The 67,506-nt window shown below is 51.1% G+C and overlaps 20 protein-coding genes across 20 annotated transcripts in view; 7 read left to right on the top strand and 13 right to left on the bottom strand.

The window, feature by feature from the left end:
* Nucleotides 1–1,843: 1,843 nt before the first annotated feature.
* On the bottom strand, nt 1,844–3,864 carry MAM_08234 (Amino acid/polyamine transporter I; the record flags this gene model as incomplete). The annotated part of the gene is made up of 4 exons (XM_040827032.1): nt 1,844–2,906; nt 2,965–3,174; nt 3,238–3,445; nt 3,519–3,864. The coding sequence occupies 4 exons, from the start codon at nt 3,862–3,864 to the stop codon at nt 1,844–1,846; spliced, it is 1,827 nt and encodes a 608-aa protein (XP_040674993.1).
* A 3,082-nt stretch (nt 3,865–6,946) lies between these two features.
* Nucleotides 6,947–8,930, bottom strand: MAM_08233 (Ppx/GppA phosphatase; the record flags this gene model as incomplete). The annotated part of the gene is made up of 2 exons (XM_040827031.1): nt 6,947–8,636; nt 8,725–8,930. The coding sequence occupies 2 exons, from the start codon at nt 8,928–8,930 to the stop codon at nt 6,947–6,949; spliced, it is 1,896 nt and encodes a 631-aa protein (XP_040674992.1).
* Nucleotides 8,931–11,639: 2,709 nt separating this feature from the next.
* Nucleotides 11,640–11,931, bottom strand: MAM_08232 (uncharacterized protein; the record flags this gene model as incomplete). Its single annotated transcript, XM_040827030.1, has 2 exons — nt 11,640–11,765; nt 11,830–11,931. The coding sequence occupies 2 exons, from the start codon at nt 11,929–11,931 to the stop codon at nt 11,640–11,642; spliced, it is 228 nt and encodes a 75-aa protein (XP_040674991.1).
* A 2,413-nt stretch (nt 11,932–14,344) lies between these two features.
* MAM_08231 (Major facilitator superfamily domain, general substrate transporter) lies at nt 14,345–15,989 on the top strand (the record flags this gene model as incomplete). The annotated part of the gene is made up of 4 exons (XM_040827029.1): nt 14,345–14,489; nt 14,553–14,586; nt 14,660–15,369; nt 15,433–15,989. 4 exons carry the CDS (start codon nt 14,345–14,347, stop codon nt 15,987–15,989), a joined length of 1,446 nt encoding a protein of 481 aa, XP_040674990.1.
* Nucleotides 15,990–16,911: 922 nt separating this feature from the next.
* MAM_08230 (sulfide quinone-reductase) lies at nt 16,912–18,225 on the bottom strand (the record flags this gene model as incomplete). Its single annotated transcript, XM_040827028.1, has 1 exon — nt 16,912–18,225. The coding sequence occupies one exon, from the start codon at nt 18,223–18,225 to the stop codon at nt 16,912–16,914; it is 1,314 nt and encodes a 437-aa protein (XP_040674989.1).
* Nucleotides 18,226–19,162: 937 nt separating this feature from the next.
* MAM_08229 (uncharacterized protein) lies at nt 19,163–19,858 on the bottom strand (the record flags this gene model as incomplete). The annotated part of the gene is made up of 1 exon (XM_040827027.1): nt 19,163–19,858. The coding sequence occupies one exon, from the start codon at nt 19,856–19,858 to the stop codon at nt 19,163–19,165; it is 696 nt and encodes a 231-aa protein (XP_040674988.1).
* A 1,527-nt stretch (nt 19,859–21,385) lies between these two features.
* MAM_08228 (uncharacterized protein) lies at nt 21,386–22,161 on the top strand (the record flags this gene model as incomplete). The annotated part of the gene is made up of 2 exons (XM_040827026.1): nt 21,386–21,745; nt 21,802–22,161. The coding sequence occupies 2 exons, from the start codon at nt 21,386–21,388 to the stop codon at nt 22,159–22,161; spliced, it is 720 nt and encodes a 239-aa protein (XP_040674987.1).
* A 1,173-nt stretch (nt 22,162–23,334) lies between these two features.
* MAM_08227 (uncharacterized protein) lies at nt 23,335–24,755 on the bottom strand (the record flags this gene model as incomplete). Its single annotated transcript, XM_040827025.1, has 2 exons — nt 23,335–24,427; nt 24,496–24,755. The coding sequence occupies 2 exons, from the start codon at nt 24,753–24,755 to the stop codon at nt 23,335–23,337; spliced, it is 1,353 nt and encodes a 450-aa protein (XP_040674986.1).
* Nucleotides 24,756–25,669: 914 nt separating this feature from the next.
* Nucleotides 25,670–30,012, top strand: MAM_08226 (uncharacterized protein; the record flags this gene model as incomplete). The annotated part of the gene is made up of 2 exons (XM_040827024.1): nt 25,670–29,887; nt 29,950–30,012. 2 exons carry the CDS (start codon nt 25,670–25,672, stop codon nt 30,010–30,012), a joined length of 4,281 nt encoding a protein of 1,426 aa, XP_040674985.1.
* Nucleotides 30,013–36,559: 6,547 nt separating this feature from the next.
* MAM_08225 (uncharacterized protein) lies at nt 36,560–37,256 on the top strand (the record flags this gene model as incomplete). Its single annotated transcript, XM_040827023.1, has 2 exons — nt 36,560–36,608; nt 36,655–37,256. The coding sequence occupies 2 exons, from the start codon at nt 36,560–36,562 to the stop codon at nt 37,254–37,256; spliced, it is 651 nt and encodes a 216-aa protein (XP_040674984.1).
* A 93-nt stretch (nt 37,257–37,349) lies between these two features.
* On the bottom strand, nt 37,350–37,829 carry MAM_08224 (DNA-binding protein; the record flags this gene model as incomplete). Its single annotated transcript, XM_040827022.1, has 1 exon — nt 37,350–37,829. One exon carries the CDS (start codon nt 37,827–37,829, stop codon nt 37,350–37,352), a length of 480 nt encoding a protein of 159 aa, XP_040674983.1.
* A 2,101-nt stretch (nt 37,830–39,930) lies between these two features.
* MAM_08223 (endo-N-acetyl-beta-D-glucosaminidase precursor) lies at nt 39,931–40,968 on the bottom strand (the record flags this gene model as incomplete). Its single annotated transcript, XM_040827021.1, has 1 exon — nt 39,931–40,968. One exon carries the CDS (start codon nt 40,966–40,968, stop codon nt 39,931–39,933), a length of 1,038 nt encoding a protein of 345 aa, XP_040674982.1.
* A 1,658-nt stretch (nt 40,969–42,626) lies between these two features.
* MAM_08222 (acetolactate synthase) lies at nt 42,627–44,179 on the bottom strand (the record flags this gene model as incomplete). Its single annotated transcript, XM_040827020.1, has 3 exons — nt 42,627–42,760; nt 42,857–43,555; nt 43,642–44,179. The coding sequence occupies 3 exons, from the start codon at nt 44,177–44,179 to the stop codon at nt 42,627–42,629; spliced, it is 1,371 nt and encodes a 456-aa protein (XP_040674981.1).
* Nucleotides 44,180–45,447: 1,268 nt separating this feature from the next.
* Nucleotides 45,448–47,313, bottom strand: MAM_08221 (Sugar/inositol transporter; the record flags this gene model as incomplete). Its single annotated transcript, XM_040827019.1, has 4 exons — nt 45,448–45,960; nt 46,030–46,094; nt 46,168–46,531; nt 46,609–47,313. The coding sequence occupies 4 exons, from the start codon at nt 47,311–47,313 to the stop codon at nt 45,448–45,450; spliced, it is 1,647 nt and encodes a 548-aa protein (XP_040674980.1).
* Nucleotides 47,314–49,558: 2,245 nt separating this feature from the next.
* MAM_08220 (ubiquitin carboxyl-terminal hydrolase 14) lies at nt 49,559–51,740 on the top strand (the record flags this gene model as incomplete). Its single annotated transcript, XM_040827018.1, has 2 exons — nt 49,559–51,504; nt 51,581–51,740. The coding sequence occupies 2 exons, from the start codon at nt 49,559–49,561 to the stop codon at nt 51,738–51,740; spliced, it is 2,106 nt and encodes a 701-aa protein (XP_040674979.1).
* A 465-nt stretch (nt 51,741–52,205) lies between these two features.
* MAM_08219 (DNA-binding HORMA) lies at nt 52,206–53,333 on the bottom strand (the record flags this gene model as incomplete). The annotated part of the gene is made up of 5 exons (XM_040827017.1): nt 52,206–52,568; nt 52,694–52,937; nt 53,022–53,060; nt 53,136–53,161; nt 53,241–53,333. 5 exons carry the CDS (start codon nt 53,331–53,333, stop codon nt 52,206–52,208), a joined length of 765 nt encoding a protein of 254 aa, XP_040674978.1.
* Nucleotides 53,334–54,055: 722 nt separating this feature from the next.
* MAM_08218 (uncharacterized protein) lies at nt 54,056–55,170 on the bottom strand (the record flags this gene model as incomplete). The annotated part of the gene is made up of 4 exons (XM_040827016.1): nt 54,056–54,471; nt 54,539–54,647; nt 54,734–55,022; nt 55,097–55,170. 4 exons carry the CDS (start codon nt 55,168–55,170, stop codon nt 54,056–54,058), a joined length of 888 nt encoding a protein of 295 aa, XP_040674977.1.
* A 485-nt stretch (nt 55,171–55,655) lies between these two features.
* MAM_08217 (ATP-dependent RNA helicase dbp3) lies at nt 55,656–57,557 on the top strand (the record flags this gene model as incomplete). The annotated part of the gene is made up of 3 exons (XM_040827015.1): nt 55,656–57,158; nt 57,219–57,331; nt 57,404–57,557. 3 exons carry the CDS (start codon nt 55,656–55,658, stop codon nt 57,555–57,557), a joined length of 1,770 nt encoding a protein of 589 aa, XP_040674976.1.
* Nucleotides 57,558–58,706: 1,149 nt separating this feature from the next.
* On the bottom strand, nt 58,707–60,889 carry MAM_08216 (Cupredoxin; the record flags this gene model as incomplete). Its single annotated transcript, XM_040827014.1, has 6 exons — nt 58,707–59,838; nt 59,910–60,038; nt 60,121–60,291; nt 60,352–60,480; nt 60,582–60,637; nt 60,698–60,889. 6 exons carry the CDS (start codon nt 60,887–60,889, stop codon nt 58,707–58,709), a joined length of 1,809 nt encoding a protein of 602 aa, XP_040674975.1.
* An 846-nt stretch (nt 60,890–61,735) lies between these two features.
* MAM_08215 (conidial pigment polyketide synthase PksP/Alb1) overlaps nt 61,736–67,506 on the top strand; it is a gene marked incomplete at both ends in the record, with an annotated part of 8,207 nt that continues 2,436 nt past the window's right edge. The window contains 7 exons of the mRNA XM_040827013.1: nt 61,736–61,909; nt 61,974–62,170; nt 63,441–63,756; nt 63,808–64,755; nt 64,796–64,944; nt 65,022–65,167; nt 65,229–67,453. Of these exons, the coding sequence (XP_040674974.1) occupies nt 61,736–61,909; nt 61,974–62,170; nt 63,441–63,756; nt 63,808–64,755; nt 64,796–64,944; nt 65,022–65,167; nt 65,229–67,453 (4,155 nt within the window). The remainder of the gene's footprint in view (nt 61,910–61,973; nt 62,171–63,440; nt 63,757–63,807; nt 64,756–64,795; nt 64,945–65,021; nt 65,168–65,228; nt 67,454–67,506) is intronic.

The raw sequence follows: 67,506 nt of genomic DNA, 5'->3' as shown, positions 1-67,506 counted from the left end.
TAAGAACTTTAAAGCTTTAAAAAAAGTTAATAATTAAAAGAGAAAAAAGTAAACTTTAGCTAGCTTAATACTAGCTAAAAAATAAAATAATAGTACTAACTATTATAAAAAGATTTTAAAGTAGTTAAAGAAAATTATAATATTAATTACTACTATAGCTATATCTATAGTAAAGTTTATTTAAATTTAAAATATATATACTACTTTTCTAGTTAAAATAAAGAACTTACTTAAAACTTTAGCTACTTACTTTAATTTAGTAGCTATTAAGCTTTATTTTTTAGAAGAAAGTATAAATAAGTCTAAAGTAGCTATAAGTAAGTTTAATAATAACTTTAGCTTAAGAAAGTAAGCTTTAAGAAGTTATAAGTCTAATTAAAGCTAAGTTATTAAGAGGAGAAAAAGAGAGAGAGAAATAAGTAGAGAGTAAGCTAAACTTAAGTTATAGCTAGAGGTATTATTAGCTGCTATACTATAAGTTCTATATTTCTTTACTTTAATAGACTTAAATATATAATAGAAAAGACTTATATAATAGTGTATATTAAAAAGTATAGTTATAAAGGCTTAATTTTCTCTCTATTTAGTTAGAGAGAAAGAGAGTTATTTATAAGTAAATATTATAGTAAAGCTACTTAATTAAGTATAGCTAGTAGCTTAAAATATACTTTAGTCGCTTTTTATTTTATAAAGTAGTTTACTCTTTATAGCTATTAGCTTTTTTACTAGTTTCTAGCTAGTATTTGTTATAGTCTGAGCTATGCTCGACCTTAATAAAATAGATGCGCTGCAATAAATGCACTGCACTGCAATGCGCGATAGAGGGCAAGCCCGTGCAGGACCTATATAGTGCCAGATTGAGCAAGCTGTGGACAGCTTGTTCAATACGTACCCTTTTGACTTAACGGTCAAGGGCTCCAGCATCGCTGGGATGACTGCGGCTGGCACCCGCTATGGCTCAATAGGGCTGGTCCATTACATTTGAACAAGCTTCCTAGGGTCGCAGGTTCAAGCCGCACAAAAAGAGAGTGCGAGGGATACTCAACCTGGGCTCACAAGGGCCACCGCCACCCTTGGGGGGTGCGAGGTATAGGAGGCACAGAAGGGGGCTATGTTATGGTCTGAGCTATGCTCGACCTTAATAGAATAGATGCGCTGCAATAAATGCACTGCACTGCAATGCGCGATAGAGGGCAAGCCCGTGCAGGACCTATATAGTGCCAGATTGAGCAAGCTGTGGACAGCTTGTTCAATACGTACCCTTTTAACTTAACGGTCAAGGGCTCCAGCATTGCTGGGATGACTGCGGCTGGCACCCGCTATGGCCCAATAGGGCTGGTCCATCACAGTATTTCTCTTTTAACTTTAATTATATTTATAAAGAAATATTAGCTTAAAGCTTATTAAAATTTATATATTAATATATATAATTCTTCCTTATAGGCAATTTATATATAAAAGTTGTTTTCTTAGTTTTTATATGCGTTTTTTTTTATTGTAGGTAGTATTTTGCTGTATTTGCCGTTGACATATATTTTGTTGTAGCTATAGGGCGAAGATTATGCACGCTCAACAGACAAGTAGCAGAGGAGTATGCGGGCTATCAGAGGAACAGCAATCTGCCCCAGCCCACCCTCTCGAAGACTTTTACGGTGTCGGGAACCTTGAATGGCTTTATATTCGTGTAGTGAAAATTATCTAGCCTTCGCTCTATAGCTCGTTTTGCAGCACTTCCCCTACACTCCTACGGGAAAGCCACTGGGGAAACCCGATAGTCGCTGTCACGCTGCTTGCGCACCGCTACGTTTGAAGGCCCATATATTCTATACCGCTGTGAAAAAGTCTAGCATAAGATCTTGTACATCTTCTTCCATCTCGGCCACTTGGCCCGCTGTTCTCTTTCCTGAGCCTCGAGAAGAACGACGTTGTAGTCTCGCCGACCTGTGTTGAGGTCAACGTCTACAGGTCGCACATATCTAGTCCTGTGGATAACCTTGTGGACGAAATAAAAGATTAGTATCAAGACGCCACTCAACAGTTTGAGTACTGCATTCCTCGCCAAGTCCACGTTGGTCATTGCATCATAATCGATGGGAGCAACTGCAACCCAAACCTGCGCGACAATAGTCGCGGCGTTCACAAACAGGCCCAGATAGGAGCCCGCAACGCCAACAGAGGAGCGGTACGGAAGTTCACGCACACTGCGACACCGCGAAAGCCACGCCGAGCGGAATCGAATGTGGCAGAGACAAATTGTCCCCCACGTGAAAACGCTGGACAAAGCACCAATGCCCACCAGCCACTCCAAGACGTTGTCCCGCTCGCTGAGATCAGCGAGGTAGGCGAGGAGGCCAATGCCCGCCGCCAGACCGATTGCTATGAGCGGTCGGCCTTTTCTATCAATATATGCCAGTGGCTTTGGGGCTTGGTTGAGCGCCCCCAGCGCTGCAAGTGTCCGAGAAGAACCGAACACGGCCGAGTTGGCCACGGATAAAACTGATATTAGAATGACTGCGTTGGTCACCGACGGCAAGACCTGTACGCCGGCTTCCTGGAAAGCGATGACGAGAGGCGACGCATTGGCGTCTGCGTTGTTGGCGCCTTCGACGAGCCGCGGGTCATTATGCCTCACGACAAGGCCGATGAGAAGGACAATGCTGAAATAAAAGAGGCATATTCTCCAAAACACCTGCTTGATGGCCATGGGGAGAGACTTGCGCGGGTTCGCAGTTTCTGCTGCAGCAAGACCTATCAACTCGGTGCCGCTGAATGCAAATACGGCGTTGAGCAAGACGCTACAGAAACCCTTGAAGCCGTTGTTGAAAGCACCAGGGTTCCTCCAGTATTCGAATCCGATGTAGCCGCGCTCTGGAGTGCCCGCACAGTTGAGAACAACGCCAAACAAGCTGCCAAATCTTTTTTTAGCAAGCGCGTCCGGGGTTGACTGCGCTGACGGTGACTTACACAAAACTAGTGGCGGCGGTAATCTTTATGATGGCGAAAATGAACTCTGCTTCTCCATACCCTTTCACCCCAAGCATATTGATTGCAACAATAAGAGCAACAAAAAGCGTCACGAATATTGCCCGCGGCAGTGACGTATTCCAATAACCGATAACCTCAGTAGCAGCAACAACTTCCACCGGCAGGGAAATGAGCCATTGCAAAGCATAGCTATGATGACCAGGTTAGCAAGTTGTGAAAAAGGCCGACAACTGGCGAATCGTAGAGGCCTACTTCCAACCGAGGGCGAAACCCCACGAAGGGTCCAGAAAACGTGTCGCCCACGAAGAGAATGACCCTGCTATGGGGAACACAACAGCCAGCTCTCCCAGAGCCTGACACGTGCAGTACATTGCGACCCCTGCAGTTGCGAATGCGAGTAATAACGATGCTGGACCACTGATTGCCAATGACGCGCCGCTCATGACGAAAAGACCAGTTCCTGGATAATGCACGTGTGAGCCGCGAGACACGACCATGCCGTGAACTTGGTACGGCAACAAGATGAGATGTACCTATTGATCCGCTGATCGCTATCATCTGCAGATGCCGGCCCTTCAGACGCCTGGCGAGACCGGATTGAGCAATCTCCAACTCTGCGAAGCGGCCACTGAAGGCATGCTGAGGCTGACGGGTCCGCGAGACTATCGGGCTGAGGTGATGTCCTGGAAAGAAGCTATCGGACTCATTGCGTTTGAAGTCGTCAAGAAAGCGCAATGTGCGTCTTGGCTTTGGAGAAAAACGCCGCTGCTCGTGCGTTACAGACACGTCTCCCCTCTCATCTACTTCCAACGAAGATCCAAGGTCGGCGCTGAGAGTGAGACTCGCGCTCTTGCGAGGTCCTCGGAAGAATCGCGGCATGGCGTCGGACGATTGGAACGCATCCTCTGTAGGCAGATACGATTGCTCTATCGCACGATGCTCGTCAGCGGATGCCAAATGCAGGCTGCAAGAACAGCCTGACTGGGACCTGGGTCCGTGGCTGACATGACATGCCCCTCGGCTGATCGCCTTACGTAACGAATCAAACCAATGATATCGGCGCTCCACAGCCGACAAGCACCGGGTGGCTTCCCACGGGCCTTCTCGAAGGTGTGGACCATTTCCATTCGTTGTGGGGCCGAGATGATGACGTCTTGATCTTAGTTATTTAGTGTTGGGGATTGACCATTGCCATGCTGGTCTCCGAATCCCTACCTCCTTAGGGTAGCAATAGTGAGTTGCAAAAGTTGGTTCGCGTTCCATGATGCTCCGACTCCACGGAGATGTGAAGTTTAACAAGCCTTTCGTTCCATCATGGTAACTTGCTGGACTTCACTTGATAGCCGGGAACGCAACTTCTACACGATGCATTAGACTAAAGCCCAGCAAACACGTTGTATCAAACCGATGCATTGGCACATGTTGATCTACCGCAAAGTTCAGACCAACCGAGGTCGCAATTGATAAAGCTTTCTCTGGAATAGCCCATGCTAGCAGACATTTTTGCCTATTATTAAACTACCGGGCAGAATCGGTCGCAGGATCACGACAAGCCAGTCATATTTGTGGTAGGCGCCAACTCTGACTTTGGTCTCTCCGTCTTTGTTCTTCCAACTTGCCACATAAAACAGCGCGCACCAGCTGCGGCTATAGACTCGTCGCAGTGGTCCAGACTCCAGAGCAGGTTGACTTTGCTTGGGACATCAGCCTACCAGTTACACTGCGCTGGTGTACGTGGCCTACTCCAGAGTCCATAGCACCCCAAACACTTATTGTCATCTCGGTGCACGTTTCCCCGGGGCGCCCAGAAGTTGCCATTTTAAGTCTTGTTGGAAAATGGACCTCGAGCTAGGCCCTCTCAACGACGACGGCCAGAGGCAGACGCAACATTGCGATTATTATTATGACTTGGGGGGTTTTTTTTTGAGATCAAAACTACAATAATCTTACTGTTCGCATTTTGTATCGTATCCTGGACATGAATTGCAGTGAGCTAGGAGCTGCAGTAGCTTGCCAAGGACTCTTGAAGCCATTGCCGTGTCGTGTGAGCGTTGGAGCGGCATGCAGCCTCAATGGTCGATTGAAACTCTCCGGTTAATAGCTGTAGCAACCCGAATCCAAGACGTGTAAGTCATGTCGGGCAACAATGAGGGGCATCAAATGTTCCAGACAAAGTCTTCTGGAAGCTCCAGACAGGACAGGCGCCCACCTTCCCACAGAGGTCGCGTACCTCGGCAACGGATGGGATCGATTATACCGCGCTTGCCGAGCTGATGACGGTCCAGGCCGTTGCCCTACGCCTCGCGTTCGTCAAGTCGATCAATAGGTGCCACTCAACGTAGCCGCGTCCCGACTTACGGCAGTGAGGCTACCGGCATTCCAGTTTCAGCCGCTACAAGTATCTTTTCGTGGCGCCGCCGCCATGATAACTGTAGCGCAAAGGAGAAGGTCTGCATAATAGGCATGTAGATCTCTACACATGTCTAGTTGACTACGAGCCACAGCCCCAATTCGACACGTCACCATCTAGGAGCCTCGGCAGAGCTGTTCTCTCGAGGATTGTGGTCGTTGCCCTTATGTAATGTACGCAAATGAAAGATGATTCACCACTCGTCAGTCATGGTATTTGAGTCCTGGTCTTGCCGAAACCCGGAAAATTCTGGACAACCGACTATCGATCTATTTCTAACATAGTTTGTTGATAAGAGTACCTTGACAAACACTCACCATCCCCCGACGCACACACAAAAAACCACTCCTGCATTTCGTATTCACTACTTCTGCTGACTGACACGAGAAAACAATTTTTCATTTTCAAGTATTATCCGTGCTACATGGCGAGTCAACTCCCTCCCGGCGTTGTACCGTTCGGCAGTGACGAAAACTGCACCCTTAGTACATGTCCAGTCTCATGGAGCATTTATGGCTACCAACCATTCCTCGCAGCCAATACCACATTCCTTTTGCTGTAAATTGCAGCAGGGGCAATAAATAGCTGCCTTGGTATTCGCTGGAGGAGTTGGGGATTCATGACTGGCATGCTGCTCGGATGCCTATGCGAAGTCATTAGGTATGCTGGCCGTATCATGCTCTGGCACAGTCCTTTCTCCTACCCGGGGTTTATGACTCAGATCAGTGAGTGAATTGGTTACACTCTTCCTCCATCTACGTCACGATTTCCAAGGCTATTGTGTATCTCGCGCCTGATTTGTCCCGTTTTAAATCTCAACTGCTTTACTGGATATTTATTCCATTTGACGTAGCGTGCTTGATCCTTCAAGCTGCCGGCGGTGCCATCTCTACCAGTACAAATGGTCCCAATCAGGCTAGTAAAGACGCTTCCAAGCCAAATATGACATGGCAAGAAATCTAACCGCTGTACAGACGGGTGTCAACATCTCTCTCGCTGGGCTGGCTCTGCAAGTCATTGTCGTAACATTTGTTGGATTCTTTGCCGATTTTCTCATTCGATATTTCCAGTTCGGTCAGACCAACAAGTTTGGCTGGAGACTGAAAGCTTTCTTCTCGGGCCTCGCGATTGCTATCATTCTGATTTTAAGTCGTTGTGCATATCGTGTCGCGGAGTTGAAAGATGGTCACAACGGCTCCCTGATTAGAGAGCAAGTGCCCTTTATCATATTAGAGGGTGTCTTCGTTGCCCTTGCCACCCTCCCTGTGTTTTGGACACCCCGGGCTTGTGTTTAAGACGTCCACTTCTCCATGCGACGAAGAAATGGACAGCGTTTCTTGAGCAGAGGGGGTACATACCGCCAGCAACTTGTTTTTCATGCATTCCCAACATGGATGCAGCGGTTGTTAAGAATGTTTTATTCGTGAATATGTGGATAGTTTGAGGGGCTTTCCGGCACACCAAGCCAGGAATACACAAATGCGTTCTCTTCCAACAGCTTTCTTGCAACATGTCTGCACCAAGAGAAAAATGCACGTCGTGACCTCTTCATTAGAATATCTGCTCCTCGGCCACCCTGACCTCAACCTTCATCCCCCATGGCTTGTCTTTACCAACCCAACTCTTCTTCTTCCCTGCCTTTTCGATTACGTGCATGTTATCTGTCACAACTTTTTTCAGCTTCTCAGGATCATGCTTGACCTTTTTGATAGAAATTTTTAGCACAAGGCCCTCTTTCCTCCCATTTTTGCCTAGGGTCCATGACCACGAGGAGGAGAAGAGGACTTTCAAGTTGGAGGGATCAACTTTGCCCGAGGGATACAGGCAAGTAATGACATAACCGACCCGGCCCAGGTATTGGGCCCACCAGACATCCTCTGGGCTGATGATGCTCCGGAGGGCATCTCGAAATTCAACCTCCCGCGGCGGGAGCTCCCCGCGATACCTCGCTTGGAGCATCAAGGCAAGCCGTGCACGGTCCTGGTGAGATACGCCCAGCGTAGATGCTATGATGCCAGAGCTTGTCGAATAGAGCGCCGCAGTGGAGGCTGTCTCCTTGGACATGAACATGTGGACGTACATGACGTTGGTGAAGGCCTCCATGACGTGGCCCCCAAACTCCGGGGGGAATCGCTTGCTGCCGTCCTTGGACGTGTCCGGGATGGCTCCCTTGATGAGCTCTTGAATCTCTAGCCTGGACCCGGGGGCGAAATTCCTCGTAATCACCTCCAGCGGCGCCTCTCTTCGAATCGACGCAGGAAGCTCTCTGAACAGATAGCCCTCCCTGACACCACCCTGGCAGAAGTGAGCCTCCCTGATCCCCAACGGTATCGCCTCGGCAAGAACATTGACCAGGAAAGCGACCGCGGGGACTTGCGAGCGTCTTCTGTCCGAGATGCGAAATATGTCACGCGCGGCCTTGGCGGCCTTCTCTATCGACTTGGTGTCTTCAAACTGCTCCCTCCCCACAGTGTATCCGTTGATGATGGATATGGGATAATGGCTCCCGTGCGACTGGTCGAGGTACAGAAGCAGGTAGCCCCAGCCTCGGAAGCCACCCCCCGAGAGGTAAATCCGGAATCCTCCCTCTCTTTGCGCCCTTTCCACCATGGCCTGCGGTACCTGAAGCCGGTGGTAGGCGTCGGTGAAGTTAGCGACCATTTCGTTTCGGAGCTGGTCCATGGCGCGTTGGACATCCTTCTCGTCCTTGTCTTTCTTGATGTCTTGGAGCTTCTTGGTCAGGGCTGCTGCGCCATAGGGGAAGCTGAAGCTTCCGTGTGTGCTGGTTCTGATGTGACCTTGTCGACTGATGATCCAGGTGATTTGCGTGCTGCCTCCGCCGAGGTCCATGACCAGTCCTTCCATGGTCAAGAAGCCGCTCGCGATGCCCAGGGCGCCAATTTGGCCTTCCATTTCTTTTTCTATCAGCTCAACATTCTTGCCGGTGGTTGCTTTGATCGATTCCACGAGCTGGGCTGAGTTCTTGGCCAGGCGCGTGGCTTCTGTGGCCACAAAGTAGATTTGCTCCTCGGGGACGTCAAAGTCTTTGCATACGACCATGAAGCGTTCCAAGGCTTCGCATACAGCAGCTATGGTTGTCTCGGGTATGGGGATCTGGTGTCCGGTCTCGGGGTCGAACTGTGCATCGTAGAGAGAGATCGACGAACGATATACTATGACTGGGTTGAGGATCCGGGCCAACGGCTTGGAGAGGTCGCTTATGGAAAATCGAATCCCGTTGCTGAAGTCGCAAAGCACGGCACCAAGGTCTGGTTAGCAGGAAGCCCGGCGAGTTATCGTCTGTGCGCATAGCTTGGAATGTCAAGTACCTTCCCATGTCCACAAGACCGACGAGTTTGTCTCGATGACCCTGCCATGGCGGGTGGCCATCGTCTGTTAAAGACATTGAAGGCTTGGAGAGCTGGCTCAGTACGTGGTTGTTCGGCAGCGCCGAGGGCTGTCCGGCGTCCGGACATTCCGAGGTGTCGATTTCTTCAAAGTCTGAAAAGTCAAAGCTGTTTGCTTGTGCTTCCATCTCGAGAGAAGCCTTGTGGTGTTCACACCGGGGTCGCTGCTGGACAAGGAGGTCGATAATGAAAGCGAGATGGCTTTGCTGTGCTTCTCACCAACGGGCGTTCCGCAGGCGATTTCATCGATTGATCGACCTGAGTCCCTCGGGGCCTGTACCGAATACTGACGAATGAGTGTGGCTGGGATTTAAACTTTCTGGCCGAGAGCTATCGACGCGCTCGGCCTTGGGACACCCGCCGGCCCACAACTTCGGACACAAGAATAGACACGCAGCACGATCCAAATACCGGGAATCCGATTCCTGCGCTGTTCCGCCCATGTCCTCTCTTCCCCTTGCCTCGTGTCACCGGCAACATCGCCAGGTCAACAGAGTCTGGGTCTGGGGGTGTGCAAGCTTCGGTTTGACGTGGCAGAAAATACACCACGCCGTCACGGTCCCCGACAGATCCCACGTCCTCACAGAAAAACCGGTAGGGACCGCCTCGAGAGGATCCCGGCTGCTCGAGCAAAGGCCGCCGAGGCTTGGCTCAGCGTTGGCTGCTCTCTTTGCCCACTCTCGACTAAATAACCTTGCCATCAAGGACGATTCGCTAATCAGTTGGTTATTTCTTTGTGTCAACCCTGACTGTTACACGGGCAGGCCACAAAGGAGTCGGCCCCAGCTGATCCAGACAAAGGCATCGTGCCAACTTGATGTCCAGGGCCCCGAGCCTAACAAAGGGCTGCGGCAGCTGCCTCAGGCAATAGACCTTCAGCTTCCACGTATTTATATAGGAATCTTGGGCCCAAGGGCTTCTGAGCCCAAGTTTGAAGCTCTCTGCTGCGCCCCCGTTACAGTAACCCTTACAGGACATTGCAACTGCAGTGCGGGTGTCGTCGAAACTGTAAAGCCCTGCATCTTGATTCTTATAGTAATAATGGCTTTGGATATATTCTTTGGACCAACGGAGTTGTCCTGGCCGATGCCTCCGCTCATGACAAATCGTGAGTGTTCCGTGGCTCGCGCCAAGCACATGTCTAGAATGCCGCCGCCAACTGTTTGAACACTCGTCAGTGATCAGGTTGGAGACGCGAAGAGATGGGCGAGGTGTAGGAACACCACTATTCTCGAAACAGACGCCAGCGTAGTTTCAGTTTTTGGTCGCAGCCTCGGACCTCTGTCTGAAGTACGAGGCTCCGTAGTCCCACGCAACATCAACTCCAGCTACGCTTGGCGTTGGAACCAGCCGCTCCCGAGAGTCCCGGAACAGAAATCATATCCTGGGGTGTATTCGGGTTCCGGCCGGGGAACATGCTCTCTCCAAGGACGGCATGTTCTGTCCATCCAGACGTGGCCCTCACAACATCCCCGTCGCGGCCCGTTGACTCTTGGAATCAGGCACGCGAGCTGACGTGACGCCTCGCATGACGGCGCCGAGCCTCACAGCCGGGAGGTAGGAACGAGTGTCCTGCGGACGGCGACGCTCGTCAGCACTCAGCGACGACGAGGCCGTCTCTTGTTCTTTTGAGATGCCTTCTCACCACGTAACCAACCACGCATGGGCGGATTGAAGGACCGATAAAGCGTCTCGGCCAAGATTTGCCCATCCTGCACATCAGCAGGTGCGGGGATGGCAATAGTAGTCCCTTGATTGAATGTCTGCCGGGGATGACAGTACCCGTTGGCCGCTCGACAAGGACCAGGCACTGATTATTCTGTTTCATTGCAGCCACAAGATTGGTGAGCATCAAGCGACGAAATGAATCTCAGCTGTTGACAAGGAATGCCCGCTGGAATAGGCGAATAAGCGCCGTGTGCATGTGTGGATGATGTCGGATGCAAGGCGATACAGCAGATGCATGCATGCATTTGGGAGCCAAGGTTGATCCAACCAAGTCATAATTCATTAACTAGGCTCGACACCAGCAACCTGCTGAATTGGTAATCACAAGGCCCCTGATCTGGCATGGCATCGCATCAAGTAATTGGGATTTGTCCAAGTTGGAGCACGGCTCGGAGACTTGACTAGATCAAGGGCACTTGAAGGTCAGCACAATTGCACAGCACAAAGCGAGGGGAGATGACTGGCGTTGAGTAGGAGAAGGAGCCCTTGGGAGAATTAAAAAAAAGCCCAGCTGCAGGGCTTCAGAATCATCATTGATCAAGCCGCGTCTCCCTGCCGAGGCTTCACTGATTGCTCCGAGGTCCCTGAGCAAGCTTTGATCTGGACAGTGTGCTCACATGGGCTTATGAGTCTCGAACAGATCGCCACGGCTATTCAAATTTTATTTTCCTCCATTTGAAACCCCAACCTTGACTGACGGTGAGACGTTTCTGTTGCGGCAACTTGCCACTCTTCGCTCCAGGTTGAGAACTTACTGGGTCGACGTGGCGAGTTATAACACGGCGGAGATAGTTGCGGTGGGAAAATCTCAAAAAAAGACGCTCAATCTCATGTGAAATGGTCCAATTTACCGTGTACCGAGCTTTTAACATGTTCGCCACTTCTTCGGCGTAAGTGTTATTACTGCCCTATTTCTGCCACGATAACTACCAGTTACAGCCCAAAGTGATTCTGCCGAGGGCAATTGGCGAACAATCTTGAGGCCCGTGACGAGATACAGATGAAATTCCAGCTTTTCAAAGTCCGAAATATGAAATGCACAAGTTCCGACTCGGCCGAACTTCCGACCTGCTGGAAGCCAGCCAAGTCGCTTGGCAGCATTTGTTGCTCTACTTGTCCAAGTGCAACGCGTGCTTGACCTTTTCCATTGTTGATTCCTTCTTCCCGTGTTTGGCTTGGCCCTCAGCTGGATGGCCCACTGCGGGCATCGCCGGCTCAGGCTTATCGGGATGCATCTAGTTTTGCAGCGTCAGTCGAAGCACCCGACGCGTCGTTCCATGATTAGCATCCGTTGCATACTCTCTCTTCCTCCTCCTCAGCTCGCGCAATCAGGTCGTGGCCTTCGATTGCCGCCTCATCCGTGATCCCGGTCTCGTAGTCTGGATGTCTTGGGTTGGTCATTGTGAGTCGACGATGGATAGGATGAAATGTGCAGTTTTATGCTACAAATCAGACCTTTATTCTCTTCTGCAGAGGGGGAAAAGCTATACGAGTGTGCGATTTGCCACCCGGGGGCAGAGCTTCACCGGTTTATATCTTGTCCTCGGAAGCATCATGTGCTCAGCCAAAGGATGCCGCCACAAGAGTCAGTCACCTTGCAGCAGCAACGTCATGGCTTCAGAACATCCAATGACACGTTTTGTGCCACCGCGGCATCACACCATCTCGCTTCGAACCGGTTTCTTTGCCGCATAGTGCGGACTGGGATGGCAACTGTTAACGCGGTCATGGTTCTGCTGCGAACGGCACGCAAGATTCAAGTCGGCATGGTTAAACTTGCAGACTGTGCGTGACATCAGCCAGAGGCCTGGACGTGGCTCAAGCGGTGGACTGCGTGATGCCATCCATCGAATGACACTGCCCAGTTCGCACATTGACTCGCTCGCTTGCGTCCGTCGAGGCCATTTGTCAATTGAGAGCTTCCACATCTACCCGGTCTGGCCCGGGTTCGTTCATCCCCCTCTCTGGGTGCTCAGCTCAGCCCGCATCGTGATCAAAGCCGTCCTGTCCGGTCTTGAGCACTCTGATGTCACCATTTCAAGCGATCTCTGGACCCGTTGTTCATCGCACTGCGTCAAGCACGGTGTTTGGGATTCTTGAGACCACGTAGAATTCCCGACATTTAGTCACATTTGCACTGATAAGACTATGGTCACATCATGCGGCGTACGAAAATTCACTTCGCAGTCTTCCAGCAATCTCGCAACTCTCCGCGTTTAGCATCGTCAGCACACGCAAGCCATGCCGCAGAGGTAGACACTGGAATATAAACCGCCGCAAGTGGTCGATGTGACTGACCTTCTTAGCCGAGAATGCCTGCGTCCGCACAAAAGGTAGGACGGTCGTCATCAAGAGCAGGGCTTGCAAACGTGGAAACTGCAAAGTAGTCGACATGGACTCTTGAGACGGTTGCAGAAGACAATTATTCACTCACCGTTTTTCAGTAGTATTGACTAAGAATTCATCAACTGGCTCCCAAGAAACGAGATGCCTCATCAATGTTGCATCCCTCGACCATGGCTTGGGTGCCCCGTCTCTTTCCTCGACGATTTAGTTTTTTTGTTATTAGACACTCTAGAGAGGTCGAGAGCGTAGATATGAGTTCATCGGCACGTCTTCTGGCTTGATGTCGGCGGTTGGCTAGGGCAACTGCTGTTGATTCATCCTTGAACCAAAACCGCCGGTCCTTCCCCCTATACATGGTTCTTTAGCCGAGAGCACCTGGAGCAAGCCGGTCGGACTTTATCGCACTAGAGACGAGACTTGTTAGTCGCGGATGGACTCCTCAAATCTCCAAAGACCTCGGCGGTATTTTGCACGGCTTCCTTACCTTTTTCTCCTGCTTCCGAAACGCATCACAACCTCAAAGCGACAGAACACCTGGCATTCTTCACCGTCGCCGTAAAGCGCCGCCGCCCGCTTGCTTCCCGGAGGTGCTCGCCGCTACAAATCTTGTATTCAACCGAGCGCATCATAGGTTGGCGGCTAAAAACATGGAATGCAGTCAGATTCAATGCCCCCAAAGTAACGTCAAGAAAGCTATTTAGGAATCTAGCAGGCAGGTCGTGATAAATCAGGTTCTGTGCCAGTTCACACTTCACACACACGTTGGCAAGTGCATTAAATGCTTGTAGGCTCTTCCATCTCCGCAAACCCAATTTTACCGAGTAACGAGTCATTTATTAGCGTCATGTGGCTGGCAATGTTGGCTGTTGTTCAACGCCCATGAATTCATGGCTTGCTTAATCACGGTGACCAGGAACAAGCAGTGTCAATCCAAACGCGCCCAGGAACTAGACAACTCGGCAGCATGTTTCCTCCATGTTTTGCGAGGTCTCACGTACAAATTCCCGAGTCCTCGGCGCCAGAAGCCAGACATGACCTACAAACCACGGCAAGATCGACAGCCGACTAGGGTTAGGGCCAAGCTTGTATGTTTGCTTGCGACTAGGTATCGCAAATGTGCGCACGTCGTTATTGCAGCACCGCGTGCTGTTCCCGGGAACCCTGGCGATAACCGGTGCTTAGTTACTCAGTCCAGTCCAGCTCTCTCTGCTGTCCATCTCATTCGTTTTTGCACCCGTGGGACTAATTAACTGCGATCGGAAGCTGTTGGGCTCAAGATTGACGCTACCAACTACTAATTCACTAGCACGGGTAACACGGCTCCTGAAATACGCCGCACTTTACTTTTTTCCAAAACCGGGAACAATCTCTTTGGGAAATTCCATGGGAAAGCTTGGGCAGACAGTAAAATCTAGTGCTTACCGCCCAGGCAGGCAACAGATTCATGCCTCATCAAACACTCGCAAACATGCTCGAGGCAAAGCCAGATTCGGAGACGGCCAAGGAGCCTTTGGGTGATCAAGAGGTTCCTCGGTCGCCTCCCCTCGCCGCCGTCGAGGCCAGAGTCAGACGAAAACTCGATACACACGTGCTACTCCTCCTATGGATATTGTGTAGGTGGAATGCCGACGGGCCTTGGTGCCGACAATTGGAAACCAGGTTCTGATACACCATAGTCTTGCTAGCCTTCTTGGATCGATCAAATATCGGGTAGGCCGAGCCTTGACATGGTGATATGCTCCATACTCGGCGTCCGTGGGCGATTAGCTGACACGGCTAGTAGCAACGCTCGCATTGCCGGCCTGGAAACAGACCTGGACTTGAGCGGCGACCAGTATGAATGGCTTCTCACCATCTTCTACATCGCCTACATCCTCTTTGAGCCGCTCATCATCGCCTTCAAGGTTTTGCCGGCCCGCATCTGGATTGCAATTCTCGTTCTCGGCTGGGGCATTGCAGCCACGGCCCAATCTGCCACTCAATCTTGGGGTGGGATGATGGCATGTCGCTTCTTCATGGCCGCGTTCGAAGCTGGATATGGCCCCGGTGCCATCTATCTGCTGTCATTCTTTTACCTGCGCAACGAACTTGGCCTTCGCATAGGCATCTTCTTCGCCAGCGCCCCGTTGGCGACGTGTTTTGCGGGCGCCCTGGCTTATGGCATCACGTCGGGCCATTCCAAGATTGCCAATTGGCGCCTTTTGTTTCTTGTTGAAGGCGCACCCGTCTTGGTCATGGCGGCTGTGGCGTATTTTGCCATGCCAAACAGCGCTCATCAAGCGTGGTTCTTGGACGAGCACGAAAGGGACGTTGCCTTGGCGCGTCAAGTCAAGCAAGTGGGAAAAGGGACACGAGTCGGCTCCTTGAAGTGGCGGGAAACGCTCTCCATTTTGCTCGACGTCAAAGCATGGCTGACGGCTCTCATGTATTTCTCGTGCAATGTTTCCTACTCATCGCTTCCGGTTTTCCTACCCACCATTTTAAAAGACATGGGTATCAAGTCCTTCCAACCCCCAGAGCACCATTTCGTGACGGTCTGCTGACCCCAAGCTTCAGGTTTCTCTGGCTTGACCGCGCAGGGCCTCTCTGCGCCGCCCTATTTCGCCTCTTTTCTCGTGACAATCGCGACGACTTATCTCGCGGATCGTACTCAGCAACGAGGGCTCATGGTCATGGCCATGGCGGCACTTGGCGGCGCAGGCTACGTCATGCTCGCGGCGGCATCTACAACTGCGGTTCGATATGCCGGTGCCTACCTCGCTGCAGCAGGCGTATTCCCAACTATAGCCAACATTCTCCCGTGGGTCGTCAATAATCAAGGCAGCGACGAGCGAAGGGGAGCTGGTGTGGTCATCATCAACCTCGTCGGACAGTGCGGGCCTCTCCTAGGCACCAGAGTATATCCTCAGGATGAGCGACCACACTACGTCCGGGGTCACGGTATATGCGCCGCATTCATGTTCTTTGTTGCTTTGCTTGCCTGTATTCTCAGGATACTTTTGCTTTGCGAGAACAAGCGGCTGGCTGAAAAGCACGGGGATAATGTCGTCGCCAACGATGCCAACGAACAAGGTGTTGAGAATTACGGACCTAATTTCAGGTATGTTCTTTAGGACGAGGACGCGGACGCGGACGCGGGCGTCGCGTTGGCGGAATATCTGAGAGAGTCGTATCGCTTTCGTGACTCGGCGAGAAGGAAACGCCCCAGGTGAGAGAATCTGAAGTTCAGTTCGTCATCTGCCTTGCGTTGAGCAATTTTGCAGGTCATGTCATGTTCGATTCAGCGTAATGGTTTGATAGAGTCTCAATAACTACATACATTGCCTTCTCAATTGTCACCCGGGCAGACTGTTTGATGAAGTTGACAGGCTGTTCGCATTGACAGGCAACGAAGATTAAAGCTACTAGATGTAACAGCTGTGAACGTTTTCTATACGAATAGTCCTCAAGGGTCTTGTCCCCAGTGCCCAGTGGCCCTTGATAGCTTTAGCTTCTAAAGTCATCCTGTTGTTTTCGATACAAGTGGGGAATGGGCGCTTCAGCCGGATGCCGGAAAGGTCAGTATTACAAGGAATGTGCCTACGAAGGAGAGTACTTTGAAAGTAGGCGCCGATATATTCTAGCTGCTGCGATTAGCTGCCAAAGTGTACAGGCACGCGGCTATCCCGCAATGCATTCTCAAGCATCGTTCACCGCACCCCGTTGAATGGGGACTGCGTTGACCGTTGGCCACGCACACTTCCGGGCCCCAGTACCCTCGTTATTGCCGTGCCGTTTGCCCACGTCTTCGTCCGTCTCCTTTCATTCCTTCTTGTTGTTGTGATTTAGCGTCCCTTGAGCCCCCAAAGACGGCCCAATGTTGATAAGCCTGTGCTGCGTGAGCTGCAGTGACACCACACTTTGTAAGCGCCTAGTCCATCTTTGGCCGCAATAATAACCCTCCATGGCAAATCCATCGTGTGCGTCAAGAATCCCTCTCCCTCCGTGCTACCGTCTCTATCCCCCTAGGGCCTCAGCCCTCAACTGTGTGTGGCTCTAATTGATCCATCCCCTTGGGCCGCCCCATGTTCCCCGTACCATGGAGGTGTAATAAACCCAGGGGAAAAAGTCCTTCTTCAGGTAATAAAAGATTCGTCGAGGCTCGACCTGATCAATCCCTAACCAGTTGTCAAATGTCTCCTTCGGTTCCCCGCCGTACTTGAACTCTACAAGAAGCACCTTGCCGTACTCTGTCAAGAGGGGGCAGGACGTGTAGCCATCATAGGCGGCGTCTGGTTCTTGACCTTGCAAAGCTTGTAGTAGGTTTCGGACCAGCACAGGAGCCTCCGACGTGATAGCTGCAGCAGTCTTGGAAGTTGGCAAACTCGAAGCATCACCAGCGGACCAAACGTTGGGATATTTCTTGTGGCGCAAGCTGTAGTCGTCGACGTCGACATAGCCAGCGTCATTTCCGATGCCGCTGTCTTTGATGAATGCGGGAGCAGCCATCTTTGGGACCACGTGGAGAAAGTCAAACTCCCTGGTGACGGCTGCTTGTCCGTTGGGACGCGCAAACGTTGCCACATTGCCCTTGATGGCGACTAAATCATGTTGGAACAGGCCCTCCACTCCTCTCTCCTTTCGTAATTCCTCCAACTTGGCAGCGTACTTGGGCACGGCAAACATTGTGGGCAGGCCAGTGGCAAAGGTGATGCTGATGGGGGAACTGGATCGTGTGCTTTGCAAGTAGGAATAGAGGCCGGCACGCTTCCAATAATCCAAGGCCAGCCACATGACTTTCTGCGGCGCACCGGCACACTTGATTACCCCGGCGGGTTGGGTGAAGATGGCGTTTCCCTTGGCAAGTCGCTCCACGGACCGGAAAACCTTGTCGCATGTGTCGTAGTTGTAAACGGTTGATACGTGAGATTCTGGGTCGTGGAGAGCATCGCGGAGTCCCTCAATGTTTCCGTAGTTGATGCTGAGACCAGGCGCAACCACCAGCTGCTCATAGCTCAGCTTGTCGCCATTGCCAAGCGTCACCGAGTTGCCAGCAGGGGCAATTGATGCGACGCGCGAGTTGTAGAACTTGAGTTGGGGGTCAATCAGATCCTCGAGTTTCCGGCGCAGCTCTTGCTTGTCCTTCAGCCCGCCTCCGACGAGCGTCCAGCCGGGCTGGTAATCGTGCCACACAGCCGGGTCGATAATGGCAATGTCTCGAGGGCTAAACTTGCCGGATCGAAGCAGCTGATGGCTCACGGCTATGCCGGCGGTCCCCGCGCCGACGACGACGACCTTGTGGCTTCTTGATGATGGTGTCACGGGCGAGACGCTGGCAAAGCACCGGCGGTTGCGTTGCGGCCTGCGCATTTTGGCGAGAGCCGCACTCGGCGCCGGCTTTGTCCTCTGGCACCACATGTTGACTGACAATGTGCTGTCGACGAAGCGACAAGACAGACTCTCCGAGAGAGTTGTCGGAGATGGAAGCAGAGATTGATGCAGGGCTTGGCCGACCGATGGAGAGAGGTATGGAGAAGGGCCGGGTCGCAATTCAAGCTACCGCAGCACAATTGATGGCAATAGTACTCCGTGGCTCTCTGTTGACGAGATTAACGTCAATGTCGGCCACGCGGCGTGTCGCTTGGTAACATGAGTGGCTGGTCTACGATCACGCCATCCATCCATGATCACACCACGCCGGCTTTGGTGGAGAAACCAACCGCCTGTGACGCAACCCTAACCCTTGAGAGTACATGGCCATCACATTACATCAGCATATAACTACGTTCAATCCGCTTTGTCCAAAGGGAGCAATGCCAAAGACCGAATACTTGCTTGCCACATGGGACCTCAAATCTTGCCAGTATCTGCAACTAGACGAAAGCTACGCCAAATGCATCGAGTACGATTGGCTTCCAAGGCATATTATACCCTGCCTTGGACGTCATACGCAATGGCCATACACTTTGACATTTGTAAAATGCACGGGAGCCAAAGACAGTCTCTAAGCACTATTACTTGAGAGAAACAGAAGCAAACGCTCATTTTCCCAGCATTAGCGTAGTAGGACAAGTACCTACGACAGTCGCATCTTTCTTCGCTTTGACAAAATCAGGCACTTTATAGGCTTCCACTGCTATATATTTGACGGAAACAACTTGACAGAGCGAGTATACACAGACTGCAATGAATACAAACATCTTGAAGAGAAATATGCCCATGAATCTTGAGCAAAGACGTCGCGCCAGGCCCAAGCATATGACAGAATTGATCATTTGTTCTGCGAGTCGTCCGCCTCGGCACCCATTTATGCGCGGCATTGGCTGGCAGCCAGCGTCCAGCCCGTCAGGCGGTTAGCAACATCGGTTGCGTAGCACGGGGTGCTTCCAAGACCGTTGTCGAGGTTGTTGTAGTCGACGGAGCCAGAGTTGTACATTCGAGCGGCGGCGTAATATGCGCGGCTGTTGTTTCCAATGGCACGCTTGGCCTTGGCCAAACTCTGCCTCAAGCCGTCCCCAAAAGATGTTCCGGCAACACCATCCCGAACCATTTGCGCAATGGCACTGCCAGAGCATGGCGTCACGCCAGCGCAGCTGCCAGAGCCGTTGTGAGACTGCATGAGGCCTGGGTTACGAACGCCGTTGTTGGTGGTGGGAACGCGCACGCAACCCTTGCTTTCTTGCATGATGATGGAGAGAATAAAGCTCCTGTCGACGCCGGTGGCCTGAGACACCTGGTTGATGGCATTCTTGATGCTGTTGATTTCAGCACCAGAGTTGTCAGCGCCCCATCCATTCCATCCACATGACTTTTGCATCAGCGGCAGGTTGGTGTTCCAAAGCGAGTCGAAGCTTCCCCAGGCGCCCTGAGATGGCCAGTTGGCACCGCTGCCCTGGTAGAACACATAACGATCCGCGACAGCACGTCTGTCCAGCGTTTGTGTGGGAAGGGCGGCAGACAGGGCGGCCAGGGCCACTGCGAAGACAGGAATGTGGGAAAACATCGTGATGATGCAGTGAAGTGAGATGATGGGATGTACTGTTATATTGATAAGGAGCTCAAGATGTCGATAATAAGGGATCAAGCTGCTTGTTCTCTTCTCTGGGCAGGGACTACAACTCCAGAAGATGACAGTTTCTACGACTTTTATATTCCTGTTGCAAGCCTTCTTCTACAATACTTTGGTGAAAAGGAATAGCACTAGAACCACTATATGTCTCGGTTCACTCTCACAATTCCTCTTGTCAGACGGTTCCTCAAGGCACGCAACAAAGGATCGGGACTAAGATCCTTTTCATTATGGTGCAACGAGCTTTGCCAGTCTTCTGTGCCTCTGGAGACTCCGGCTGACCAAGACATGAAGGAATCTTGTCTTTTTGGACAAGAACCCTACAGTTTCGCCAAAGAGGAACTTGCAGCAGCTTCGTCGGGATTGACAGGTGCATTCGCTCTAGGCGCACAAAATCCATTGGCGTCTGTGAGACGTGGCTGAAAAGTGTTGCTCAACTGCTGAGATCCATAGTCTATGCTGCTGGTTCCTGCATTTGTACAACCTTGAGTGAGAAGTTCAGCTCTAGAATACTTGTTATTGGCTGACATTCGGCTAGTGTCCTTGCTGGCGACGTGGAAATCCTTCAAGGATTGCGCCTAGACAACGTTCCATTGGAAATCCGTGGACGTTGATCATTTGACTCTGGCTACCCGGGCCTGCCAAACTCGTCCATCTCGCAAACTTGACATACAATGCAACATGACGGTTTCTGGCTGTCTGAGTTGCTGCAAGACAAAGGTTGACGCGAGGGTTTGTGTTCCCTACATTAACATTGCCCGTGCGTGGACTGTTGATATGAATGCTGTATATCAAAACTCGTGCGAATTTTTCTAGCTTGTAGAACCTTTTTTAAATTAATAAAAAAGAGCTCTTCTATTCGTAAAATAATGGCAGCTAAGCTCTGCAACGCGGCACAAACCCGGCTTTGACTTGTATTACAGACGGTACGTGGTTTTGGTGGTCATTTTCAACTCGTCAATGAGTACCATAGTCGCCAAAATAAAACTAGACCATCTAGTCATATTGGATGCACAGTTGCTGCTTGAAGAGAGCGCTACACTACTAGTCCCTGGCACTTGCTGGCTCGCCAAGACAAAGCAACTGGGTTAGTTGTAAAGCACATACATATTCAAGTACATATATTTCCATGAAATCTAGCTATTCTCACAGTCGACCCTCCTCGACAAGCAATCAACGACGTCTAGATGCGGACACGGAGAGGTCGGAATGTGGGCGAGCAGGAATCGTGAAGGAGCTTCACCAAGAGCGCAAATTCACGACAGATTTTTCCGTGGTGCTCCGGAGCATCAAGCGAATCGGATCCAGCGCCCTCTGACTGACACAAGCCCGCCACCGGCGACGCGTCTACCTCAATCTCCTGTACTACGTGAGGTAAGAATCCCCTTCCCACAGCGGTAGCGGTCGACGGGGCTCCCAACTTGCCGCCGCCGCCCCTGCTTACGCCTTGTCAGCACCCTCATGCTTCACCGCGAGTACTTCCCCTTCCTGCCGACCCCGGAGTCGGAGCCACGGGGTCCAGTCGACCAGCCCATGCTGGGGGCGCCCGCCCCCGAGGGCTGGTGGGACGACAGCTCCCGACTCCTCTTCGGCGCGGCAGAGCACATCGCCGCCATTCTACACGAGGCCTCCGAGTGTGGCGTGCATCTCATGACGCCCTTTGCCGGGTTCTGCGCATTCTCAGCCGGCTACCTCAACCTCTACGTGGCGAAATACCCCCGAATGAACCTGGGCCGCAGCCCGCGAGCAAGCGACTGTCTCAAAATGTGTCTCGACTACCTGGAAAAGTTTCGACTTGTCTGGAAAATCGCCGACGGATGGGTAAGCCGCCCGCAAGCATGACACGACCGTGGCCACCGTTGCGCTAACATTGAGAGGGCGGCACGCGCAAGATCAAAACGATACACCATGCATCCGTGCTCTACGAGCGAGCAACCGAGGACCGGACACGATACCAGGGGCGCACACGAGCAGACTTTGATACTCTACACCAGTCTGTCCACGAGTTCCGTGTCGTGGATAGATCCGACGCGCATACTCGGGAGATTCGGGGCGCGGAGCGGCCCTCGGCGCAGGCGACTTGGCCGGTTCAAGGGCACGAGCACGAGCACGAGCACGAGCACGAGCTCGACACTAATACCTTGTTGAACCAGCTTTTCGCGGAAGTCAGCAATAACCTCGACGAGCAGGGGGCCTGGTCTCAATGGTGGCCGGCGATTGATCAGGTGGATCTTTAATGAGCTGCGTAATTACATCCGGGGTTTTTTTTTTCGTTGAAGCTTCCAATGAATGAGTGACGACCTTTGATTTTTTTGATTTTTTTTTTAAAAAGGGCTGTAATATCTGGTTTTCTATACATGTCCTATTTTTATTTCCCGGTCTAGAAAAACAGTCAACAGATAATGCACCTCTTCATATGGCTCCCCTCCCGTCACCGCCAACAAATGCATACCTGTCGCGTCAACCATTCGCCGTTTCTCCTTCCAATCACGCCTTTGCAAAGACCTTTCTCGAGTTCATCAGGCGAACAGCAAGCATAAAGAGCATGCCGACAAAAGGCGCCACAACCACGCCAAGAGGACGTTTTTTGAAGCAGCTAAAAAGGCACGTAAATGGCGTCTGGATTCTGTACTAGATCTACTAGAAATTTGGGACGAGAAGGGTGTACATTATAGGCGAAGAGGTTAATAGCGTTATTAGGTTGAAAATTGGCCCGCCTTGGTGTCCGGCCCGCCTTGCTGTCGAGCACCACCTTTGGTGGTGAGGGCTTTTGCTAGCCGAACCACATAAAGTGGGGCGGGCACGATTAGCAATTTGAACATGTCGGACCTGTCACCGGCCCACCCGATCAAGATCAAAGCGCTTATCCCATCGCAACCTAGGAGACCCCCATCCATATCAAAGGCTTGACGCACGGCCGTGCGCTAGTAATAACCAGCCGCTGATCCTAGTCCACTGATTCAGGGCACTCGTTGCCATCACACCACTTCTCGGCCTGGGCGTGGCATCCCAGCACCGGCGTCATGGTCGCATCACACACTCGATGCAAAGGCTACGTTAGGTAGTTGTGCTTCGCTCTTGTTCCTTGGGTTCTGTTGTCCGTGCCAGCACCAATTATTTGCTGGCTCTGCACAACAGCCTCCGGAGCTGTCTGTATCGTCTGGGAACCAAGTCCAAAACGTGGCGGGCCCGGGGATCGGGACTAAAACAACATGAGACATGACTAGTTTCTTGTCAACACTACCCGGCCCCGTGTGGACACAAACATGGCTGGAAAATACGTGTAGTCATTGCATGGCTGAAAATCTGTGTACAATCGTTGCATCTTCATTACCGTGAGAACTAGTCATGCTCATCTCAAATTCAAATCCCCGAGTCGGCCGTTACCTTTTCCGCCGCGTAAATGCTCCCTACCGCTGGTTTAGCTTCATTCTCAATCCCATCTTGAGCATGTTCCACATCAACGCCTCCTTGGCTTCGTTTCGCTTTGCCAATATCGAGCCATTCTTGCCATTCTTTGTTGAGCTCCCGCCAGCTTTCGTCGTGTTCCAGTGGTCAACAACGTTCTGAATAAAAGTGTTGTTGCCAAAGATGTCGCCAACGGCATCAACGATGGAGCTGCCGCCTCCTCCGCCCATAAAGCCACTCAAGACGTCGCTTAGAAGTTTCACGACGGATATTGACGTTGTCAGGCGACGGGAGCCGAGAAGTTGCTCGATATAGGTAATGTGTTCGCCGTTCATGACGACCTGATTTCCCGTGACATTGAGATCGACCTGGCCCCTGTTGAGAGCATTGCTCTGGCTGGCGAGCACGGGTCCAATGTTCTTTATCACGGTATCAAGATAAACCTGCCCGTCAAAACCCACGGTGGTATTTCCCTTGTTCAAAAGCACATTGTATAATGTGATTTGACCGATCTTGAGATCGCCCGATAATATGTTGAAGGTCATGTTGCCAAAATTCATGACCAGCAAACCGTAGTTGGGAATTTTGACGGTGCCTTTGATGTTGTTGCCATTGCGGTCAGGGGGCAGCATGACCTTCAAGTCCTCGATGCTCAAGCCTGACAACTTCCTCAAACCGGGCAACTGGACAGACTTGTCAAGGTGGGTGTTGGCCTCGATCTTACCGAGGAAGACTGCAGTATTACCACGAAAGGAAAGGTCCACATTTTCCTCGTCGAAGATGTGGCTCACCCAGTTGACGAACTCGCTTTGGTTGCTGATGGTGACAAGTTGGTCTTTGACAACGATTTTAGTATCGCCCTTGAGCCGTTGTCCGGTAATGTTTAACCTGGCCCAAGGAGAAAACGGCTTGGTGTCTTTGTTGTATAACCAAAGGGGCAATTCAGTCATTCTTGCGGGCAGAGGTGTGTTGATGGAGGTGTTGATGGCCAGTTTCATTTGTGTTCCCGACACACAGTCCAATCGGCCATCCGTGATGGGTAGGCCTTGTCCCCCGACGATAGCCTGTATGATGGCAGGAATGATGAATTTAAAGCTATGACACTGTTGTAAGTTTCGGTTCAAGATGGTGGAAGGGGGGGGGCGGGTTCTGATTGCGCATACAGAATCGGGAGTAGAATGGCGAGGAATATAATAGAGGCTATGAGATACCACAGCCAGAATCTACCACAGTGCCGTCGGACTTTTTGGCGTTTTGTCAAACGAGGGCCGGCAGCCTTCTCTCCGATGTGATCCGTCGAGGATGCAATGTCGCTTCGCCCATCAACGACGTCCTCGCCATCTCCTCTGGCGCCTCTCGCTGTAGCCGGCGGCATCCCAGGCTCGCGATGGGCTACATCTTGTCGTGAACCGAATGCCGCCATTTCGTCGACATGTAGTCAATACAAGAGGTTACGAAGCCGATCTGAGGAAGAAAGGATAGGGAAGGCGAAAGCTGAAAAACCCCAGACTACCACCAGCAGCGCGACTGGGGGCGGCCTCCTAACAGACGGTGCCAGACAGAGACAGAGAGTCAAGTCAAATTCACGGCTGGGGAGAGTAATGACATGACAGTTGGTAATTATTGGACCCGCAAACGCTTCCAACGGGTTCATCCGGGCACAGGACTCTTTCCTCTCTCACACACGTAACAGGGACATGTCTCGTAGAATAGCCACCTCAGCCGAGCTACCCCTCATATTAAACCTTGAGCGGGATATGGACTGTATCTGTGTTTTTTCAGGGCCCCAAGACCGGCTTCCACGTTGTGGAGATTTTGTGGCTGAACTAGGAAACGATACACAGTTCTGCATGGGCCGCAGAGCCCGACGTTGTATCCAGTCCTCATCCCCACTTGATTAGTTTGGTTCTACAAAGTTCCCAAACCCAAAGCAGAAATAGCCGCGAGTACATGCTTCCGCTAGGCTAGGACCTCGGCCGTGCGCGGTGGTGGGAGCTTCAGGTTGGGGAGACTGGGGAAGTTGGGGAAGGTCTGAGTCCTGCAAAAGTTTACCAAAGCAGGATTCATAAACTGGCCCGTTAAGATCGACGGCGGCTTTCAAGGCTTCCGGCACGGTAAACTGGGGCCTGGTAGTTGTGTGTCTGTTCCCCGTGTGTGGGGACGCCCGCGCCCAAGGACTATCAGAGGAGCCATATTGCTGCCTCTTCCCCAGACACCGGTGTTCCTGTTGGTTTTCTCATCGTCCCTTTGGCGCGGAACGCATCAACTTGGCTGGAGCCATAGTTCAAGTTTGAGCCTTCAACCGGTTCCCCCTCACGGCGAAAGAGCGCCATCACGATGCGGTTCTCCTCGCTCTTTGTGGCGGCTCTTGTGCCAGTCGGACTCGTGGCTGAAGGCGTTGATGGAAAATTGTCGACCCAAGAATTGAACCTCGATGAAATTCTGGCAAAGCACAACCTCGCACTGGTTCCCCGATCAGATCTCACAGAAGCTCTCACAGAACTCAATGGATTGCTCAAGAAGAATCACGCCTTGCAACAACGAGCTGCCTTGTTTCCCCGACAAAATACGACGAACTCAGGTTCCACCACGAGCTCCAGCGGATCACAAGCTGCCGGGTTGTTGGGAGGACTATTAGGAGGAACGGGAGGAACGGGAGGGACGGGAGGGACAGGACTGCCCGGGGACATCACCGGTTTACTCGATATCGTCCCAGCAGTTAAGGAGTTGACTACATTATTAAGAGCAGCCCAGACATTGCTCACTCCAGAATTCATCAAAGCCCTTCATGATGCCATGATCGAACTAGCAGAGACCCTGAGTCCTCCAGTTCCTCGTCAGATCCACCAACTCCTCAACGACACGATCCCTCTTGTGCAGTTGCTCAACAAGCTTGACCTTCAGAATCTAGTTGGCCAACTTGGAAATATCGATCTTGGCGGCTTGGTCAAATCGGTCATAAGTCTTTTGAGCCAAAAGAACATTCAAAACATCGACACACTACTCAACAATGGGGCCGCACTGCTTACGCCAACCTTTGTTAACCAGACACAGTCACTTGTTGGCGAGGTATCTCCCTTGATCGAAGCATTGAAGGGCATTGATCTCAAGGGCGTTCTTCAACAACTGTCCCCACTCCTGACGTCTGATTCTATCCAGAAGATTGTCTCACTGGTCGATAATGCCGGCACACTCCTGAACAACCAGACCACCACGGAGATCAAGACCGTGCTGAAGGGAGCTAGCCCACTAATTGAGTCTCTGTCCAAGGCTGATTTGGGCAGCCTGATTGAACAGCTCGGTCCTCTTCTCAAGGAGCTGGGAGGCATTGATCTTGCTGGTCTTGTCAAAGCATTACAGCCGCTGCTGTCTGAACAAAGCATAAAGGGAATAGTTGGCTTGTTAGGCAACGCGGAAGACTTGCTGACCAAGGACTTTGTCAATAACACTCAATCACTTGTTGCCGGCGCCGGGCCCTTGCTTGGAAGTCTAAAGGATATCGACCTTAAGAGCTTGGTTGATCAACTCGGCCCGATTCTCAAGGAACTAGCCAAGATCGATCTTGTTGGCCTATTTGACGCCCTAAAACCGCTACTTAGTAGCGATAGCCTTAAAGGAATTACTGGCCTCCTTGAGAACGCAGAGCTTCTTCTGACAAAGAACTTCGTGAACGACACACAGTCGCTGGTTGCTGGCGCTGGCCCGCTTCTTGGCAGTCTCAAAGATGTGGATATCAAGAGCCTAGTTGATCAAATTGGTCCCATCTTGAAGGAGGTTGCTAAGCTAGACCTCGTTGGTCTCTTCGACGCTCTCAAGCCGCTGTTGTCAAGTGACAGTATCAAGGGAATTGTAGGCCTTCTTACGAATGCCGAAGATCTCCTAACATCCAAGTTCGTCAACGAAACGCAAAGCCTTGTCTATGGTGCTGGACCTCTTGTCGGCAGCCTCGGCAAGCTCGATCTTCAGAAGCTACTCGACCAAATTGAACCACTTCTGAGCGAGCTCACTAAGCTTGATCTCGCAGGGCTGCTTAAGGCCTTAGAGCCTTTGCTTGCTCCGGATAGTATTCAGGGCATTGTTGGATTATTAGGCAACGCAGAAGCTCTTTTGACGTCTAAATTTGTGAACGAAACTCAAAGCTTAGTTTCAAGTGCTGGCCCTCTCGTTGGCAGCCTCGGCAAGCTTGACCTCCAGAAGCTTATTGATCAAGTCGAGCCTCTTATTAACGAGCTAACAAAGCTAGACCTAGCCGGCCTACTCAAGTCATTGGAGCCACTGCTCACTTCCGACAGCATCAAGGGAATAGTTGAACTGCTAGGTAATGCTGAACAACTTTTAACGGGCGACTTTGTCAAGGACACGAAGAGCTTAATATCTTCAGCTGGACCGCTTATTACTAGTCTTGGCAAGCTTGATCTACAAAAGCTGATTGATCAAGTTGAGCCTCTAATTAATGAATTAACTAAGCTTGACCTAGCTGGTCTTCTTAAATCGCTGGAGCCACTACTCACTGCAGACAGCATCAAGGGTATAGTCGGGCTGCTAGGCAACGCGGAGGATCTTTTGACTGGCGATTTCGTCAAGGATACAAAGAGCCTAATATCTTCTGCTGGCCCCCTAATAGGAAGCCTTGGAAAACTCGACCTGCAGAAATTGATCGACCAAGTTGAGCCACTTCTTAATGAATTATCTAAGCTTGACTTAGCCGGCCTTCTCAAATCGCTAGAGCCGCTACTTACTCCAGACAGCATCAAAGGAATTGTGAGCTTGCTTGGGAATGCTGAATTGCTCCTCAACAGGAAATTCGTGGAGGAGACTCAAAACCTCGTTTCAAAGGCTGGTCCATTGATCGACGCCCTAGGAGAGCTAGACTTGCAGGATTTGCTTAAGCAATTAGCACCACTTCTTAAAGCTCTAGGCCAGATCGACCTCCCCGGACTGTTAGAAGCGCTCAAGCCGTTATTGAGCAAGCAGAGTATTCAGGGCATCGTCGGATTGCTGGGCAATGCCGAGAAGCTTCTCTCAGGAGAGTTCGTGGACGACACGCAGACACTTGTTAAGTCAGCAACTCCATTAGTTGCGGAATTAGGCAAGCTTAACCTACAAAACCTGATTAAGCAGCTTGAGCCCCTACTAGGTGCACTCGGCCAAATCGACCTTGCGGGCTTGTTGAAGGCGCTTAAGCCCCTCTTGACCGAATCTAGCATCAATGGAATCGTCGGGCTGCTGGGCAATGCTGAGAAGTTACTCACAGGCGAATTTGTGGATGAGACTCAGAGCTTGATTAAGGGCGCAGCCCCGCTGGTTGCGTCCCTAGGCAAGTTGAATCTGCAAAACTTGATCAAGCAGCTTGAACCCCTTCTTGCTACGCTGAGCAAGATCGACCTTGCTGGCTTGTTGAACTCCTTGAAGCCTCTCTTGACGCAGGACAGCATTAAGGGAATTGTTGGCTTACTAAATAATGCCGAAAAGCTGCTCACAGGCGAATTTGTGGACGAGACGCAGACGCTCATCAAGAGTGCGACGCCATTAGTCTCTTCTCTCGGCAAGCTTAACCTGCAAAACTTAATCAAGCAACTTGAACCGCTCCTTGCTACCCTTGGACAGATCGACCTCGCTGGCCTATTGAACGCTCTAAAGCCTCTTTTGACCGAGAACAGCATCAAGGGAATAGTTGGTCTTCTTGGTAATGCCGAAAAGCTACTTACAGGCGAGTTTGTGGACGAGACACAGACCCTCATCAAGGGTGCGACGCCATTAGTCTCCTCCTTGGGCAAACTCAACCTGCAAGATTTGATCAAACAGCTAGGGCCTCTACTCAACACGCTTGGCAAGCTTGACTTGGAGGGCATATTGGAGGCTCTCAGTCCATTATTGACAAAGGAGAGCATTCAGGGCATCGTCGGCCTGCTCGGAAATGCTGAGGGTCTTCTAACCGGAAAATTCGTGAACCAAACTCATACCCTAGTGGATGAGGCCGTACCACTTTTGGGCGCCCTTGGCACCATCGACCTGCCTGGTCTCATTACCAAATTGAAACCGCTGTTGGACGCGCTCGGCGAGATCGACCTCGGCAAGCTTATCAAGCAGATCACTCCCATCCTCAACGCCCTGGGCGATATCGACCTCAACGGCATCTTCGACACTCTCTCTCCCTTCCTCACACCCAAGACGGTGCAGGGACTCATCGGTCTCCTGGCAAACGCCGAAGCCCTCCTGACGGGCCAATTCGTCAACGAAACGCAGACAATTGTCCACGGAGCGGCACCGCTCATCGCGGATTTGGAAGGCGCCGACATCTCGGGACTCTTGAAACAAGCCAAACCCCTGCTCCACTCGCTCAGCAAGATAGACCTGGCCGGACTACTCGACGCAGTGAAGCCTCTACTCGATGCTCTCAAGAAGATCGACATTGAAGGCATTGTGGACAGCGTCGCTCCTCTCATAACTCCCAAGAGCATCAAGGGAATCATGAGCTTGCTTGGAAATGCCGAGCAGCTTCTAACCGAGACGTTTGTATCCCAAACCTCGGAATTGATTGGCGATGCAACACCTGTAAGCAGCACGCCCTTTTTTTCCCCCCTCACACAGAAACATGTGCTAACTTGGATAAATAGCTTGTGGCTACGATTTCGGATTTCGTCAAAGCAATTTTTCAGTCATTAATGGGTCCGAGCTAGCAGGACAAGTCACATAGGGTCGAACAGCGTGCATAATACAACTCTGTTTAATAGTACATAGCATTTATACATGAAGGAACATGCCGAAAACGCATGGAATCGCAGGAGAGTATGGCATTGATCAAAATGATGGCATGATTACATAGTGTAACTTATATTACGTATCCAATTCCAAATGTTGGGTTATCCCCACCTGTGTGTCCTTACGGAGGCCTCAACGAAGAGTCGTGTACACGTGTCATTTTTTGTATTTGCGGCTTGTGTCACGTATTTCGGATGGCGTCTATTCCTCTCGGCCTTTTAGCCGCTTCTAGTGGCACAGCTTTCAATATCCTCGTCTGTATAAGATTTAGCTTCAATAAACAACAGCATTACGAGGCAGAAAGACAAATTTTATGGTTCCCAGAGGTAAAACGTTCCCCAAGTAGCGGCTATCAAGCGATCAACCCCCGCAACAACCGGCGAGGGGTCTTCAAGCAGTAGCAAGGATACATCTGCCGAAGACTTGTTTGTCTCAGCTAGCTTCAATAGTCTCCAAAGAGGGGAGTGTCGGCACAAAGCTCGACTTTCCTGGCCAACATCCACAGGCCACAGCCTCTGAGAGGCCAGGATATTGGTAGTGCTTGCTTTGAAGTTTGAACATGGGAGTGGATTCGATGCCGATCAGGCGCACCATCCGTCATAGACCGCCAGCGTGACCTGGATGGAGTGGGACGTGGAGGGCTGCAGGTAAAAAACTAGTTATCATGGTACTCCGTAGAGGAGCCCGGGATCGCTCCACGACAATGCGGGGTAATGCGGGGGAAGAGACCGTCTCCAAATATTCCCCAGAGTCCGGACAGACGGCAGAACCTTTGTGGTTGGGGTTCCTGACTCGCCCGGCCACTCGCGAGACCTTGTCAACGCCACTTGGAGGAGGCAATAATAAGGTGGCGGGACTCGAGAGAGGGGGAGATCGAGACCAGCCCGGCGGGATACAGACTCCCAAACAAGATAGGGCAAGGGAGTCACGATGCTGGCAGACGGTTTCGATAACGCGTCACGCACAGCGTGAAGAGGGCGACGGAGCGAAGACAAATATGCCAAAGAGGTGACATGACTCGACTGTATCCATTTACCCGAAGCTCAAGTCCGGGCCGTACGTGAATAGGCGCAATTTATGAATGCCGGCTCTGTGCTCTGTCGATCATGACGTCTAGATCACCCGCATGCCTGCCTGTATCGCGACAAAGTCTTCTGACTTGACGCTCGTAGCAAACCCGCCTCCTCGTCCAGCCACTTCACGGGCACCCCAAGGCAGCAGGGACGAGGTCAGAAAACACAAGACGCTCGGTCTATGTGAGTGGGTGGTCCATGTCCCATTGAATTTGCTACCTGCCTAGTCTTTGACCCGAAGCGTGAAGGCTTTGTGTTGTTGCGAGCTGAAACTACCTGGGTAGTTTGTATCAAGGGTTCTTTTCTTGACGCGAACAAAGACTTGCCGCAGCGGCTTGCGCGGCAAAAGCCATGCGCTACGCTTCAACCCACGCAACCCTCGCACGCAGCGCAGGGACTCCAAACTCTATACTCCGCACCTCCTGCAATATGGGCCTCTCCACACACCCCGGCAAAAACGTCATGTGCCTGTTTCTCACAGTACTGCGGTACTGTGTTGACGTTGTAGGGAGCGGTTGGCCGATCCGTAACCGCCACGCTAATCTCAACTTACATACCTGCTTCTTGCTCTTGCTGAGTCAGAACTATGAGCACATATCCTCGAGGTTCATTCGAGTAGTTCTGGTCTTCTGCCTTGTGGTTTGTGTGCCTGCCTGTCATGAGAAACCGTTGACTCATAAACGCGGTAAACTGAATTTATGCCTATTTATTCAACATCAAATCAGTAAACTCTAAGGAATATTTCAACCACTTCTGCAGCAGATGTATACTCAAGTAGTGGTGAAGGCGCCAGTACACTTGACTTGATGACATGTTGCAAAGTTCAGCGCCACCTGTTAGGGAAGACTTGTCTCGTGTTTGCCTCGGCAACGTGCGCTGGTCACAGGTCACCAAAGATTGTAATGCACTGCTGCGTCATGACATTTAAGGGCTGTGATTTCTTTCTATTCACCTACTGGACCTACATCTCTGTGCCAAGATTCACTTATTCCAGGCTGACTCTGCGTAATCAGTCATCTGCTACACTGCGGGAACAAGATGTTCACTCGAAGCCGGGCTTGCGATATATAGGGTAGCTTGTATTAGATGATAAATGCTGCGTATGCTTCATTCTCCTACATTCTTCCTGTTCCATGTCAGTTCGCTAGCTGGCGGAAAGAACTAATGCGGTAAATACATTTACTGAAAATGTAGTGCATTTTGAGAAATTAGTAATTTTTCTATTGCTGACGATTTTGTTTGTAGTAGCTACTTCTGGCCATGACTTGCAGCCACTATTCGCTTAATAGCAACATGTGTGATAGATAGTGTACAAACACCTGTGCCTGAATTAAAGATGCATGCTATGAAGGTTTCAGCTGAGACTGGATGTGGAGTAACTAGGAAAGCACTAACGTAGTGAAAATAGCTGCGCTAAGAGTCGTTAAATTTGGTCTTAAAAGCAAAACTAGGAAGGGGACTCGGAATATTATGCAAGAATTTAGCAATATTACTGAACATCTTCAGTACGAGCTCTACTGCGCAGCCGGCATATGGTGCTATGAATTTCAGTCCGAGTGTAAAATATACCTCCTAGTTACAACGTGCCAGCACTATAGGCTAGTCTTTAAAGCCACTCTTCTCATTTTATTTGGTGTAATTCGTTACACGGAACTTGCGGTCAAGCCTCAACTACATGACTAGCTGCAATGCACAACGGTTGCGGTTATCACGATGCCTCCATAGACGATCCGCATGCTGGGGCATCTAGGCACAAAGGCCCAACATGTCTTGGACCTTAGTGGCTCAGTTATCTAGTAGGGTTACACACAGGCACCTCCTTTTATATATAGCCTTCGTAAGTCGGATCCTTCAGATTGAAAAGCTAAGGACCTTTTGAGACTATACGATGTTATATGTAATTATAAGTTTTGCTCTTAGCCCCAATTATCGTGACTAGCTCTTGTTACATAATATTAGTTTCTCAAACAGACGTAATTACAGGATACCTAAGGTCCCTATGAATTAGAGTTGACTGGTGATTCTTCTTCATATCGACCTGCCAGCACCAATGGAATCCTGAGGAGAGATCTGTATTAACTATCCGCCTTACTTCTCTTTATATGCCTATTGCTAGCGTTATTAAGTATTCTATTATTGAGCTTGAACTTATCAGACTGGTAACAGCCGAGCTTATAACGCTCTGTGACTATTCCTAGCCGTTGAACGCGCCAAGTCTATTCAATTCCACCTTTACTTGGCTGTGCCTCGTCGCAAAGAAAGGATCCAATCCTGGCGCTAAATAACTGTAGATAAGTGGACCCTCCATGCTCGTCATACCGATGTTGGCGATATAAGTGAGGACAGAATAAATAGAAGCCTGTGACCGCAAACGCCTTGTGTAAAACAAAGGACCGTTGATACCAAAGTTTGCTACATGTTGAACTGAGCTCATAATGCTCCAAGCCCTCAGACGAGCTCTTGTAACAATGCGAAATCTTGTTATTTTGTGTTGGTTTTGTGATGCCGGCCCCTACAGTTCGGCTCGTGGAAATATACATTCGCTGACTTTGGCACAACTAGTGATTGTAAAAATGAGAGCTTGTGAATCAGAATAGCATGTTCCAGCAGCACTGTCGGCTGACGGTAAATAGTGTCACGGCGACTTGAAATCAAGCAGGCGTGGACAGAGACGAAAAATACGACTAATTAGACTAGACCTGCTGTACCTTCCAGGAGAGCATCCGACAGAGCTATGATACACACCTAAGGAGCTATTTTTACCAAAATTAACAACTTTATTATTATCCCGACTGCTGCAGTTGGATACTATTGCTGTACATCCTTGATTAATTGTCGTTCTGCTCAAGGTCTGTTAGGGTTCTTCCGCATGTTCTTTCTGTAACAGAACGTTAATCCAGACGGCCCGCACCGCCGCTATAAGCCACACCAACTCAGGCGTTAAATCACTCGTTGCTCACTGAGCCAAAGTGAGCTTCCTGAGTGCTCACTGAGTGCTCACTGAGCTGACCTGAGCTGACCTGAACTTCTTCCTGCTTTCCCTGAGCTAAAAATGTACGCACACAGATCTGCTGACTGTACATTAGTGTTGTTTGCTGGACTAGTACCCTATTAAGCTTCGTTATCTATAGAAAAGTTTTGTATATAAAGTTCTCTATCTGCCTACCTTAACTGCCTAACTTTTATATGTGTATTATTTATACTATTTTCTTTAAATATAGATAACTTAAAGTTAGATAAGCTAAAGTCTAAAGGCAGACTAATATAAAACTTTAATACTTTATTTAATCTAGCTATATAAAATAGCTTATATAAAGATAAATTAAATATAAAGTTATATTTTATATATATATAATGCATTAAAAACAGCAGCCCACTAGAGGTATCATGTCTGCGCACATCACCGGAGCGGCAGTGTGGGACCGACGAAGGCATAACCGACTCATCATCACAATTTAGCACAACTGATAGCTGTATATGGGAGGAGGATAGCATATACGCCGCAGAAACTCCACCATCAGAGGTACACTTTGAAGTCGACAAGATGGACATGAAGGATGAGGGCTGCGCTCTGTCAGAGGCTGACGATATACCAACAGTCTTCGGTATTGAGAAAGAGATTGCGATTGACCCAATGCTCTTGCCTAAACATCCCACAGAACTTGAGGTGCAGACCCCCTCAATAATTTCGTCTAGTTTTAAAGTTGATGGCTGTGGGCATCAGAAAGGTGGAGCAGAGATTTTAGGAAAAGCAACAGAGAATGAATTAGCGCACGATAATCAGTACTTTGTTGACCGCTTACTCAGAAAATGGCGTCACAGGGGCAAAGTCTGGTTCTACTTGAGGTGGAATAATGGAAGTGGATTCAAGGAGGAAGTGGACATTAATAAAGACCTTCAAAAGGATTTCGAAACAAAAGCCTTCACGGGATTTCACGAAGGCGCTCATGTAAAGCGCGTAAGGGTACAGAATGGCAAGACAAGCTACTTGACAGGCTTTCTAGGATGCATGGAGGAGTGGGAACTTCCAGTGCAAGCCCTCTATCCGGACTTAGTTGCCAGACATAGGCCAACCAAGAGGGGCAAAGGTAAATCGAAGAGGTGGAAGGAGGTCCAGATAGTTTAAGCTTCAACACTTGCCCCGGAATACGATAATGTCGTTATCGAAACTTGTAGGGACGCATGAACAGGTTAGCTGGGAGCGAACTTTGTCAGGATCCGGACAATATCACTGTATAGCAAACGCCATCGTACTCTTGCCACTTCGGTGAATCGCGTTATTGTGAGAGCAGTGTACGAGGAGAAATCTGCTCACAAGGTCGTAGAATAAAGCTCCAAACATATAGTTCAATGTTGACACACTGTTATTTAGAATACGAAAAATGTGAATTTAAAAGTTAGCACGAATACACGCGGATGGAATGTATTGTCGCTATAGGTTGTAGTATTTCGTTGGCACTTGGAGAGATCTCACAGCGTCCAGTTTCAAATGCACACTGCACCCTTACAGAGAGGCAAACGATGGGAGATATTTTGGGCTCTAAATCCAACATATGTGGAGACAACAGCATAGTGCAGAGAGCCCTGAACTCGTCGAATTCGATCGACTCACACCTCCTTGGATAGAGGAACTGGGGAGGGTATTGATCCATACGGCTGGATCTCGAATCTCCACTGTTGCAATATTCACAACTTAATATCGCGTGTAGCATAATGTGTAGACCCGCCATAGGGTGAGACACCATGGATAGATATCGTGACGATATCCGAAGAGAAGTATAGCAGTCGCATCGACAAATACAAGTGGTGCCATTCGAGAGGCAGTTCAATGGCGTGCGGCTGTCAGACAAGCGGCCAAGCATATGTTCCGGGCCAGTCACGAAAGTACTGAATTCGCGAATCGCCCGGTCCATTCGCGAAGAGCCTCGGCCAACCAGCATTTACAACTACTTCACGCTGGAAAGAATAAGACTTGGGAAGCGGTGCAGCAAAAGTTTTATGGTATTACTCGTGCAGATGTTGAATTTGTTATTATTATGCGCAAAAATAGCTTCCCGCCTCCACAGTGGTATGGGCGTATTAGTTCTATGGCGTCCCAGTGCATGGCATCCGAACTAGCTCAATAAAAAATGGACAATGTACGGAGTACCAAAACACATTTGCCTACGACCTCGCCTTGTACCGAACTGGCGTTGACTGCAGGTGCCCAGGCCAAGAGGGTTTGGCCAGCGGGAAGCAATCGCCAATACCCTGCACGCCACCACGGCTTTAACTACCATAAAAGCGTGGCCGGTACTCAAGGATGACAGCGGTTTATTTTCTGCTCGCATATTTAAGGCAGGCACCCCCTCTCCAGCTCAGACGAACATTATCGCTATGATAAATGATCAAGATGACTTCAGGCCGCGGAGTCACATTCTCCACCGAAGACTTCCACCAGGGTGCGTCAGCATTCGGATGCCTGAACCTTGTACTAATTGTTAGCAGCACTTCTTGCATTGGACTCCGAGATAGCCAAATCCAAGAATCTCCGAGCGGCTGCTCCAATCAAGCTTCTTAGTGCAGGAGGTTTTGTGGCTGTCACCCTCTTCCACAATCGCAATTCAACGCAAGATATCGACTACATCATCGATCCGGACACCAAGAATGTCACAAAAGTAAAAGAAAAGCTGCAAAAAGCCATCTCAGCGGTGGCGCAAAAGCGAGGACTCGTTGAAAAATGGATTAATTCTCGCATGGAAGTATTTGCGGTAGGAGAGACTAAGCGACATCTCTTCTATGATTCTATTGCTCAGGGTGTTGTTCTTTGGCAAGGAACGAACTTGATTATTTACGCGGCGAAATGGGAGTGGTCGCTAGCCCGAAAGTTGAAGAGGATTGGATCTGAGCGTCGGCATATTGACGTGAGTGACGCTGTGGAGATCCCGGCTCAGATGGTACAGCAGAACGGCGGCCCTCTCTCTTATGAACTTGTGAAGTCTTGGAATACGATCGTCTACACCCCTTTGGATGATGCAGCGATCAAACAAGTCGCTGAGGCTTTTGTTACTCGGTTTGGGTATGCTGTATCTCAACTCCTTGAAAATTAATTAGCTAGGAAGACATTACAAGGCCTAGTCCTATGCTAAGCCTTCAGCGGAAATGCTTTCCGATTGGGACATATAGCATGACACACGCGTCCATCACACACAGAATAAATAGCCCGTCGATGCCAGAATATTTCTCTGCAGAAATATTGGATCAGAGCTATTCTCATCGTGGGGCCGCAAATCCAGCTTCTCTGCTAGAGGACGCACTTTGCTTGCCCATTGAGGTGCTGTTTCGAGCGGAACCTTCATTGGATCCTGGCCCTCAATCTGGGTGCCATCACGTTGCAATCCAAGCTCCAGCCTCCAATTGAAAGCAGAGACGAGGGCTTCGGCGAAGCTAGCCAGTAATGCGTACCTCGTAGGGTCCGGCTCCATAGGATCAGGGATACGACATAGCTGCCAACGTGCCTCAGCATGATAGAAGTAGTAGTCGCATTCGTAGCTCATCATGATAATGTTCTTAGAGCAGAGGTCCTCGTAGAGTCGATATAGGGAGCGGAGAGGCGTGTCTCGTACTCGAAATAGAGGTATATAATAGAGTTGGAGAATGTCTGGCTGTCGAGATGAAGACATTTGATCTCCGGTGTTCTGGAGCTCCGTCAGAGAGAGCTGCACAGGCACTTGGAAGTGCCACGGAGATGGCCAAAGAAGACGAAGGAGAAGTTTTCGGCGGCAAGAGCATCTTCGAAGCCGATTGAAAGATGCCCGCAGTTTCAGCGGACTTGGACCCGGAAACATAATGACCTTTGAAGGCGTTGTGTATCTTACAGGTCTTCGAGAGGCCGCTGTGTTGCGTTCTGGCGAGGAAATTGGTGGACGTCACGTGAACCACCTACATCTGTGGCTTGACCGCTATAATGCACAGCCATTATGGCAAGCCACCGCAATTTATAACAACCAGTTACCTAGGTAGTTACCGTCCAAGTTGGACTATCTCTTTAAAAGTCGAGCACTTTGTGGGTACCCTGTTCTAGGGGTTACAGGCCAATCAAATAATATCAGTTAAATAGTACTTTTCATTTACTAAAAAAGTAGGTAATTCAGCCCGGAGGGCGTTCTTTTCAGTCAGAAAGAATTGAGCATAAAACCTCTTCTAATTGGCTAATTTGCTTAGCCCGTGCTCAACTCGTGCTTGAATTGGTCGGATAGCGCCACCAAGTGAAAGCCTCGCCACAAAACCCCTGAGCGTTGAGACAGCAACCGTTAGCCAGCTGTCACAGAGCTTTCGATTCTTCTTTCGTTCGATGCATAACGAGCCTGTTCAGTTGACTGAATTGTCCTGCAGGGGCTCTAAAGGTCATTCTTTCGTCCTTGGCTAGGGGAAGGAGGATCTTCCTAATCTTCAGACAAAGAGGCTTAACGATATTAAATACTTCTAGGAATTTCCCTAAAATTCTCTTAAGCACATTTGCAGATATATCGCCTTCTTTAGCAGCTGCAATATACTTAAAGCTGCCAATTTCCTATCTCTACAACAGGCTATCTTTAGGTAGTTTTCTCCGCCACAACTACACCTATTGCTCCATGAGCAACGTGGATACATCCAGAGGAGAACGTAGAAGAACAACTTAAGGTCATAACGGTAGGTGTGATCAACCCTCCGCAGCACTTTAATTGTAAATAATTAACAGCTGCCTTATTAAAAATAAATCCAACTAAACTTTATGCCTTCTCCTTTCTAAGACTAAAGTAGCTTTTTGCCCTCTAGTGGCACTAGTTATAGCTTTTAGTAGGCAGCTGCTATTTATAATGCAGACACTCTCTATGCTAATTATGCTCTAATCGCAATATAGTATGTTTTATAAGAGCAGCAAGCTAGTAGAATAGTTGTACTTTGCCTAGCTTAGACATTATATTATAATGCTAGGCTTATAATACCTCCTAATGCATTTACGTAAGGCTGCAATATTTTACGTCTTATAGCTAATAAAATAAAGTAGCTATAAATATAACAGCAAGTACCTTAACTAATACTAACTTAGAATACTAATAGTCTAGCCTACTATAATATAGTCTTCTATATTTAAGATAGATAAAGATTACTGCGGCAAAAATAAAGCAACTATAGGAGGCTTATCTACTTTAACTATTCTGCAAAAACTTAATATCTTAACTACTATAGGCACTTGCTAAAGGGTTGCTATATGCAATAGAATAGAGGAATAAGTTTTACGCAGCTATAGCTCTCCACCTTAGAGACTTTCTAGGCATTAGCCTTTAGGGCACTATATAGAATATAATGTTATAGAAGTCTATCTAAAGAGTCACACTTAAAACTTAGTAAATTACTAAAAGTATAACAGTACAAGCAGATAAAGCTATATTGTCTTGTTTATAATAGAGGCTAGGAGTTTAAATATTTCCCGTTATAATACGTGATTAAGTTATCTAGCCCTTTCCTGTATGCTAGGAAGTTAGTAACAAGCGCAACACAAAATGTCAGTATCGACGGTAAGAACACAAATAGTTGTTAACAGGGGCAGGTCATCTCGCGCTCCCTGTACTAAATCGCTAACCTTACATCTGTAGTCATAAATGCAAAAGTTAACTAAGTAGTAGTAGTACTTAATCCATAGAGTATGTTCATTAATTAGATTACAAGCACTTCGCTAGGCGCTGATACGTGGCAATAACATAGAGTATTGTAAAAGTCTAAGATGTCCAGACGAATACATTATACATTGATCATGGCGTGGTAGTCAGTACCCAAAGCACCACCAGTCCCATTTGTCCACAAACGATGGGACTTGGTACTGTCACTAAATGCCGTGGCCAGTTTCTGCGCAATGTCCCTAGAGATGGTGAGACTAGGAACAGAATTAGGCCTTAGGATTTGCGTCATGATTTGCGCCCATTTCCAGGGTTCCTCGGTGGCGCCAGGGGCACTATTGAAGTATTCCCAGCCCATGACGCCTCCAATCTCTTTGTATTTGCTCCTCAGAGAAATGACCGTCGCATTGAGCTGCTGATACGGGATGTATCCAAAACCATTGCGCGGGGAAGTGAGCTGTCCGGCGACCAGGCGAGACGGGGAGAATCCGTTTGATACGATCCTGTCGTAGTCGGCGGTTGTCGACATGTCGCCGAAGCCGCTATAGAACTGACCGTTGTAGAAGTCGATCTTGGACCTTTTGCGCGCGTCGAGAAGCTTGTAATCGAAGCCGCTGAGGTTTCCTCCGTCTGAAAGAGCAGAAGCCACTGGCGTCAGTGTGACAGTAAAGCCGCGTCCAAAGTCAGACCGAAGCCTGTCCACGAGGCGGTCAATACCGGCCTGGCTCATGGGTTGTTCAACGTCAATGTCTAAGCCCTGCAGCTTGAAGTTACGAATTACACGGCGCAGCTGACGGTAATACTTGTCGAAAGTGGCCTCGTCGCCGTCAAGTGTGCCCGAGGTGAATGAACCTGGGGCCGCGCCGCCGACCATGCCCATGACCTTGACACCAGCATTCTTCATGACTTCGGTCTCGTTCCAGAGCGTGTAGAACCTGGGGTCGTCGGGCTGGTAGTCGTTCAGATGGATTTGGCCATTTTCGTTGACATGTAGCGAGCACACAATGAGGTGAGTGAGCGCAATGCCTTTTTCAGTGACCAGTGGAAGCATGGAGATGGGCATTCCGCTGGCGTCGTGTGTTGTTTGAAAATAGACGATTAGACGAGGAAGTCGGGTGACTGCTCGAGCGACTTGATCAATAGGGGATCCAAGAGACACCATCGCTAGAGCTGCGATCAAACAACACGTGAGCCACATGCCGGCGATGGATTCAAGGCACCGCCGGTAAGGATTGTGCTCAAGAGGAATGACGTATAATACAAAGTCGAATCTGCTGAAAAAACAAGACAAAACAAAACAAAAGACGCCAAGGGACCGGACATACCAGTCCTGCTATTCGCCGTGCAATGAAGAAGTGCTCGCAAGGCTGCAAGGGGCGCCGCGAGACTTTATCCCTTTTGCTGCCATCTCGCCCGTCGACTGTCTTGCTCGCCTCATTCCCGAAATAACCAGTACAATCGTCTCGAGGGCGAAAGCAACGGCTCCCCACCTTCCCCCTTGCCAAGTGGCACGGCAGGTCATGAGCGTCGAGCACGCACAGGTCAACGACTGATTGTCTGTCTGTGTCTTGAACAAGTAGGCGAGGCGGTTGAAACATGTGGAGGAAAGCTGACACTTCCAACAGACTGCAACGGCCCCGGTGACCGTGGTTCAACATGCCTATGGCTTCATCCTGGGGGTGAAAGTCAAGATTTCTGGGCCGTTGGGGGCTGATTGTTTTCGCCTTTCCCTTTTGTCTGTTCTAGTTTTTCTTTTCTCTTCTTCCTCGAAAAAAGGAAACAAAGCAGGGAGACTTAAAAATGAGGGATATAGTTGCACTAGGCAAAAAAGCAATAGTCACGTCAGGCCAACTCGGCAACTGACGCCCTGGCACGCTCGGCAGGGATCGGCGGCTTGCTGGGCTGAGACTGGGTGAGTTGTTCAACTAAGACTCGGTCTTGGCCTTGGCCTATCTAGAATGCATGCAGTCATGTCATGTGTCATGTGGTGAGAGCACCGCATCATGTGTCGTTGTTCACGCGGGCCACCGCTGCGGCAGATAGCGTCCTCGTCTGGCTGCTGCTTCCACACCTCAATCAAGGCATAGTTGCTGATGATGGGATTTCCATCATGCGCTTTCCACCGAAAATGGGGTGCTGGAGTCGTCCTCTTGACCGTCGTGTTACCCTTTTTGCCTGCCGAAATACGACTAGCGTCGGCGTCCAAGCACGAAAGTTCAAGTTCGTCCCCGTAAGTACATATCGCCGTGCGCGTCTCCAGGGCTGGAAACCATCTTGTTGCAGCAGGCGTTTAAAGACAATCATGGCCCTTGGGTGCGTGAGTCTAACGAAGGCGGGCGGGCGGTTTTTGCACAGTTTTTCAGCTCCTGCGCCGGTATTTCTTGCCGTCGCGGGAAAAAAAGCAGCCAAGACAAAACGGCGCTGATGATAACTAATAAGCTTACCCCAAGCCTTAGACCCTGACCCTCAAAGGAGGCGTTGGCCCTCCCTTCAAATGGCTTCCCTCATAACCCTTTGATTGAGGCAACGCGACGACCCTTGATGGCCGTGTCTCCGCCTTTCATGTACTTTCCAAGCAAGACGACGTATGAAAGCACATAGCTAGACTAGTCAAGGGCCCAGGCTCATGGACTGGTTGGTCTGATCTCACAAGAGGGTTGGAAACGTGAAATTGTCTCTCGAGTTCAGCTCGAGCATATGTGTGTCCAGCTCGTCCAAAAGCCCCGTCCTTCACCCATTAGCAGTCTAGCATCACCTTGCAGTCTACCACGGCCGTCTGCCCTTCCAAGACCTTTGCAACAGCTTGTCGAAGTATCGACTCTAGTTCGTTCGCACCGCTCGCCCTGAAGGGGTGAATGTCGCCGCCCCCGCGGCGGCAGCGATACCCGCGTCGTCGGGACAAGGAGAAAAGGAAATGTTGATGTCCTTGTTTGTCGCTGTTGCCGCCTCGCCGTCTGGATGAACCAACAAGTAATGATTTCCGTGGCGCATTCCAGCCTGTTTTTATTATCAGTCCGAGCTGGTTCAAACAGTGTCAAGTTGCAGCTCACCGTCATTGTTCAGAACGATAGTCAATACCGGAATCTTATATCGCTTCGATATCCAGTATACGCTTCCTGGTACGGAGAAGAGATAGGTGCCGTCGCCTACTATTTGGCAGACAAATTTCCCCTTTCCACTTCCGCCAGCCTCGGAATCCGTTGCGAGTTTGATGCCCAACGCACCGCCGCCAGACCAGCCCAGACCGCCGCCACCGCAATTGATCCATGATCCGGGAATTGAAGGCTGGATGTTGTCATGGATAAAGGTTGCGTTTGTCACGGCTTCCACTGCCCATATTGTCTCTTCAGGGCAAACCCGACGGAGAAGACTGCTCAAATAATCCGTGCCAAACGTGCCGTCTGCAAAAGGCCTAGCTGCGCGCGAGATCTGTGACAGCAACTTGGTATATGAAGCACTTCGCAACTCTTCAGCCGCCGCAGTGTCCCTTTGACCAAGCATTTCGGCTGCTTGACCCGTTGTGAGCATCTGGAGGATCTGTTCCACGGCAGTCAGGGCATCTGCTCGATACTGTGCCTGAGACGCGATATAAAAGAGCGGCATTTGCTGCTTGAGAGGGTCTACGTCGATGTAGAATATCGTGGCCTCTTTTCTCGGGCGACATCTAGTCGGGATCCAGGGCACATCACAGTCCAGGACCAAGATGACATCTGCTTCCTTAATAGCCGCGTGCGCCCCTACTCTCATGCCTAACCAAGCCGGATGGTTGGCAGGAAAACACACGTCACTGCCCGCTCTATCCAAAACTCCAAGAGCCTTCACGGTACCGGCCAACCGGACCAAGGCAGCCGGTGCAGGTTGCGGCCCGAATTTCCCGTGACAAGAAGAGGTCTGTCGGCTCGGGCCAAGGCTCGGGCAATTCTGTCGGCGCACTTTTGCGAAAAGCCTCCCAACTCCACGGCATCCCACTGATCCTGTTGGATCTCATACGCCTCGAGGTCGGCTTCCAGGACTTCCCTGGCTGCGCAGAGGTATACTGGGCCTTGGGGACCGCTGGTAGCAAACTGAAGTGCACGGTTGACTATTTGTTTGATGTTTGCTCCCGTCTTGATTTCTGCCGCGTACCTGCAGTACTGTCCAACCACGACCTTTTGGTCAGGGACATCCTGAAGCCAATGAATATGCTCTGTCCAGGAACTACGCAGCTCGCCCTCGAGCGTGCAAGGCGACATGCCCGCAAAAACAAGGACCGGAGCGCGACCAACGGACGCGTTGTGAACGGCGACGCCCAAGGCCTGCGTGCCGACATCCACATGGACTATGACACACTGCGGCTTGCCTGTCACGCGGGCGAACCCGTCTGCCATTGACATTGCCACCATCTAGATGGAAAGACGTGTTAGTCTCGACTCTCCAGCCTGTTTGTTGTCTCGAGAGTCTAAGCCACTGTAGTCGCGACACGGTCTTCCCTCGCTCGGGCAAGTCACGACCCGCGGGAAACGGGCACCCCTCTCTCCCTTTGGCCCTTGAGCATTGCTTCGATGATGCTCGGGTGGTCTGAACCCAAGTTTACGAAGCAGTAGATTGCTCCAGCCCCGCAAAGGGCGTCGAAGGAAGCAAATAACGCCGTGTACATGATGAGACCGCCTGCCAGTAGCGCGTTCACGGCGACAAGAACTAAAAGACGATGTTTCTGTCGTGATGAACGACGCGCAATGCGAGCGTTCCGGACGGGGCACTGCTTCTATCCGGACCGCTGCTTCTCCGGCCTACTAGTTGGATTGTCCCCCCCGGCAGCACATCAGCCGGTCTCCGTAGCCGGGTCGGATTACGACCGGGGTTGTGAAGCCCAAGGCTGACAGGCTAAAGACGGCTTTGCTGTGGTTTCCCCTCCTGCTCCGGTGTCGACTCGGAATTGTTTCCGGCCGGACTGGCCGGCACGTTGCTCGTTACGCCCGAATCATTAGCACCTACAGCCTAACGTGGGCTCGTGATGCCACTGTGATACTTTGTGATATCTGCGGCCTTTGTGCATAGGCAGCCGGTCTCGGATATTATTGAGCGGAATCAAATATGAGCCCCTCTTTACGTGTGACAGATGAAACCTTTAATAAAAAAAATCCATCTCCATGCCCTCCAAATCTTGCGACCCCGGAGGGTTGCCACCAAAGCCAAGGGCGACTGCAGGTCAAGATAGATGTACAGAAGTGTGACAAGAACCATTGCCGGGGGCAGGGGAAAGGGGTGAACTATTTGAGCATACATTGTACCTGGTGTTGCCATAGATAAGCCAAGACGCCTTTTCGGGCTTTACTCTTTGCACTTGCTATGATTGCTATGACATACTAAGTGGCCTGATGGACCTCGCGCAAGCCTTGCGCAGACTGGATGAATTGTACGGTTTACTTCAAATACAAAGGGGATAATGTATAAAGAGTAGTTTGATACTACTTCTCGTCTCCGACACGGGGACGAACGTGAGAATTTAGGTGCTAGGGAGGTTCAATTTCTTGGGCTCTTCTGACAAAAGACGCCCGATATTTGAAGTCAATTCAGGTGTGGTGCTTACGCTAACAAAAGACGCAATTTTTATTATAAAGATGGGAGTGATTCTTCGTGCCCGGTACGAATACACCAATCCTTAGAACCCCTCGGCATCATCAAAAGGCGCTTCTGCCTCGGCCAACAAATCGTAATTCCTGAACTGGCGGGCTGGAATGCGCCGCTGAAAGAGAATGTCCAACTCCTCATACGTCCTGTTTCGGCTTTCTGGTAGGCGGAAATAGCACCAAACCAGGCAAACAACGCTGATGGCTCCGAAGAGAAACCCGGCTTTCCCTCCCCAATCGGCTTCATTCGAATTGAGCATGTAGGGCATTGCGACTGTGAAAACGATGCTGGCGCACGCCTGAACCGCTGTTGCGATAGCTATGGTGCGCTCGCGCAACCTAGTGGCTGATATCTCTGAAATGACAACAAAGCAAATCGGTCCGACGGTCATTTGGTATACAAAGGTCCAGATGTCCATTAAGGACGCCATGGCCCATATAGCTCCCGTATTGTTTTTTGGTATGCTCAAGAAGCCAATCACGAAGAGAAGGGTGGTCATGACAACCATCCCCGAAGTGTAAATGGTCCTTCGGCCTAGATTGAACTGAAGTTTCCAAGTTAGCATCGGCGTCTGCTTGAACGGGGAAAACATGTGAAGACAAAGGCAACTTACAAAGTTCATCAAAGGCCAAGAAATGACCGTGCCAATAAATCCCAGAGCCGTGTTGCCGACACCCACTGAACATGATGTGCTGTTAGCGCATGATTCGAAGCAAACAGAACAGTCCACAGCAGCACGGGTCGCCATTACTTTTGAACGAGTCCGAGGGACTCAACCCGGCCCGCTCGAAGAAGTAGTTCGCATAGCCAATGAGGGGATTCCCGCCAATCACTTGGATCAAATAGACCATGACAGATATCTCGGTGCGGACAAGGCTGACGCCTTTGAAGCAGTCGCGGTAAGTCGTTTCAGTCTCGTACTCCCGCTCCAGGAGGTCGGTTTGCTCTATTCCAACCAGAAGCTTGTCAATGTCTGGGCGACATGTGCTGGATGTGAGCTTCAGCAACGCCTTGCGGGCTTCTTCCCTTCTCCCGCGGCGGACGAGCCAATATGGGCTTTCTGGAGCAAGGGGAAGCCCTGAAAGCAAGACAACAGGCCATACCCATTGGACAGCCTATTTGAGTACGTCGTTGTAGAAACTAGGTTAGTGTTGTCACGGAATGTAAACGTTTTCCTGTTTTGCCAACTTACAAAGGGGACCTTGTAGGCCCATTCATCCAGCCTTGTCTCGACCCCGGCGGCACAGCCTTGGGCGATGAACTGCCCAATAACAAAGGCTAGGTTGACAGACGTTGTAAGAAAGCCTCGAAGCGTGACGGGGCATATTTCAGAGGCGTACGTGGGTGCGATGACAACGTAAAATCCATAGGCAAGGCCTCCTAGCACCTCCCCTGCACAGAGCATGCCGATAGACGTGGCGAAAAACTGGACAAAGATGAAACAGATGGACCAGATGCAGCATAGACCAAGAGTCTTGCGGCGCCCGAGATACTGCAACGGGAAACTGCTGGCGAGAGCCCCAACGGCTTGACCGATGGGATTGCCCATGCCCAGACCCGTCTGCCAAGGCGCGGCGACCTCGTAGTGATCCCCAACCCAGTCGCCATATTTGCGCTGAAATGCGGGCAGGGCGTAAAAGGACGTGATGATTTGAGCGTCGAAGCCAGCCATGACAACGGCAACGCAGAAGAACATGGACCAGAAGGTGGCTTGGGGGTACATCTTTACGGCTTGCCAAAAGCCCAAGTCGTGCTCCGCCTCTGTGATGTCACGCGTCTGCTCAATCCCCAAGGCGCGGGATGGCAGCGCTTCATCGATGCCATAGTCGTCGTGTCCGACATGGTGGGCGTCTGGTGTCTTGGTGGAAACAAGGGCATCTGCGGTGGCGGCTGGCATGGTGTGATGTAGGCAGTTGCCGTTGCCAAAGCAAGAAGCCGAGTCGACGATGGCTGCGAATATGACGCGTGATGCAAAGAGTCGAGGACGTTGTCAACCTGGGACCATTTGTCGACAACACTTGCCCAGCGCCCACGCAGGAAACGCCTGGGAGCGGGATCTCCGCAATCGACTTGAACCGACGATGATTGTGTGTCGGTCGGTCGGGCATTCGCCGCTTCTAGACTAGTTCTATCAGGACATGTCTGGCCGTGGGCGGCGTTAGCGATGGGCTACTTCCGGAATGATGCTGGAACTTGGAAGCAGAGCAGCATCTGCGGGCCCGGGGATGCGGGAGATGGCAGCAATCCAGTGGATCGATTTCCTGCCACACAACTAGTCAATATGCGGGGAGCCAATGGCGACTCGTATAAAAGCTGTTCGACGAGGGTTGGCATGGTTGTAGACTCGCCTTCCGTCATGACTCGGGAGTGACAGTACGACTGGTTGCTTGTGGTGCACGATGCCGAGATTTGGCCCCTTCTTTGGCCGCTACATGCGCGCAACACTCCCACTTCATGCTTATATGGGCTCGGAAGCTGGTTTGATCGGAAGCAATCCCCCATCGGGAGGCCCTGGTCGACCCAACTACCTACCATTTCACGATAATTGTAACAAGAGCTAGCCACAAAAATTAGGGCTAATTACAATACGAGCTTGTGAGCTTATAAAATACGTTTTAAACAAATTTATAAGATAGAAGCCACAGTAGCAATATGTCAAAGAGCAAAAGTTTTCATCTTTTACTTATACAGCAAATCTCATATAACTCAAGCAGTGTACAGGATCTTGTGCCCTTTTCATAGCTCTGTACATACAATCTGCCCCCTACACACTAGTAACTAGCTATGCTCCGTTTACAAAATCATTACTTGTGCGCGAAACGGTCACTAGGCATGGCTAGTTCAATCATGATTGCATACCGCTTGGCTTGCCCTTGTAGTTGAGTCAACCGGGTAAAAGTCTATTCATATTATGACCCAAGACCGTACAAGCTACCAGGGCTTGTCACAGGGAGCATGGCTTGGAGGAAAAGACTGGATTCACATATGATATCGTATGGTCTTCAAGGCCCTTAGTTCCTCGATCTGAAGGGCCCCACCAACAAGGGCTGTCTGAACAAGAAAATGCCTTTGTGAGTAACCCGACCCGGATTAGTGAGGCATCAAGGGGGTCCTTTGTCTGTAGGTGCCCTACGAGTGGCCTACGAGGGCGTCGTGATGGCTGCAATCTTTGTGCATTGCAGCTAGTCATGTAGTTGAGGCTTTGTTGACCACAAGCTCCGTGTAAACTAATAAATGCGGTCCTGAGACCCAAGTGCGAGTTCAAGTCATCCGTCACACATCGAACAAACAAACGGATCGATGGAAAAGGCTCCAGATCAAGTCAAAGTTGAGAATGAGCCATCCCCAGGCCTGATAACCCCAACCCTGATCGGTGATGCCGTCTGCGCGCGCTAGCCCGTTCTGGTTCATGCTTCGGGTGCTGAACGTGCCTGGCCTGCCGTCATTGGGGCCGAGCCCCACACGAAGCACACGAAGCACACGAGGCAAGTGACAGACAGCTCTCCCCCTGCACCCCGCCTTGCTCTCCGCCTGGTTTTTGCCTGCTCTCTGTGTTTTGCATCGTCACCCGTCTGTTGTCATCTCTGCGACTCGCCCCCTTTATTCTTCTATTGCTGGTGCCCTATAGCAGTCGTTGAATTGGCCTTGCAATAGCTCCTTCCAAGTCTTGCTCTCTTGACGCATGAGCCTTCAGTATCGCCATGTCTTGCCCGCATCTCGAGTCTCTTGGTGAGCTGCTCTCCTTTCCGCCTGTTGGCATGTGACTTACGTAGATCTTCACCAATTTATGAAACTGACATGGATTGTTGTTTTTTCCGCAGCGCTCGCTCCACCGACTCTCTCCCAGTCTGTGTATCGTGAAGACTGTACCCAGTGCTTTGACTCCATAGTATGTTTGCTTGTGTGGCCCTTCAATCCGTGCCGGCTGCATCGACGTCGTCATCGGTCAAGTAAGCTTGTCCTGATCGCATTTCCCATAGGATGAACCCGCCGGCCTCGATGTTTGCCTTCAGTGCTTCAACGGCGGTTGCGCCGGTAACCGCCGCCATTCAAAACTTCACAGCAGCCTCCGAAGCCATCCGCTGTCACTCAACATTCGCCGGACCCGGAAAATCGTCGTTCGGGATGAACCCGCCCCCAAAATGTCCAAGCTTGCCATTGCCGCCGAGTTAGACGAGGATAGATATGATACCGCCCTTGCTGCAAAATGCCTCGACTGCGATACCGAACTCGATATTACACACGCAAAGCTTGCACCAGTGGTGAATGGTGTCATCAAGGCCAACACCTTCTCTCGCAAAGAAGAAGTGAAGGCCTGGGAGCAAGAACTCACGAGCTGCGAGCATGTCTTGCTTATGCAGCAGCAGGAATCACGCCAAATTGAACAGGGTGAGCTCGGTCACTGCTCAGGGTGCGACTTGCGGGAAAATCTCTGGTTGTGCCTCGAGTGTGGCAATCTGGGCTGCGGCCGCAAGCAGTTAGGGGGAGTGGGTGGAAATTCTCATGCGCTCGCTCATTCTACAGACTCCGGCCATGGCGTAGCCGTGAAACTGGGTTCTATTACACCCGAAGGCACTGCTGACATTTACTGCTACAAGTGTGACGATGAACGCATCGACGACATGTTGGGCCAGCACCTGGCTCATTGGGGAATCAGACTGGCCGAAAGACAAAAGACGGAAAAGAGCTTGACGGAGATGCAAATCGAACAAAACCTCAAATGGGACTTCGCTACGACCACAGAAGACGGAAAGAAGCTGGAGCCATTGTTTGGGCCAGGCCTAACTGGTCTAAAGAACCTGGGCAACAGTTGCTATTTGGCAAGCGTCACTCAATGCCTTTTCGACATGCCAGCATTTCGCCAGCGTTATTTTCGGCCAAATGATGATTTGCCTATTGTCGAAGACCCTGCGACTGACCTGGAAACCCAGCTGCGAAAGATGGGAGACGGCCTGTGGTCTGGTCGCTATTCTAAGCCTGATGCCGACCCGTCCACAAATTCACAGGCTCACCACCAAAAGGGACTGGCACCGGCCATGCTTAAGCATCTGATTGGACGTGGTCATGAGGAATTTTCGACCATGAGACAGCAAGATGCATTCGAACTTCTTCAGCATCTGTTCAAGCTCATTACTAGATCGCAGCACCCCGGCCATCTCAAGGATCCAACCGCAGCATTTAGATTTGTCCTGGAACAAAGGCTGCAGTGTCTCAGATGCGAAAAAGTGCGATATACTAGCAATGAGCAGGACAGCATCTTTATCGACGTTCCCCTGCTGGAGCAAGTACGTGCAGCAGAAGAGCCTCAACAGCCCCCAGACCTGTACAGGCCAGTCACACTCAAACAGTGCCTCGACGACTTGGCGACAGCTGAAAAGGTCGAACTGACATGCCCAAGCTGTGGAAGTAACGACGGTTTCAGCAAGCAATCACTGTTCAAGACATTTCCCGAGATTTTGGTCGTGAATGCCCGGAAGATGACGGTGATAAATTGGGTTCCGGTCAAGGTTGATGTACCCGTTGTGGTACCTGATGAGCCCTTCTTGCTTGACGAATACTTGTCAAAGGGCTTGCAGCCCGATGAACAACAACTGCCAAAGGAGCCAGAAAGCAAGACTCCCGCATTTGCTCCCGACGCCGCTGCATTGGCGCAGCTGGAAGGCATGGGATTCCCACTCAATCGCTGCGAGAAAGCCTTGCATGCCACTGGGAATTCGGACGCCAATGCGGCCATGGAGTGGCTCTTCAGGCACATTGACGATCCTGATATTGACGCTCCTCTCAACCTTGGCATCCCAGGTGGAGAAACCGGCGGCGACACTGCCGATCCCGAAAAGATGGAGATGCTCGGTGCCATGGGCTTCGGCGCTCCACAGGCTAAGAAGGCACTGAAGGAGACTGGCGGTGATGTTGAGCGGGCTGTCGAGTGGCTCTTTAGCCATCCGGATGATCAAGGCATTTTTGAAGGCGAGGGCGCCGGTTTTAGCGAGCGAGCTCATTCCAACGAGTCGCCTGGACGTGCTACGGTTCCCGCGCAGTTCCAACTTCAATCTATTGTGTGCCACAAGGGAACGAGCATACACGCTGGGTAAGTTGTGCCTTGCTGGTTACTTTGATTGATTATTCTTTCTTCCCGGGCTTTTCTGACTAGACGAGATACGTAGTCATTATGTCGCCTTTATACGAAAACAGTTGGAGGGCACCCAGCCTCCTAGTTGGGTACTCTTCAATGACGAGAAGGTCGTCAAGGCAACCGACTTTGATGAGATGCGCAAGTTTGCGTACGTTTATTTTTTCAAGAGAGTTCCAAGGGAGGATGTCTAATGCAGGGCTTGTAGAACTAGACGGCGTTGTAGATGATTCATTTGCCCACAGAAAACTGGACTTGGCAGCATTTGGACTGGTGTAAGCGAGGACAAAGATTGTCGGCTTCATGACGCCGAGGGATTTGAATGCACGGGTTAGGGGTTGTGGATGACGAGCAGTGACGAGGAAGGGAGGATGCCGTGGCATGGTTGAACGAATTCGACGACATTGTGGGACATTTTGGCTGGTCCAGGACACATGTTTTCAGGGACTACTCGCACCCGGGCACACTAACTGTTTGTAGAAGCCCAGAGAAGCCAATTGCGACTTTTCATCTTCATGCGCTAGCCATGCTTCTAATGCGCTTTCGTTCGTCCTGTTTCATTTCCAGAGGCACATCAAGGCCTAATTACGCTCGGCCCACGGATACGTGTCGTCTCACACTGGTGCATGCTTCAGTTCGCTTGCCGTTGTACTCCATTTCTAGTCTCCCAGCCTGTAGCTGACGAGTGTATCCACACGATGATTTGCGGTGCTGAACCCCCGCAGCTGGACGTGTTCGCCGTGCGCAATCTCCTTGGCATCGGAATCCCCCCATTCAATGGGAACGTCGCTGTCTGCATCCGCGTAGACAAGTACATTGAAGGTGCAGTCGCCACTCAGTTGTGGTAGGAATGTGACAGAGGCCGTAATCTGGCGAAAAATAGCGGCGATTTCGGACTGGATCTCGGCTTCGCTCTTCTCTGTGGCTACTGCTCCTGCTGCCGATGGCGCAACGTTTTCCTGATCGGTGGGCTTGGGGCATGATTTGGACTTTGACTTTGCTGCGTTTTGAGAGATTTGAACCTAGTCAGGATGCGCGGGTTGTTGTCAGCCACGATGTTTGAAGGATGAAGGGCGCTTTGAGACGTCGTGGAAAGCAAGTCTCTGTGCCGCCGCCGGGCCGGGCCGGGTCAGGCTCGAGGACCTACATCGAACTGCCAACGCTCGACATGCTCTCCGGTATCCTTGTCCGTAATGACGATGACGAGCTTGGATATCTTGCCGCCTACCATCCATTTGTCGAGCTGGCTCATGATTTTCTTGATGTATGCCTTGACTTGGTCGTCGGCCGAGACTGTGCAGCACCGAGGGTTTAGCTTCACGACGACGGCAACTGGGGATTCAGGAGACCATTGGGGCGTACCGAGCATGTTGAGACCATATTTCTTGACGCTGGGGACGCGAGCTTGCGCATTAGCATGGTTGTACGTATCCTTGGATTATGGAGGCCCCGTCGTGGCAAGCTGGCAGACGTACGCGGTGAAGTCTTCGGCCGGGTAGACGCCCCGTTGGAATCTGTATGTATGCCGTTAGTTTTGACGCAACAGACGGTCGGGTTGTCATGTCCAAAGAGAGGACGGCTCGACCTACAGGATCGAGTGTATCGAGTATTGGAACTAGACGGAATGGTGAAAGGGTTAGCTGTCTGATGGGGGGAGGAGCAGGCCGCGCATTGTGTGGGAGAAGGAGACGTACAAACTCGGCGACGAGTCTAGAGCTGCCCTTGAGCGAGAGCTTGTGCACCTTGTCCTTGTCCTTTTCCCTCGGTCGTCGTTCCTTGGACGACATTTTGATGCGCGCAAGGGCAGCCCAATCCGTGGTGCGCGTGGTGCCGGCGACGGCGCTGGAGGGATAGGCCAGCTGGGAGAGTTCGGAAGGAGAGTCTCGTCTGTTTCTGCGTTTGTTTGTGCTCCTCTCCCTTTTTCCCCCTTGGACTGGCTGTTGTGGAATTGATGTGATGACTGGATGAATTTGTGGTAGGACTAGGCTGAGCTTCCTTGACGTTGACGTGGGGGTCTCGATTCCACGAACCAAACCAATTGTGGGGTCCCATACGCCAATTCTCGTTGGGGAGTCGTCGTGCAAGTACAAGTTCACTAGGTACCTTGTGCAAGAATAGGCGCATCTTTCCCACGGTATCGGTTCCATCACGGCAGCTTGTGTCGTTTTTTCAGAAAGCATGTTGTACCTATGGTAGCTCTTTGTTTCTGTAACACGTTCAAGGTATATCGCCACCCTACACCACATCACAGTTGGCCAAGTTTGAAGCATGACACGTGTGATTGGATTCCAGCCACGCCCTTGCGTGAACAACAGGCGGTTGGTTTAATATGTGCCCAGATAGGCACCTTCCATGTCTGCATTTACAACTTGTCGATACGGCGTACCATGTCCAGTGGGAAAGGGTGATGTATTCCAAGACCAAACTTCACCGCTTTCAAAATATGGACGTTCATGCGGCTGCATACGATGCGCGGGATTTCACCTCCCAGTGTTTATGGAAAGCTGCCCTACTTCTTCAGCAGGCGCGCAAAGAAGTTGCGCTTCTGAATATTCTCCTCGCCCTGGTCTTGATCCAAGCTCCTGTCTCTAGCGCCATCGCCTGTACTGGTCCCATCTTCTTCCAGGGCTTTGGTATCAAGCTGGGCCGTATTATCATGCATCACTTGCTGCGCCATGGAAACCGTATTCTCCTGGGGATGTTCGCCATCTATGGGCTGACTTTCAGCCGGCTGGACGTCGACGAAAAGATCTTTGACCTTTCCAGGACCAATCAGTCTCTCATATACGGCCAACGTTGTGCCAAATTCCTTCTTTGAACCGACTTTGATGGCGTCGAGGAGCTGCAGGGCGTATGTTTGACAATTATTGGTGATGAGATTGTACCCCGGCTGTTTCTCTCTGATGGCCTCAATAACAGACTCACCTTGGGAGAGTCTTGTTAATTTGTTGACATGTGAGAGTGATGATGGCGGGACACCAAGCAAACATACCAGCTCGCCGCGTAGCATCATCATTAAAGCGCGTTTCGCCGACGCGAAATGTGCGCCACTCCCCGCGGTTTATCTTCTCATTCGTGTAAATGACGTCGAAATTCTCGTCCTGTTGGCTCATTTGGTGAGCCAGGGGCTCCGACACGGCTCCGTCATGGCTTTTGGGTCTGTTCTATCGAGGGGCCGCAGACGTACCATCCACAGCTGGTGAGCATACTCGCCAACAAGCACGGCCCAGTGCTGCGTCGGATCCGGATACTTGTTAGCCTTGTCGGCAATCATCCTGCCCAGACCCGTCTGCTCAGCGAACCACTTGCCCGCCAGACCGCCCACGGGATGCCATCCGACCTCGACGGGCCGTGGTGGTCCGTCAAGCACCGGATCTGTGACAGGCACGGCGTTGGGCTGCCTACCGAGCCCGACGGCATGCTTCAAAGCAAGTTCTCCTTTACTGTAGTTTTTCTTCCTGATTGGCGCAGTTGAACTGTCAGAATTCGCAGCCGTGTCGACTTATCAAAGGCCAGTGGCCATTTCACGGGAACAAAGCACGGCACTGACAAAAAAACCCCCACCAAATCGCGCATGCTCTCCTCGGTTGCCTCATTCGCATGCGGCGCAGGTTCTGAAGTCATGGCAGCTCGCGGCAAGGGGCCGAGGCGGTGCTTCGGCCGAGACAAAAGTCTGGAACAGTAGTTACTCGGTGCTCGGGATTCGAGATTGTGACTTGGGGGTGTTGTATGGACGAGAATGGCAAATGAAGCCCGTCAGTCAGTTACGTCCCCCCACAAGCGGTTTGCAGTGCGGAAGCCAAAGGCCAAAGGGGACGCGCTCTACGACCTAAGATTGAAGGTCCGAGTCTCGCAGTCGTCGTGTCGCGTCGAGCCGAAGCATCACTGGATCTGACCAACGGCTGCCCCCAGCCTGCCGGCCCCACCGCGTTACAGCCGGGGGCCCACATTACTTTCCCACACGCAATGCCCGTTGGCTGCGTCGTTTCGTATCGATAAGATAAATTTTCCCAGCCCACCGATCCTCTACCCGGCCGCACTCACGGCGGCACGATTACTTCCTCCCCCCGACGGCTCGACGATATTTTGCGTTGCCTTATTCAATTGAAATGGCTGCCACAAAACATAGCATTGCAGAAGATGAGTCTTCGCGCCCCAGCAAGAAGCCCAAGGTCTACAATGGTGACGACGTGTCCGAATCCAACATGAAGAGGAGGAACGAGAAGAAGGACAAGGGCAAGAAAGAAAAAAAGCACAAGAAGCGCAAGTCTGAAAATTCCGACGCCACAAGCCACGACTTAACCGAAAGCGATCGCGAAAGCCAACGCAAGGCTGAGAAGAAGGCCAAGAAGAAGGAGAAGAAGGAGCGCAAGCAGAAAGAGGCACAGGAACTGCAAGAGACTACTCCAACAAAAACGCCTGTTGGGGATCCAAGCAAGGCTAAGAGTCACAAGACAGCTTCAAATACGGAAGGGGCTGCCGACCCCGGGTCATATGTGCAAACAATTAGTCTGTCCAACGTTCCCCAGGTCGACATCGATGCCTTCATGTCTACGAACCAGATTACCATTACGGATCCTCGGAGGGAGACATCAGACCTTCGCCCCGTCACGGAGTTCCACCACCTCCCTTCGACCAACTTGCTCGAGAAAAGTCCGTCGCCTTTTGCCAAATTCAAGACGCCCACTCCCATTCAGGCTGCGTCATGGCCCTCTACGCTTTCCGGCAGAGACGTCGTCGGTGTTGCAGAGACAGGCTCAGGCAAGACAATGGCTTTTGCTCTGCCTTGCGTTGAGTCCGTCTCAGCCATGGGCAGAAAGGGAACCAAGGCAGTCGTTGTCTCGCCCACACGTGAGCTAGCAATGCAGACACATGCGCAGCTCGCTTCGTTGGCCGCGTTGGCCGCGTTGAAGTGCGTCTGCTTGTATGGAGGCTCATCCAAGGACGAACAACGGGCAACGGTCAACCGAGGCGCCGACATTATTGTGGCCACTCCTGGCCGGTTGAGGGACTTCATGTCCGACGGCACTGTCGATTTGAGTTGCTGTCAATTTGCCGTTCTCGACGAGGCTGATCGCATGCTCGACAAAGGTTTCGAGGACGACATCAGGCACATTTTGGGTGCTTGTGCCGGCCGAGAGAGGAGGCAGACTCTTATGTTCACTGCCACTTGGCCACAGTCCGTTCAAGCCCTGGCTTCCACCTTTATGGTTGACCCTGTCAAGATCACTATTGGTTCAGGTGGCAAAGAGACCGAGAATGGCTCCGTTGAACTGCAAGCCAACAGCCGGATCACTCAAAGGGTTGAGGTGGTTGACCCAAAGGACAAGGAGTTTCGGCTGCTACAGATTTTGAAACAACATCAGCAGGGCAGGCACAAGAACGACCGCATCCTCGTCTTTTGCCTGTACAAAAAGGAGGCCACCCGCGTGGAAAATCTCCTCAGCCGCAAGGGCGTTCGCGTTGGCGGCATACACGGCGACTTGAAGCAAGAGCAGCGAACGCGCAGCCTGGAAGCCTTCAAGTCGGGCGAGACTCCCGTGCTTGTCGCGACCGACGTCGCTGCGCGCGGGTTGGATATTCCCGAGGTCAAGCTAGTAATCAACGTTACTGTAGGTCGATGATCCATATGGGGACTGCGGGAGCGATTTCCTAACCGTGGCTACTACTAGTTCCCCTTGACCATTGAGGACTATGTCCACCGAATTGGTCGTACCGGCCGTGCGGGAAACACTGGCGAGGCTCACACGTTATTTACAGTGCAGGACAAGGCGCACTCGGGCTCGTAAGTTGTAGAGTTCAACTCGTACGAAAGCTTGGGGGTCAAATCCGCCTCATCTAACCCGTGTCCGTGCAGCTTGGTCAATATTCTCAGGGGCGCTAATCAGTCCGTCCCCGAAGAACTCCTCAAGTTTGGCACGACTGTGAAGAAAAAGCCCCACGACATGTACGGGTCATTCTTCAAGGAAGTAGACATGACGCAAAAGGCGACAAAAATTACCTTTGACTAAGAATTTTGTCGGTCAGTTACGCGCCTTGACGGCATCGTGGCTTGTTTTGCGTTGTGTGTCCATGGGCATCCTTCATTGGTGGCCTCGCGTGGACGACGGACGGATGAACCGGCGCCGCCTGAAACGCCATCAAATCTTATATATCCCAACGCGCCGGGTGATTGCATGACGTACGGCAGCAGCCTTACCTGTTGCTTGAAAAGTTATAGGCATATATATACACATGGACCTTTTAGAGGAACCAGCCACCGAAAGAGCGCGGCATACACACGTTGCAAGTGTCATGACTGTGGGAGTAGGAAGTCTATTTGGACCGCCACTGTTGAATGGACGATCTGTTGAACCAGGCGCGGGTGGAGCAGATTTAGGCCGAGATGGCCAAGCAATTATTTCAAGCCATGAGCGTACAGGGGTGCTGCTTGCGGTAATTGGGAGCAGATGATGAAGTTGAGCTTCAAATTTCGCGAGTCGATTGCTGCGCCACCGCGCCACCGCGGCAGCCTTCTTTTGCGCAAGGTCTGACTAAGCCCAACTCGGCATTTTAGTCTACAGGATGCCAGGCTGCCAGCACGCATCTTTGTGCATCGACGACGGTCGTAGTCCAATTGGCCCCCCAGTCCAAGGGCGGCCCCACCTTCGACCCGCACCTCACAAACACCACAACAGCAGAGCATTTATTTACTCCAACGACATCGCGAAACAGCGCCGCGCCGCACGGCGGAAAAAAAAAAGTAAAAAAAAATCGCAGAAGGCCCTCCGGAGGGGAAATCAATCTAAAGAGGCTCTGCAAATTCCCGATCAAGTCTGTAGAGTCGCGACAAAACTATGTTACATGTACGAGTAGGCCTTAACCACGTAGCTGGGTGTAAATAAACCTTCAAGTTGCTTGCGTTTCTATACAAGTGTTTCTCGCTCGTAGCCGTTTTCTAGCGGCACTTTCGTCCAAGTTCCTTTGCGCCAGGCAGACTGTCGAGGATCTACAGAATCCAAGTGAGTCGCTGACGGCATGTGTTGAACCGTTGATGGTCAAGGACGACCAGCAGGCACCATCGTCTTGACATTGGACTTGGAGGACACAAGGGAAAAGAAACGGAAGGCAATAAAAGAGAAGAAAAGGCACTGCATGCCACTGGCCCGATGCACATGCACCTAGAGGCGTTTACCCAGCCGGTATTGCTCAGGCAATTGGTCAGGCCAGGCATCTACACCATCCATAATGACCATGCCCATTCCACCCATCAAGTGAAGCTCAATGTGGCAGTGAAGGAGCCATGGTCCCGGATTGTCCACATAGTACCTGAGAACACTCCAGTGTTTCTCGCCGCTGGCTGAGGGAGCGGTGATCCATGTGTCGCGAAAGCCCGGGGTCTCCAAGTTGAAGTCGTTGGGGCGAGCTTGAATGGCTTCTTGTACACTGGAGTAGTTCCAGACGCCCGTTCCGAAGCCAATTCGCCAGGTCTTGCCGCCGTGTTTATGTATGAAATGCTTAAAGGCTACTTCATCGCCAGCCAAGGTAGAAACTTGCATGATGAGATCAACCCAAGACGCATTTCTAGTGCGAAGCAGTAGGCCCTCATTCTCAGTGCCAAGCGTTGCGTTGGGATAAAAGAGCAGAGGCTCCTCATCTCGGAAGCCAAGCGGGTACAGGTATTTGGCGTTCATGGTGTGATTGTTGGGACTGCCAACGCGGCCGAGCACCAGGAGATGCTCCTCGTCAGCGTTGCCTGGTCGGGGTGTGCTTGGAGGCCATGGCGACATGTGGTCTGTATCCAGCTTCCATGGAAAGTATGAATTGTTCTTTATTTCTGGTGAGGTTGGGACTCCACCGTAGGACAGACGGGCCTCCCCCAGCTTCTTGTCATTTTCCTCGTGTCCCTTGTACACCATTTCGGCAAAGGCACTGAATACCTGCGACGCCCCGGTGTTGGGTATGCGCACGGTATATCTGCCGGGTTCCTGGTCAAGTTTCATCATGATGGAGAAGGTTTCTCCAGCAGAAATGATTGCTGAGAAATACTCTCTGGGGTTGACATAGTTTCCGTCAACCTCATACAGCCAAAACTTATGTGAATCGAAGGAAATGGCAATCTGAGCGATGGTCGCAGCAGCTACAATGTGCATGCTCACCCAGCCGTTGTTCCTTCCTGGATCAACGACAATGGTTTCATTTTCATGCCTAGATGCAACGCAGCCAGTTTCGACGTGTGGTGGTATCAGATCCGGGCGTTCAGTCATGTTCCAAGGACCACCTTTGATTCGGTCAAGAGCCGGCGAGAAACATCTAGCCACATACCGGTCAGCGTCATCTCTACTCGACAAGGGAGTCATGGTCCGAGACAACTACTTGCATACCCTTTATCTGATACCTCGGTACCTGGGGGGAAAGCATCAAGCACGCCCGGAGCAAGCTCCCCTTGGAGGAATTTCTGGCCCGGACAGTAAACCTCCCCTTTGCCATTGACCAGGATACTATCAAGACAACTTTTGAAATGTCGAGTCAGAATAACAAGCATAAATAGGCCGGGCGGAGGGAGAGAAAAAGGCAATTGCGAAATGGGCATACAATACGGGAAGGCCGGAATCGTTTGAAATTTTCCAGTATTCGTCGGACGTATACTGGCTCCAATCTGAAACGACTAGATATTCGGGGTCACACGCGGCCTTTTCCATGGCCTCAATGTCCTTGTCGTCCTGGCTTATCTGACTCCACAGTCCTTTGCGATCACCTTTTGGCCTGGGCGCTGGATATTTAGTAGCTGTTGACAAAAGGTGCAAAGGTGCTGGTGCAACCAACCGGACGTGAACTGCTCCGTAAAGCCCATCAACCAGCGACATCTTTTGATGAGAGTGATACCAATGATTGCCCGGTGGAAATGCCTTGAATTTGTGGACAAAACTGTCCCCGGGCTGGATAGGTCGTTGGCTAAGACCGGGCGTGCCGTCAGACCAAGGAGTATTTTTTTGTCTGGAGCCGAGTCCTGTGTCAGGTAAACGTTTCCACTGCTCGGAAGCAATTCAACATACTCAAGGCCATGCCAATGGACAGTAACACTTTGGGTCATGTCATTGATAACCGTCACCTATGAGGCGGCTGTCGTTAATACCGCGATGTAAACCGAAACAAACGAGAAACCACCTACTTCGACATCGTCGTCCTCATCCCATACAAGGTTTGGACCAGGAAACCGCCCATTGATGTAAATGAGCTCTCTCTGCTGCCCATTCGGAGCACCCTCCTCCCAAGTGATCCGCAGCGTCTCCCGCACGGTTTTTGCCCAAGTATTAGTGTACAGTAAAGCCGCCACTAGCGACACGCGCGCGAAATGATCCATGACAGGAAATCATACACTGGGGAGCGCGTATCAGATTCAAGAAAAGACAGTAATTCACTTGAAGGTTGCAGTTCTGTAACGACGGACGACGATGCTTGCGGTATATCGCAAAAGGCAAGCCAAAACCGAGTCTAGACAGGAACACGACACAGAGTTGAAAAAAAGGTGGATGGAAATCGGCCCATGAGGCGGAAAAGCCATATTAACAGTACGCTGAGGTAATGTCAAGGTAATGTCAGCGGCATCCACGATCGTGGCATTGGCATCTGTGGCACTCGCATCGGCATGCAAGATATTGGCACGCCGACATGACGCTTTCGTCGACGGCCCGAACGCCTATTCGGCAGCCTTTGCTCCGACCACGTACCGGAGACATGGTTACATGTGAGACCGAGTCCGATGACTTGGTTCCACTGTTTCTCACTGGGCCGTGGCATGGTGGGAAACGCCAACAATGAAACAAATGATTATACCGCCGTCTGACAACGAAGCTTTTGGGGCCAAGCTTTCGAAACTAACTTTTCATACAAGCTCTCGCCACAATGACTAACCGGCCGGTTGCAGCTTGAACGACAGTCTCGTGCTGGGGGTCACAAACTAGATTCACGGGCTTTGGACGTCGGACTCACCACTGAAGCAACTCGGCTTGCGATATTCAAAATAATTCCAGAGTCAGTTGTGCTGAGATGAAGCAACACACTCGCATTGACTTGGAAATCACCAAATTTGTGCAGCTCCTTTGGACAGGACATGTACGCTATTTATAGGGATCCATGTGCCGACGTCTTTGCAGTAGCTCCTTGGCATTTTTTCATAGCTTGCTTCGTTCTCCAGCCGTCAGATGCAATGACCATCACTGAATCAGCCTCCCCGAACTCGCAGCAACTCCTGTGTCTTACAATTACTGCCTATCGCAGGCCGGGACTCAGCGAGGCTGCCTACCGAGAGTACATGACCAAAGTCCACGCTCCCTTGGTCAGCTGTCTCATGGAAGAATATGGCATTGTCCGGTACAACATGGTGAGGCGCCGCTACTCTCCCAATAATGGTACAGCATCCAGATTCTTAACTTGTCCGGTGCAAGACCCACAACGACAGCAAAAGTCGGCGATTACTCCCCCAGCTATGTGACCCTGAGTTCTCCAAGCCGTCTGATTATGACTGCATCGTGCAGTTTGTATTCCGGTGCATGGAAGACTTTCAGCGCATGAAGAGTGATCCGCGATTCATGGAGAAGGTGGCCCCTGACCACCAGAAGTTTGCCGACACTTCAAGATCAACGTAAGCAATCTGTCTTATCAGCCTTGATCTTGGCCAAACCCCCTGTTGATGGCGTTTCTACTGTCCAGCATGACTATTGGTTATTTTGAAGAGTTTCTAGATAACGGAAAGCTTGTGATTAAATAAAAGGCCATCAAGCCAAACATAAGCAGGGAAGCTTGGTGTCAGTTTACATCACCTAGTCATGGGGTACATTTTTTTCTTTTTTTTGCAATAGGGTTTGGCGGACGCGATGACATCTTGTCAAACTTGCCGGTCGGCATGCTTACATATGTCTCAGTTGCCTGCAGTCTTTGGAATGCAAAACTGTGGCTTTTAAGGTTCACGTGGCCTGCTGTCTTTGGAATGCACAACCGCGGTTGTTAAAGTTGACCTTGAATGGGCGAAACTTTGAATAGATGGAGCCAAGAAGGAAAAAATCCCCGAACACTCCACGGCACGCCGTGTACATTCCGGGCAAGAAAAGTCCATTCGCCATGGTGCGGCTCCTGACTAGGCGGTCATCCCATGGACTTGGACCACTCTGCGTGAAATATACAACTTCTGTTTCTACCGGGGACACGTCCCGACATCGTTAAGCTAAAAGCTAGAAACCGTTCTAGACCACTCTTCCCCGACGGCCAGCCAAACCCCGTCTGGTACCAAGGTTTCAAACGCTTCGCTTTCACTACTGGCTTGTCCCAAAATGGCATGCGGGTGACCTCATGACTATCTGACCATGGACAAAGTAATCTCGCATTATATAGTTTGTTCCTAGTACTTAAGTGAAAAGTAAAGCAAGAAAAGTCGAATTGCGGCGTGTTGAATACATATCTTTGATATCCTCTAGGGCCCAACTACCTCGCGTCTGTCACATTGTTGGCTTCGAGTCTCGACGCCTGCCTGCATCAACATGGAGCACGTGATAATCAAGCAGCCTGACACCGGAGGCGACTCCGTCCGGATATTCGTTTTTGGAGATCAGACTAGTTGTAATTTATCGAATTTGCAGCCCTTACTCCTGAAGCGAAGCAACATCTACTTGGTGTCCTTCGTCGATCAAGTCAACTGCGCCCTGAGACACGAAATAGCCCGCCTTACGACGGCAGAGCGCCGATCCTTCCCTGCCTTCTCGAGCATTCAAAATCTTGTTACTCGAGGACTCCAGAAAGAAAGGAGCGTAGCCTTGGAGAGCACCTTGGCAACAATCTATCAACTGTGTTGTTTTTTCAAGTAAGACGCCTCCTCCCATCTTCGCCATGTAGCAAGACTTTTTACTAACCGCGCACAGCTATTTCGGAGATGGCCAAAAGTCATATCCAACGGGCCCAAATACCCACGTCTCCGGTTTGTGTATTGGGGCATTGTCAGCAGCCGCGGTTAGTTCTTCTCGGTCCCTGGATGAGCTGGTCCAGGCAGGCATAGAGGCAGTCCTTGTGTCACTCAAAGTTGGCCTCTTGGTTTCTCGAACGGCAGCTTTGTTCAGTCACCAAGCCTCGGCCAATTCTTCTTGCTCGTCCTCTGCTTCATGGTCATATACAGTCCCGGACTCGCAATTGCCACTGGCGCTTGCTGAGGAGGCCATTGCGTCTTATACAGACAAGACGGTAGGCAGAGCACCCTCCTTCTGAACATGGCACCGTCTGTTAACGAGACAGAACATTCCGCCTCTTTCATCGCCGTACATAAGCGCAAGGGGACAAAACAGTTGGACCGTCAGCGGCCCACCAGCAGTTTTACAGGGCTTCTTAAGGTCTTCGCAAGTGGTAGAGGCGCCGAGGTTGACTCCGCTTGCTGTTCATGCGCCATACCATGCACCGCATATTTTCTCTGTCAGTGATGTCGAGAATGTTATTCAGGCGGTTGGACCCGTCAGCAGCTTGTCAAGTAAACTGCCTTTCATTTCCACCTCATCTTGCGGCAGCCTGTCAAGCGGTACCAGGTTCCAGGACTTGCTGTTTCGGGCTGTCGAGGGGATTCTCATTCTACCGCTAGACCTGAGGGCGGCTGCTGAGAACATGCGGCAAGTTTTTGAGGCAGTCGAAGACGTGTCCCGATGCGCCTTGATTCCAATCTCGACCGGCGTTTGCACAAGCCTCAAAATGTCCTTTTCGCCGGTTCTGGCGGACTGCGTCTCGATAGTTGACAGCATCATGGAAGGCACTGCGGCCGATGGAGGTTCAAAATCCGCCCCAGCTACTAACCCCGGCGACTCCAAGATCGCCATCATAGGCATGTCTGGAAGATTCCCCGAGGCTGCAGACGTGGAAGCATTCTGGGCCGTCCTATACAAAGGGCTTGATGTCCATCGGCCCGTCCCGAAAGACAGATACGACGGAGAGCTGTACTATGACCCCACCGGCAAGAAGAAGAACACTTGCAAGGTCATGCACGGATGCTGGATCAACGAGCCCGGGCTGTTTGACGCCAAGTTTTTCAACATCTCGCCCAAGGAGGCCGAACAGTCCGACCCTGGCCAACGACTGGCTCTGACAACCGCGTACGAGGCTCTCGAGTCAGCAGGCGTTGTTGCCGGTAGGACGCCCTCAACCCAACGAGACCGCGTTGGGGTGTTCTACGGCATGACTAGCGATGACTACAGAGAAGTTAGTTGCGGCCAGAATGTCGACACTTACTTTATACCAGGTAAGGGCTTCAGTCTGCAAGCCGCAATGCAAACCCTTTCCTTACACGAAGGCCAACCTTACTACAGGCGGGAACCGAGCATTTACACCCGGAAAAATCAACTACTTCTTCAAATACTGCGGTCCATCAGTGAGCGTCGATACTGCATGGTAAGCTTCGTGGCCGCCGTTTCAGCCTGTTTGTCGTGGTCGGCTTCAACTAACACCTTCTCCTACTCCGCGAACAGCTCATCAAGCCTAGCGGCAATCCACTTGGCTTGCAATTCCATCTGGAGAAATGAATGTGACACAGCCGTTGCCGGTGGCACGAATGTAATGTCTAACCCTGACAGCTTTGTGGGGTTGGATCGCGGGCATTTTCTTTCAAGAAAAGGTACGCGCACGTTGACGTGTCAAATCGTGGCTGTACTCCCGGCTAACACGGTAGTCAAAAGGCAACTGCAACAACTTCGATGACGAAGCCGACGGCTACTGTCGAGCGGACGCGGTTGCAACTGTTGTTCTGAAGAGGCTTGAGGATGCCATGGCAGACCACGATCCCATCCTCGGTGTCATTTCAGGCGCTCATACCAATCACTCTGCCGAGTCCGTTTCCATTACTAGACCGCACAGCGGAGCACAGGAGGAGATTTTCTCGAAGCTGCTGTGCGAGTCCGGCGTCCATCCTCACCAAGTCAGCTACGTCGAGATGCATGGCACAGGAACACAAGCCGGCGATGCAACTGAGATGACGTCGGTTCTGAATTGCTTCGCTCCGTCGACCGGTCCCAGGCGCCTGCCACATGAAAGCCTTCATCTGGGCTCCGCAAAGGCAAATGTTGGCCACTCGGAATCTGCATCCGGAGTCACATCACTGATCAAAGTCCTGTTGATGATGGAAAAAAATATGATCCCACCCCACTGTGGCATCAAGAGCAAAATCAACCATAGATTCCCGACTGATTTGGAGCAACGCAACGTCCACATAGCCAAGACCGCCACCCGGTGGGGGAGGCGTCGTGAATTCGACAATATACGCCGTGTCTTTGTCAACAACTTTTCCGCGGCTGGAGGCAACACCGCATTGCTTGTGGAGGACTACCCTCCACTCGCGGCAGCCTCATCGCAACGGGATTCCCGGACTGCCCACGTCGTGACAACATCTGCCAAATGTATTCAATCGCTCAGAGGCAACTTGGAGAAGCTAAAGGCGTTTGTTCAGAAGACATCGAGTTCCGAAAGCTTCATGTCCAAGCTGTCTTACACAACTACTGCTCGGCGGATGCACCACCCATTCCGCGTCGCCATACCGGCCGCAAAACCCGAGGAGCTATTGAGTGCTCTGGACACGGAGCTCAGGCGAGACAGCTGCAGATGTTCATCCGAGTCCGCCGTCGCTTTTGTTTTCAGCGGTCAGGGGTCTCAGTACGGTGCCATGGGCAAGCACTTGCTACACTACACGATTTTCCGCGGCGAGATCGACTCGTACGACATATTGGCGCAACGTCACGGCTTCCCCTCGATTATGCCACTCGTCGACGGATCAGTTGCTATTGAGCACCTCGAGCCACTCGTCGTCCAACTTGGCACTGTATGCGTGCAGATGGCACTCGCAAGCCTCTGGATCGCCTTCGGCATGCAGCCAAGCTATGTCGTTGGTCACAGTCTAGGTCACTTCGCAGCACTCAAGGTCTCTGGTGCTCTTACGGCAAGCGATACCATCTACCTGGTTGGCATGAGGGCCCGCCTGCTTCAGAACAAGTGCAGCATAGGAAGCCACGCAATGCTGGCGGTCCGGAGCAGTGCTGAGGATGTCCAAGCATACTTGGATGCAGATGTTCACGACATTGCTTGCATCAACAGTCCGCAGGATACTGTTGTTAGTGGCCGCGTCGACGATATTGACCGGCTGTCTGAGAGGCTCTTGGACAAGGGCATCAAAGCAACAAGAGTTAATGTCCCGTTTGCATTCCACTCGAGTCAGGTCGAACCCATTCTGGACGAGCTTGGGGCCATAGCCTCTCAAGTCAAGTTCCATTCCCCATGTGTGCCAATCGGATGTCCTCTACAGGGCAAGTCTTTGCTTCCCGGCGAGACACTAACGTCTGAGGCCAGCCACGTGAAGCGTCACTGCCGGCAAACCGTCAACTTCCGTGGGATTCTACAGTCGGCCAAGTCCGACGGTTTGGTCTCTGAAAAGACGGCCTGGATCGAGATAGGCCCTCACACAGTGTGCTCGATGCTTGTTAAAGCCAACATCAATCATGATGTCACTGCTGTCCCGTCTTTGATGCGTAGTCACGACGGGTGGCAAGTTCTCGCTTCAAGTCTGGCAACTTTATACTCGAAAGGCTTGTCTGTCGCATGGGATGAGTATCACCACGACTTTGAATGTTGTAAAGAAGTATTGCGGCTACCAGCTTATAGCTGGGATAACAAACGATACTGGATCGAATATGTGCATGATTGGTTGCTGACACGAGGCGACCCTCCCGTCCCAGCTGCGGCTCCCTCCCCAGCGCCCGTCTCTAGTTTCTCAACTGCCTCAGTCCACCGAATTGTCCGTGAGTCTGTTGACAGAGAAACTGTCGCTTTGACGGCAGAGTGTGAGTTTACAAGCGAACAGTTGCGTGAAGTTGTATACGGACACGTTGTCAATGGCAATCGCGTTTGCACTTCTGTACGTACACGCGTCCATCTATCTTACATGCTTCTCTCCTAACGTTGTTTCAG

Source organism: Metarhizium album (assembly GCF_000804445.1).
Source record: "Metarhizium album ARSEF 1941 chromosome Unknown scaffold_47, whole genome shotgun sequence".
Classification (NCBI taxonomy): Eukaryota; Fungi; Ascomycota; class Sordariomycetes; order Hypocreales; family Clavicipitaceae; genus Metarhizium; species Metarhizium album.
This window is presented reverse-complemented; position numbering and strand designations above follow the sequence as displayed.